Source organism: Musa acuminata, chromosome BXJ1-10, assembly GCF_036884655.1.
Source record: "Musa acuminata AAA Group cultivar baxijiao chromosome BXJ1-10, Cavendish_Baxijiao_AAA, whole genome shotgun sequence".
In the NCBI taxonomy this organism is placed as follows: Eukaryota; Viridiplantae; Streptophyta; class Magnoliopsida; order Zingiberales; family Musaceae; genus Musa; species Musa acuminata.
The window spans coordinates 10,156,506-10,228,594 of record NC_088336.1 but is presented as its reverse complement, the minus strand read 5'-3'; the positions used below and the strand labels follow the sequence as shown (position 1 = coordinate 10,228,594).

Sequence of the window (72,089 nt, the reverse complement as noted above, 5' to 3'; positions counted from 1 at the left end):
TGCCACGTAAGGGATTTGAAAGCGACATTTTCTGAAAATAAAGATGTAGCAGAAATGAATAACATGCAGATTTTGCAAGAAATAAACTATCAAGATATGGACTTCTATCTTAATATGCTCCCACTATTTTACTAACGAGTCACGCGACACCATCAGCACGTGAAACGGAAGTCTCCGGCAGACTTCTAGTGGGGATCAGGATCCAATCAGCGTCTTAGTGTAACCTCGAGGGACTCGACCAATCACACTAAGCCTAAAAGGTAGGCAACTCTTGCCGATCACAACTCCTTGTGATTCCCGCCCTGTTCGGCCTCCGAATCACCATGGCCTCGAGGGACTCGACCAACCATGATGCTCGGTTAAGTCAACACCTTCGTTACAAGATGAGTCTGATTTGATGATATACCCTCGAGGGACTCGACCAAGCATACCATGTCCTCAGGTCACCGGTGACATCTCTATGTCGTAAGCAAGATAGCGAATCGCGATATAGGTGAGTCTCGAGGGACTCGACCAACTCAACCTACACCGGGAATCGGTTCCTACTCATAACGATGGAAGGCCACGTGGGTCAATCTAATTGCCTCACGTTTACTGACTTAATATTATCGAGAGATGTTTCTATAATTTGGTCTCCTAATATGACATGTCACACATATACATATTTAATATATATCTACATCGCATGCAAATATATATACATATCTAGTATGTGTATAAGCAATCACACTAGATGATCATGGACCACAACCTAATATGATTAGGCCCGAGCCAGTAGGCCTAATCACTCACATCAAGATCTATGTGTGCAACGGTGCATCTCCATGCCCTGTGATCGTCCATCTCGTCCTCGTCGGTTTCGTCGACATCTTGATGCATCTCCATGCATCATGATCGTCCGTCTCGTGGGTCCCGCTATCGCATCCACGCTCCCGCTACGCCTCCTCATATGATTACAACTTAATCATAGGCACGCAGGCCCGACAATAAACGAGAACTATAATGGAGGTTCGCAGACCTCAATAATAATAATTACAAGTACACACATCACACGGTCCATGATCATCCGTCCACACATCATACATCACATGTATAAATAATCATCATCATGTAGGACTACTAGATAATAATAAAAATAATAATCAACTAAACCTTTTAATTAATTAATATTTTTCTGAAATCAGGGACATGTAGGTAATTTCTCAATTCCTAAGGGTATTTTCGTAATTTGGACAAAAGACAGAAACTAGAATTTCTCAAATTCCGAGGGGCAAAACTATCTTTTTCCCAGAAAACCCTAATGCCCTTTCCTCCTTTCGTTGCTGCCGCCGCCGCCACCCTGCCGGCGGCGGCCTGTGCGGCAGGGCGAGGGCCCTGCCCTCGCCTGCAGGCGGCACGCCCGCTGGCGGCGATGCCGCTGCGGGTGGGCGCCCCCTTCGGGCGCCGCTGCCTCCGCAGGCGGTGCTGTACCGCCGGGCGGCCGCCCCTGTGGGGGGGGGTTTCGCCCGCGGGAGCAGCGGCGGCAGGCGTCGCTGCCCTGCGGCGCCTCTGCCCGTGGGCTGCCAGCCCCGCCAGCAGCAAGCCTGCAGCAAGCAGACCCCCGGCCGGCTGCTGCAGGCACAGCGCTTGCGCATGCACCGGCGCTGTGCTGCCTGCCTTCGGCTGCGCTGCACGCACGCAGATCGAGGGCAGCAACTGTTGCTGCCCTTTCTCACTAAACACAACATACGCAGTTCAAAACCAATCATTCGCACGAACAACCTGGCTCTGATACCACTGTTAGGAAATCATTGGGGGGCGACATCATATGCGCAGCGGAAGAACAAGAAAAACAAAATCCCCGATTCCCAAAAAGATGTTCGTCGTCGTGCGAAGATTGGTGCGCAAAATCCGCAAAACACAAAACTGCGTATAGAGATTGTGTTACCTAGGGAGATCGTATATCCCTGTTTCCTTGCAGATCCTTAGGAGAGGGTGAAGGAGGTCAAGCGTCCTCCTCTCTAGCGGTGATCCACACGGCAGGGTTGCGACGACGCTCCTCAAAACTCCAGGCCTACTCTGAGGTGGAGAGGGAGAGGAGAATAGGAAAGGCTAGCAAAGACTCTAGCCTATGAGGCTATGAATCCCTCCTATTTATAGAGATCCCGTGTCAAACCCTAATGGGTCCTTCCCTAGTGCGTATTGGATCTGCATCCAATAAGATAAGGGGTCCGTCGGATATCTCATATCCGAACCTCTACTCATCGCAATGCCTACCACATGTGTGTGACCCTCTAGGCCCAATATCGAGCTGGCCGTGAGTCATGCTAGTCACATGTGCCCAGCAAGCCAATCACGTGAGTGATGGCACGTGTGACTTGATACATAATCTTTTTGCTTATTATATTTTGGCGTATATCACTTTATAACAATTGCATATGTGCATATATATATATTGTGATGTCCTTGGATTTGTGCAATGGGAATCGGATCGTGATGAGATCACGATAATGAGATCGATTCACCTTTAAACACATATCCTAAATAATCCCGGTCATAGGATACTCGAGAGGGACATCGTGATAACCGGATAGACTGGTGTGCTGTATACCCGTCCATATGATGGATGCAGCTGGTCTCATAGCTGCTCGTGTAGGGACACTAGGGATACAGTACAGGTGCTCATTGGAGAATGAGTTCACTGATTGATCCGCTTACGGAATGCTGGATGGTTGATGATGTCTTATTGTCAGACAGCGATTCCGTAGTCCTAGTGGTGTATCTGGTCCTTAGACTTGAGACACCAAGGATGTCCTGTATGAGTGCTCCACTCTTTGATACCAGACTTATAGGTTTGGCTGTCCTCAGATCTAGTACAGTTGGTCATTGGGAGTGGTAGTCGACCTTACGAGGGCTATTGAGTGTCAATAGAGGATCATCCACTCTCGGCGTCATGAGAGGAATATCCTATGTGTTCTTGCTCAGACAAATCCCTGGCCAGGGTCATTCGGGTTGAGAGAGAAAGAGTTCTCCGGGAGAATCTGATTAGTGCGAGACTCGAGTAGAAACCATATGGGTCTGACAGCACCATGCTCGATATACGGTCTCTGGGATATTAGATGGATGAGGGACTATAGGTACATGGTAACTGAGGACAGACAGGTCCAATGGATTGGATTCCCCTGTATCGTCTAGGGACTACGGCGTAGTGGCCTAGTACGTCCGTAGTCGATGAGTCGAGTGAATTATTACAGAGATAATAATTCACTAAGTTAGAAGGAGTTCTGATAGGTCGGGAACTTAATGGAGTGGATTCTCTGGGACTTCCTGCGACCTCTCCGGTCCCGGTGTGGGTCGGGAACTTAATAGTTTGGTAGTAGGTTGAGACGACGGCTCTGATTTTGTTGAGGGTCAGCTGGCCGAGAATGGCGTTGTATGCAGCGGGGAGGTCGATCACCAAGAAGGTAGTCATTACTGTCTTCGACCTCGGCGGGGCTCCCAGGGTTAAGGGTAAAGTGATCGCCCCTAACGGCGAGATTGAATCACCGGTGAATCCGGTGAGTGTCGAGAATATCGGCTTCATGTTATCTCCGGATAAGCCGAGCTTTTGGAAGGCGTCAAAGTAGAGTATGTTGGCCGAGCTCCCGGTATCGACCATGATCCTTCTTACCTGCGCATTGGCTATTCTGGCCGATATCACGAGCGCATCATCGTGCTCGGTCTGTTCGGATGTCCCGGCCGGGAAGGTGGCGTTAGGCTCGGGCCCGTGTCTGGGAGCTTCGGTCGGAGGGGCTCTGGCGTACGCCTTTCTTCTGGTCATGGAATCCCCACCAAACACGGGGCCGCCAGCTATTACGTCGATGTGTCGTTCGATGGGACCCTCCGGGCGTGGTGAAGGTTCCTTGTCCGGTCGGAGGTACTGGCCGAGGTGTCCCCTACGAATGAGCTCCTCGATCTGCCTCTTTAGCTCCCGACACTGTTCAGTGTCGTGCCCATGTTGCCGGTGGAAGCGGTAGTACTTCGATTGGTCCGCCAGCGCCCGCGGGCTCCTCATCGGGTAAGGTTCTTTGAGCAGTCCCTTTTCCCTTATGTGGAGGAATATTTCCGTTCGGGACGAGTTCAAGGCTGGGAAAGGGGGCCTCGATGTCGGCGGGTCGGATCTGTCCAACCTACGCCGAGACGCAGCGGGTTGCTGCTGCCGGGGCGGCTCCAGCTTGATCCTCTTGTGTTCCTCGCGTCTCCCGGCCATCCACGCCTCCGCGGCGACGAACTGGCTCGCCCATTGGAGCATCTCGGGTACCGTCGTGGGAGGTCGCTCCACTAGAGACCAGAAGAACCTGGAGGGCCGCAGGCCTATCATGAATGCCTGCATCAATAGAGATGGGTGAGTGTCCGAGAGCCCTCGGATCTGCGTCGTAAAACGGTTCACGAAGTGGGAGAGGGGCTCGTCCTCCCTTTGGTTGAGTCCGAGGAGCAACGCCATAGACGGCTTCGGACGGGCGTAGGCGAGGAAGTTGAGCTCGAAGTCTCGGGCGAGCTGATCGAAGGAAGAGATGGTCCCGGTATTGAGGTCGTTGTACCACGCGCGGGCCGGTCCCCTCAAGGTCGTTGGGAAGGCCCTGCACATCAAGGCGTCAGAAGTCCCATACAGCGCCATTTGGGCGCGAAATGCGGCTACGTGATCCGCAGGGTCAGTGGCGCCGTCATAGGCATCCAGGGATGGGAGCCGGAAGTGTGGTGGAATCACTTGATCTTGTATTTCGGGTGCGAATGGGGACCCTTGGTATCCGTCCGCTCCGAGCTCCCCCTTTGACCTGCGAACCTCCTGTTGTACTTCATTGAGGCGTTGATTGAACAGGCGCAACTGGGCTCGCAGGGCGTTCGTCGAGTCCGCGGATGGCACCTCAGGCTCCGGGCGACTCGACGTGCCTTCCACCTCTAAGTCCCCAAGCTGGGCTGTTTGGTTTCGAGGCGAAATAGGGCACTCGAGGAGTGGCATGTGCATCCGGGCAGGGGGCTCACGCTGTTGCAAAGGCTGGGTTGCATGTGGGGGCGTCGGCTGGGAGACGAGCGGGATGATAGTTTGCACCACGCCCGCCAGTGCTCGGACTTGGTGCGCGAGATCGTGGAAGGCTTCGGGCGAAACAGGCGGCGGGCCGACGGGGGCGTCAGGTGGCGACAAACCCGGGTCGTTGAACAACCGCCAGTAGCGCTCCGACGTTGTGGCGGGGCGTTCGTCTCGGAGTTCATTATGCGGGGGATGATCTTCTGGGGTGCTGATCGGACGCGACCCCATGGCTGCGGGTTCGCTAGAGTGGATCTGCTGATCGTTCGACATTCGGGCCCTTCCTCTAGCGCCAAAGTATTGCGGGAAACAATTGTATGCCGTGGCCTCGGTGCCGTCGTGGCTTGGTTCGGGTCCGAATGTGCGGGGATCCGGCGCGGCGCTCCTCGGGGCAGCTGGGGTGGCCGGTCACGGTGGTCCGGATGGGATGTAGCGTGGGGGTGAAGCCTCGCTGCGACGCCTGGAAGGTGCGACCTCGCCTTCATTCCTGAACACAGGTCGGGTCGGAAGCTCGGCCCGACCCCTCCGACGATCAAGTCAGATGATATGGAAGGGAGTTTTTCCCGTGAAGAGGTGTCCCCCTTTTCGTTTAGAACTCGAGGGTATTTATAGGGTAGTTTAGTGTAACCTGATGTGCCTGCCTGCGGGAGGCAGGATCGTACCTCTGATGGCGTCTGACACTGCTATTGACGTTGCGTGGAGAACCAAACTGTCGAAGGGTATGGGCGAGGGTCGGTCGTCGTCCTCCCCTGCCTCGGTCAAGCGCGCGGGGTCAGAAGTGTTGGGAAATCATGGGGGCGACATCACATGCGCAGTGGAAGAACAAGAAAACAAAATCCCCGATTCCCAAAAAGATGTTCGTCATCGTGCGAAGATTGGTGCGCAAAAAATCCGCGAAACATGAAACTGCGTATAGAGTAGATTGTGTTACATAGGGAGATCGTATATCCCTGTTTCCTTGCAGATCCTTAGGAGAGGGTAAAGGAGGTCAAGCGTCCTCCTCTCTAGCGGTGATCCACACAGTAGGGTTGCGACGACGCTCCTCAAAACTCCAGGCCTGATCTGAGGTGGAGAGGAAGAGGAGAATAGGAAAGGCAAGCAAAGGCTCTAGCCTATGAGGCTCTGAATCCCTCCTATTTATAGAGGTCCCCTGTCAAACCCTAATGGGTCCTCCCCTAGTGGGTATTGGATCTGTTGAATCTCGTATTTTGATGATGAAACTACTTAATATATGTTTATGAGATAATCTGCGTTTTGAGTGACGCAGGGTGCTTTGATCAGGATGAGACAATTAAAGCAGGAACATCATGTTGTGCCGGAGGAACATGTCAGAAGATTGGACGTTGGGCCGGTGGATCGGTCGACGTATCGACAGAAGGCTTCGGGTCGTGGACTCGGGCATCGGGCCAAGAAAAGCGGGTATTGTGCCAAGGATATTGGAGTTGCGGAGTCAACTGGCCGATTGGGCAATAGGCTGCAGGAAAGGTCGATGTGCCGAAGAATCGGACGAAGCGTCGAGGGACCAATGACATGTCGGACAACATGATTAATGCTTAGTATTAATTGTCTCGATCGAAGTTTTGCTTTAATTGTGCAGGATTAACTATGATAACGATGAAGACATAAAGCGAAACAAAGTGTCGGAGTCAAGCGCGAAGGATTTGTTGCAAGTTCGAGAGTTCGACGGAAGTCCGAAGGTTCATCGGGAATGCTACCGAAACTAGCCGAGAATGAGTTGGGAGCTTGCCGAAGGATTTTCGGAAGCTCGCCGGAAGGTTCGTTGGAAGTTCGCGGAGCTCGCCGAGAAAGATCGGAGCTTGCCGAAGAAGCTCGTTGGAACTCGCTAAGATCAAATCGTGAAGTCTAGGAGCTTGCTAGGAGTCCGCAGAATGGTTTCCGAGAGTTCATCGGAAGACCGCCGGAAGTTTACCGAAAGCTCGCTAGAAGAAGTCTTGACTTGCGGACTTTGTAATAGCTTAGAAAATGTCTTTAAAATCATAGTTAGCACATTAATTAGGGTTAGGATTAGGTGTTAATCCTATAACCCAAGTAGGGGTCAATTAGGCCCAAGTTCGGACTAGTTTGGGCCAAGTTTGGAGCCAAACCAAGTGAGCTGAAATAGTGAAAGAGGTGGCACCGCCCCAGCCAGGAGGTAGCACCGCCCAGGCTAAGTCTTCCAACGAGGCTGGGAGGTGCAACCGCCCCAGCCGGGAGGTGGCACCGCCTGAGCTCAGTCTTCGAGCAAGACTGGGCGGTGCAACCTCCCTGACAAAGAGGTGGCACCGCCTGAGCTCAGTCTTCGAGCTCTGCCAAGCGGTGCAACCTCTCCAGTCAAGAGGTGCAACCGCCTGATCCCGGAATTCCGGGATTTGATCGTTTTGAGCTCCAAATTTGAATTGGGTTGGGGCCTATAAATACCCCACCCATTCAGCACTGAAAGAATAAGAACTTAAGCCGAAATCTTGATCTTTTCAGTGGTTCTTAGAGCTCAAAACTGCTAGTTTTCCTCCTCCTGTTCTTCAAGTTTGTGTTGTAAAGTGAGGAGAGAAAACATCTGTAAGGGTTGTCTCCTGAGCCCGTCAAAAGGAGTGAATCTGTAAGAGGGTAGTTGGCCTTCGCCTATTGAACGAAGGCTTCTAGTTGACGTCGGTGACCTCATCGGTGGAGGAAGCCAAAAGTGGAGTAGGTCAAGACTGACCGAACCACTCTAAATCTCTGGTTTACGTTTATTTTGAGCACTTTATCATTACTGCAAACCTCCTACTTAGCCTCTGCTCTCTGCGCTTTTACGAACGAATTCTGTGCAGTTTACGTTTACGTCTTGATTTCATTTACAACTGCAAACTGTCTTCTGCGCTTTAACGAACAAGGTTCTGTGCAGTTTACGTTTACGTCTTGATTTCATTTACAACTGCAAACTGTCTTCTACGTTTTTACGAATAAGGTTCTGTGCAGTTTTCGTTTACGTCTTGATTCCATTTAGATGCAAACTGCGTTTTAGACGTAAAACTGCGTTTGGACGTAAATCTGAGTTTAGACGTAAATCTGCGTTTAGACGTAAAACTGCGTTTAGACGTAAATCTGCGTTTAGACGTAAAACTACGTTTAGACGTAAATCTGCGTTTAGACGCAAACTGCGCTTAGACGCAAACTGCGCTTAGACGCAAACTGTGTTTAGACGCAAACTGCGCTTAGACGCAATCTGCGCTTAGACGCAAACTGCACTTAGATACAAACTGAGAATTAGCTTTTGCATCATAATAGTTTTTATTGAACGAACGCAGCTTTTGGTTTTAAATCGCTGTAAGATTTCCGCCGCACTAATTCACCCCCCCCCCTCTTAGTGCTCTCGATCCTAACAATTGGTATCAGAGCGGGGTATTTCTCATTTCGGATTTACACCCGAGAGAAATGGCTCTTCAAGAGGGCTTTTCGGTCTTTCGTCCACCGTTCTTTAACGGATTGGACTACACTTATTGAAAAACTCGAATGAGAGTTTTCTTGATTTCTCTAAATCTGGATTTATGGAATATCGTTGAAAATGGTTTTCAACTTCCCTCTAAACCGATGAACGAATGGTCGGATTTAGAGAAGAAGTATTTTTCTTTAAACGCAAAGGCTATGAATGTCTTATTTTGCGCTTTGGACAAAAATGAATTCAATCGGGTTTCTTTGTGCGAAACGGCTTTCGATATTTGGCGCACTCTTGAAATCACGCACGAGGGAACTAGTAGAGTCAAAGACTCGAAAGTTAATATTTTACTGCATGATTTTGAGCTTTTTCATATGAAACCAAGCGAAACCGTTGTTGACATGTACACCCGTTTTACGGATGTCGTCAATGGTTTAAAATCACTTGGTAAAAGCTTTTCGGATTTTGAACTCATTAACAAAGTTTTGCGCTCACTTTCTAAAACTTGGGATTCAAAAGTAACTGCTATTCAAGAATCGAAAAACTTGAACCAATTTCCACTTGAAGAACTAATTGGTTCATTGATCACCTATGAAATGACGTGCAATGCACGTGAAGAACTTGAGAACCACCTTCCAAATAACAGGAAGGATTTGGGACATAGAACATTTAAAGACCACTCCAGCATAAGCTCAAGTGATGGTGAACTTAAACTACAAATGAAACAAAAATTAAAAAATAAAAAAAACGGAACTACTTGCTTTGAACGCAAGAAGAAGAATAAAAATTGGGATGAATCGAGCTCCTCCGAAGACGAGGAGAAAATCAACAAAGGCGAGGTGGCAAACTACGCCTTTACGCCTTTCGACGCTGAGGTAATCAAAATGCCTTTAATTTACTTCGAAATTACATGATGCTTTTCATGATGCAATTTTCTTTTTCTTTAAATTTTCTTGAAAATTACATTTTTAATAATTTAATAATGAAAATGCAAAAATATGATCATGCTTGTAATTTTGAAAATGATAATGAAAACTGCATGTCTTATTTTAATGCAAGATAAAAATCTAATGATTGTACACCTTGTGAGATTAATCTTATTTATGTGCTTGAAAAGCAAGAATGTATATTTTGATGATTTTCATATTGCTTTTCAATGACGATACATGGCTTTTGATATTTTTCATTGTCTTTGATTGTTAGAGATGATGTATGGTTTTGACATAAGAATAAAGATTTGAGCATGTTATTATAAAGTCAATCATATAAATTAAAGCTAAAGAAGTTTTAGGCATTTATAAGAATCATTCAAAATTAAGTTCAATGAAACCTTGCTTAATGTTGCAATGAAAATATTAAAGTTTTGATACTATGATTTGATGATTTTATGCATGAGATTTTAAAGTTATACATGATGATTTTTGTGATTGATGGTTTTATGATGAAATTCATTTTACGATCCTAAACGTTGATGCATGTCTTTATTTGACATAAATGAAAAGGCATGCTGACATGAAATCAATCACTTAAGATGAAACGCTTAAAAAAGGGAGAAATATATGAATTGATATGATTGCCATATTTATATGAATTGATGCTATGATTGCCAAATTTGCATTATGCCATGTTTGCATCATGCATTAAGATATCAAGAATTTATATCGTAATTTTACGCATTGATATCTTACCATGTGATGAAATGCTACAATTGATAAACACTTGAAATATAATCCTTTATCTTATTGATTTTTCAATAAATCTATGCTTGTCATATATGAATTTATTGAATGTAATTTTGAGGATGATTTCAGATTTTACAAATGCTTGATTCGTATTTACGACATAAGATACACTTTAAATATGAATCATGCTTCAATCATGTTAAATGCTTCAATCATTTTCTATCTCTAGAGTTCTCTATTTTGATGAAATACAAGTGATAAATTCATTTATAATATCTTGTAAATCACTTGAATTATGAATGAGTTTTTTATGATCACTTAAAAAGAAAATGCTTTTCCCATCTTATCGAGATTAATGATTTCATGATATTGTGTGAATCTCGAAATTGATTTTGATAAAATAGTAATAACGTTATTCAAAAATGATAATATGCTTCATGTGATAATATGAATACATGAAACACTTATGATATGATTTTTATACAATTCCGTGTATTCATAAAATACTTATCTCCTCATCCAATGACTTTTCTTGATATTCCTTATGAGATGAAATGAAATAATGCATGAAATACAAATGAGGAGTTATTGATCATGCATGGTAGGATATAATTTGACAAAATTGATACCATCATAATATGAAACATTTATGATCTGCAATTATGCATGCAATACTTGTGCTTTCTAATTATGTTGAAATGTATTACATATGATGTAAATCATGATTTAAAATGCTATGAGTGCTAAGTTACACATTTTGAGAAGAAATTGCTATATTGAAACATTAATGAAATTATGAATGATGATATGATATTATGCATGTAATACTTCAACTTATGATAATGATGCATGCAATGATAAAATATTCATGATGAAAAATTGTCTTGACATTCATAACTTGATTATTCATCCTTTGTCATGATTTTGAAATCGTTGTAAAAGGAAAAAGAATTACAAAACTGTATTCTTCCTTTCTTTTGTACAATGACAAAGGGGGAGATAGCTAGCTTGCACAAGTCAAGAAGATGCAAAAACTTGATTGCTAGCTTGCCTATCTTAAGTAGCAAAAATGCTAACTTGCACATCTAGCAAAACTTGACAAATTTCCATATCTCAAGAAGCAAGAGTTGCTTTCTTGAACATCTCTAAATTGCTAGCTTGCATGTTCTAAAAGTGCTATCTTGTATGCTGTAAAACTTGCATATCTAAAACTTGATAGCCTGAATATTCTAAGCATGATGTAACATTTGCTAAATTTTCTGGCTTCAAAACTGCATGATGATAAAACTTGATAATATGTTTTTCATACAATGAGTTGAACCAATATCACAAACACTTGATTGTGATACTTCTCCTTTTTGTTGATGACAAAGGGGGAGAAGTATGTTGATGAAAGTATGTTGATGACATGACATGTGATGCATGAGTTTATGCATATGTTCATGTTGACGTGTTGCAAGTATTCATGATGAATATTGCAATGACTTGAATTCAGTTTGAATTCAAGGTTCTATCAATATGGCATATTGATAGGGGGAGTTTGTTTAAACTCCGGGAGTTAAGTTTAACTCCGTCATCAAGTAGTTGTCATCATCAAAAAGGGGGAGATTGTTGAATCTCGTATTTTGATGATGAAACTACTTAATATATGTTTATGAGATAATCTGCGTTTTGAGTGACGCAGGGTGCTTTGATCAGGATGAGACAATTAAAGCAGGAACATCATATTGTGCCGGAGGAACATGTCAGAAGATTGGACGTTGGGCCGGTGGATCGGTCGACGTATCGACAGAAGGCTTCGGGTCGTGGACTCGGGCATCGGGCCAAGAAAAGCGGGTATTGTGCCAAGGATATCGGAGTTGCGGAGTCAACTGGCCGATTGGGCAATAGGCTGCAGGAAAGGACGATGTGCCGAAGAATCGGACGAAGCGTCGAGGGACCAATGACATGTCGGACAACATGATTAATGCTTAGTATTAATTGTCTCGATCGAAGTTTTGCTTTAATTGTGCAGGATTAACTATGATAACGATGAAGACATAAAGCGAAACAAAGTGTCGGAGTCAAGCGCGAAGGATTTGTTGCAAGTTCGAGAGTTCGACGGAAGTCCGAAGGTTCATCGGGAATGCTACCGGAACTAGCCGAGAATGAGTTGGGAGCTTGCCGAAGGATTTTCGGAAGCTCGCCGGAAGGTTCGTTGGAAGTTCACGGAGCTCGCCGAGAAAGATCGGAGCTTGCCGAAGAAGCTCGTTGGAACTCGCTAAGATCAAATCGTGAAGTCTAGGAGCTTGCTAGGAGTCCGCAGAATGGTTTCCGAGAGTTCATCGGAAGACCGCCGGAAGTTTGCCGAAAGCTCGCTAGAAGAAGTCTTGACTTGCGGACTTTGTAATAGCTTAGAAAATGTCTTTAAAATCATAGTTAGCACATTAATTAGGGTTAGGATTAGGTGTTAATCCTATAACCCAAGTAGGGGTCAATTAGGCCCAAGTTCGGACTGGTTTGGGCCAAGTTTGGAGCCAAACCAAGTGAGCTGAAATAGTGAAAGAGGTGGCACCGCCCCAGCCAGGAGGTAGCACCGCCCAGGCTAAGTCTTCCAACGAGGCTGGGAGGTGCAACCGCCCCAGCCGGGAGGTGGCACCGCCTGAGCTCAGTCTTCGAGCAAGACTGGGCGGTGCAACCTCCCTGACAAAGAGGTGGCACCGCCTGAGCTCAGTCTTCGAGCTCTGGCAGAGAGGTGCAACCGCCTCTGTCAAGAGGTGGCACCGCCTGAGCTCAGTCTTCGAGCTCTGCCAGGCGGTGCAACCTCTCCAGTCAAGAGGTGCAACCGCCTGATCCCGGAATTCCGGGATTTGATCGTTTTGAGCTCCAAATTTGAATTGGGTTGGGGCCTATAAATACCCCACCCATTCAGCACTGAAAGAATAAGAACTTAAGCCGAAATCTTGATCTTTTCAGTGGTTCTTAGAGCTCAAAACTGCTAGTTTTCCTCCTCCTTCTGTTCTTCAAGTTTGTGTTGTAAAGTGAGGAGAGAAAACATCTGTAAGGGTTATCTCCTGAGCCCGTCAAAAGGAGTGAATCTGTAAGAGGGTAGTTGGCCTTCGCCTATTGAACGAAGGCTTCTAGTTGACGTCGGTGACCTCATCGGTGGAGGAAGCCAAAAGTGGAGTAGGTCAAGACTGACCGAACCACTCTAAATCTCTGGTTTGCGTTTATTTTGAGCACTTTATCATTACTGCAAACCTCCTACTTAGCCTCTGCTCTCTGCGCTTTTACGAACGAATTCTGTGCAGTTTACGTTTACGTCTTGATTTCATTTACAACTGCAAACTGTCTTCTGCGCTTTAACGAACAAGGTTCTGTGCAGTTTCCGTTTACGTCTTGATTTCATTTACAACTGCAAACTGTCTTCTGTGTTTTTACGAATAAGGTTCTGTGCAGTTTTCGTTTACGTCTTGATTCCATTTAGACGCAAACTGCGTTTTAGACGTAAAACTGCGTTTGGACGTAAATCTGAGTTTAGACGTAAATCTGCGTTTAGACGTAAAACTGCGTTTAGACGTAAATCTGCGTTTAGACATAAAACTGCGTTTAGACGTAAATCTACGTTTAGACGCAAACTGCGCTTAGACGCAAACTGCGCTTAGACGCAAACTGTGTTTAGACGCAAACTGCGCTTAGACGCAATCTGCGCTTAGACGCAAACTGCACTTAGATACAAACTGAGAATTAGCTTTTGCATCATAATAGTTTTTATTGAACGAACGCAGCTTTTGGTTTTAAATCGCTGTAAGATTTCCGCCGCACTAATTCACCCCCCCCCCTCTTAGTGCTCTCGATCCTAACAGGATCTGCATCCAATAAGACAAGGGCTCCGTCGGATATCTCATATCCGAACCTCTACTCATCGCAATGCCTACCATATGTGTGTGACCCTCTAGGCCCAATATCGAGCTGGCCGTGAGTCATACCCGTCAGAACTCCTTCTAACTCAGTGAATTATTATCTCTGTAATAATTCACTTGACTCATCGACTACGGACGTACTAGGCCACTACGCCGTAGTCCCCAGACGATACAGGGGAATCCAATCCATTGGACCTGTCTGTCCTCAGTTACCGTGTACCTATAGTCCCTCATCCATCTAATATCCCAGAGACCGTATATCGAGCATGGTGTTGTCAGACCCATACGGTTTCTACTCGAGTCTTGCTCTAATCGGATTCTCCCGGAGAACTCTTTCTCTCTCAACCCGAATAACCCTGGCTAGGGATTTGTCTGAGCAAGAACACATGGGATATTTCTCTCATGACGCCGAGAGTGGATGATCCTCTATCGACACTCAATAGCTCTCGTAAGGTCGACTACCACTCCCAATGACCAGTTGTACTAGATCTAGGACAGCCAAACCTATAAGTCTGGTATCAAAGAGTGGAGCACTCATACAGGACATCCTTGGTGTCTCAAGTCTAAGGACCAGATACACCACTAGGACTACGGAATCGCTGTCTGACAATAAGGCATCATCAACCATCCAGCATTCCGTAAGCGGATCAATCAGTGAACTCATTCTCCAATGAGCACATGTACTATATCCCTAGTGTCCCTACACGAGCAGCTATGAGACCAGCTGCATCCATCATATGGACGGGTATACAGCACACCAGTCTATCCGGTTATCACGATGTCCCTCTCGAGTAACCTATGACCGGGATCATTTAGGATATGTGTTTAAAGGTGAATCGATCCCATTATCGTGATCTCATCACGATCCGATTCCCATTGCACAAATCCAAGGACATCACGATATATGTATGCATTTATGCAATAGTTATAAAGTGATATACGCCAAAATATAATAAGCAAAAAGATTCTGTATCAAGTCACATGTGCCATCACTCACGTGATTGGCTTGCTGGGCACCTATGACTAGCAATCTCCCACTTGACCTAAAGCCAATCACCTATGTGTCTGATCCCCATCAGACCCCTGTGACGCTCAAAGACAAAATGAGACAACGGCTTTGTCAGTGGATCTGCAATGTTATCTTCGGATGGAACTCTTTCCACTGCTACATATCCTCGGGTTACGATCTCTTTGATAAGTTGGAACCTCCTCAGAACACTTCTGATGAGACCCGGGTTCCCTTATTTGAGTAATCGCCTCGTTATTATCGCAATATAAGGAGATCGGCTCCTCGCTACCCGGCACGACTCCTAAATCTGTAATGAACTTCTTCAACCAGACTCCCTCCTTTGCTACATCTAATGCAGCAATGTACTCCGCCTCTGTGGTCGAGTCAGCAGTGGTATCTTGCTTGGAACTCTTCCAACATACTGCTCCTCCATTCAAGGTGTACACATACCTTGAATTCGACTTGCTATCATCGACATCAGACTGAAAACTTGAGTCTGTGTAGCCTTCAACCTTAAGGCTATTACCTCCATATATTAGTAAAAGATCCTTAGTCCTTCTCAAGTACTTAAGGATACACTTTACTGCTTTCTAGTGCTCCAAGCCTGGATTCGCCTGATACCTGCTCGTGACACTCAGAGCATGCGCTATATCAGGCCTAGTACATAGCATGGCATACATGATAGACCCTATTGCTGAGGCATAAGGTATCATATCCAAGTTCGCCCTTTCTTAGAATTTTCAATGCCAAACATTTTGACAATGGTTTCTATGTACCTGGACTAGGACAAGCCAAGCATCCTCTTGGATCTATCTCTATAGATTATAATCCCCAAGATATAGGATGCTTCTCCTAAGTCCTTCATGGAGAACTGTCTAGATAACCAAGCCTTTACCGTGGATAGCATTCCTACGTCATTCCCAATGATCAAGATGTCATCCACATATAACACCAAAAAGGTGATAGCGCTCCCACTTACCTTCCTGTACACACAAGGCTCATCTTCGTTCTTAATGAAGTCATAAGATCTGATTGCCTCATCAAATCTTATGTTCCAACTTCGGGAAGCTTGCTTTAGTCCATAAATGGATCTAAGCAACCTACACACCTTATCTGGGCAGTTCTTGGACACGAATCCCTAAGGTTGCATCATATACACCTCCTCCACGAGGTTCCCATTGAGGAATGCGGTTTTCACATCCATCTGCCAGATCTCATAATCATAGTGTGCTACAATAGCCAATAGAATTCTGATGGATTTTAGCATTGCTACGGGTGAGAAAGTTTCGTCGTAGTCAACACCTTGCCTTTGACGATACCCCTTAGCCACTAGCCTTGCTTTATAGGTCTCTACCTTTCCATCTACTCCGATCTTTTTCTTAAAGATCCATTTGCAACCGATGGGTACAATACCTTCGGGCACATCAACTAGGTTCCAAACCTTATTGGAGTACATAGAATCCATCTCAGAATTCATGGCTTCTTGCCACTTCCCGGAGTCTATACTCATAATAGCCTCCTCGTAGGTTTGAGGATCAATATCCTCAACATCCTCTCCTCTAATATGTCCCACATATCTCTCAGGAGGATGAGATACTCTATCAGACCTGCGTAAAGTTGAAAATTGTGTATTAGGTACCTGAACAGACTTGGGCTGTAGAGTGGTGCTTGAGCTTGGTTCTCCAACCTCGCTCAATTCTATCATTCTCCCACTGTCTCCGCCAAGAATGTGTTCCTTCTCAAGGAACACTGCTCTCTTAGCTACAAAGACCTTTTGATCCTGGAGATGATAGAAATAATACCCACAAGTTTCCTTGGGGTGTCCCACAAATTTGCATCGCTCTGTCCTTGATTCTAACTTATCGGGGTTGTGTCTTTTAATGTGGGCAGGGCAGCCCCAAATCTTAACAACCTTAAGATCATGCTTCTTCCCTTTCCATATCTCATATGGTGTAGACACTACCGACTTAGTTGGAACTCTGTTCAGAAGGTAAGCTGCGGTCTCTATGGCATATCCCTAGAATAAGATGGGTAGGTTAGCGAAACTCATCATGGATCGTACCATATCTAATAACGTACGATTTCTCCTTTCAGAGACACCATTGAGCTGAGGTGTGTAAGGAGGTGTCCATTGGGATAATATCCCATGGTCCTTGAGGAACTGAGTAAACTCTGTACTTAAGTACTCACCTCCTCGATCTGATCAAAGAGTTTTGATACTCTTTCCAGTATGGTTCTCCACCTCATTCTTATACTCTCTAAATTTCTCAAAAGCCTCGGACTTGTACTTCATTAAGTACACATATCCATACCTTGAGAAATCATCAGTAAATGTAATGAAGTAGGAGTAACCTCTAATGGCATGAGTTGACATGGGTCCACATACATCACTATGTATGAGTTCCAACAACTCAATGGCTCTCTCTCTAGTTCCATTAAATGGAGAGTTGGTCAGTTTTTTCACGAAGGCAAGGCTCGCAAGTTGCATATGACACATAGTCGAATGGATCTAGATATCCATTATTTAGCAACTTTTGAATCATTCCCTCATGGATATGACCTAGCCTACAATGCCATAGGTATACACTGTTCACCTCCTCTCGTTTCCTCTTAGACACTTACATTCATGATATGTGGAGTAGTGTCTAACATAAATAAACCATTATGCAATGTTACTTTCGTGATGATCTTATCATCTAATAATATCGAATAACCATTGTTCTCAAAAACAAATTTATATCCACTAACTGTTAAACATGAAATGGAGATAATGTTTTTGATAATAGAATGAACAAAATAACATGCATCTAATGCAATAAAAGCTCCACTAGGCAGATGTAGGGAGACCTCGCCAACAGCTAATACAGCAACTTTTGCTCCATTACCCATCTTGAGATCCATCTCGCCTATCTCTAGTCTCCTAGGCCTTGTCAGAACCTGCAACGAATTGCATATATGATAAGCACTACCGGTATCCAATACCCATGTGTTATCATAAGAGTCTGACAAATGGAGACTGATCATGAATGTACCTGAAGCTTCATCAAGCTTTTGTTTCGCCCTTTCTGCAAGGTACTCTTTGCAGTTCCTCTTCCAGTGCCCATCTTTACCACAGTGGAAGCATTGGCCTTTGGCCTTTACTGAGTCTTTCTTAGCAACCTTTGCTTTACCTGGTCTGCCCTTGCCCTTCTTAAGGGACCTTTCTGCTTTCCTTTTCTTTCTGGTCTCACCAGTGTAGAGAACTGGTTTCTCTTTCTTAATAGTACTCTCTGCCTCCCTCAACATATTGAGGAGCTCTGGGAGAGTCACCTCAAGCTTGTTCATATTAAAATTCATTATGAACTATGAAAAGAAATCTGGTAGGGACTGAAGCATAATGTCCACACACAAGTTATCCTCTAGGACCATTCCTAGACCTGTGAGTTTCTCTATCCACTCAATCATCTTTAGGACATGGTTCTGAACCGGTGTCCCCTCAGTCATCCTAGCACGGAAAAGGCTCTTGGATATCTCATATCGTTGAGTCCTTCCCTGTTCCTCAAACAATTTGCGGACATGTAGGAGAATGGATCTGGCATCCAACTTTTCATGTTGTCTCTATAACTCAGGAGTCATAGAGCCCAACATATAGCACTGAGCAAGAGTGGAGTCAACAATGTACTTTACGTAGCGAGTGATCTCATCCTCGCTTGCCCCTTCTTCAGGCGTAGGCATCACTGTATCAAGGACGTACATGATTTTCTCCGCTGTGAGAACAATTCTCAAATTACGGAGCCAATCCGTATAATTTGGACCAGTGAGGCGGTTGACATCAAGTATGTCACGTAAGGGATTTAAAAGCGACATTTTTTGAAAATAAAGATGCAGCAGAAATGAATAACATACAGATTTTGCAAGAAATAAACTATCAAGATATGGACTTCTATCTTAATATGCTCCCACTATTTTACTAACGAGTCACGCGACACCCTCAGCACGTGAAACGGAAGTCTCCGACAGACTTCTAGTGGGGATCAGGATCCAATCAGCGTCTTAGTGTAACCTCGAGGGACTCGACCAATCACACTAAGCTTAAAAGGTAGGCAACTCTTACCGATCACAACTCCTTGTGATTCCCGTCCTGTTCGGCCTCCGAATCACCATGGCCTTGAGGGACTCGACCAACCATGATGCTCGGTTAAGTCAACACCTTCGTTACAAGATGAGTCTGATTTGATGATATACCCTCGAGGGACTCGACCAAGTATATCATTCCCTCAGGTCACCGGTGACATCTCTATGTCGTAAGCAAGATAGCGAATCGCGATATAGGTGAGTCTCGAGGGACTCGACCAACTCAACCTACACCGGGAATCGGTTCCTACTTATAACGATGGAAGGCCACGTGGGTCAATCTAATTGCCTCACGTTTACCGACTTAATATTATCGAGAGATGTTTCTAAGATTTCGTCTCCTAATATGACATGTCACACATATACATATTTAATATATATCTACATCGTATGCAAATATATATACTTATCTAGTATGTGTATAAGCAATCACACCAGATGATCATGGACCACAACCTAATATGATTAGGCCCGAGCCAGTAGGCCTAATCACTCATATCAAGATCAATGTGTGCAACGGTGCATCTCCATGCTCTGTGATCGTCCATCTCATCCTCGTCGGTTCCGTCGACATCTTGATGCATCTCCATGCATCACGATCGTCCGTCTCGTGGGTCCCGCTATCGCATCCATGCTCCCGCTGCACCTCCTCATGTGATTACAACTTAATCATAGGCACGTAGGCCCGACAATAAACGAGAAATATAATGGAGGCTCGCAGACCTCAATAATAATAATCACAAGTACACACATCACACGGTCCATGATCATCCGTCCACACACCATACATCACATGTATAAATAATCATCATCATGTAGGACTACTAGATAATAATAAAAATAATAATCAATTAAACCTTTTAATTAATTAATATTTTTCTGAAATCAGGGACATGTAGGGAATTTCTGAATTTGTAGGGGTATTTTCGTAATTTGGACAAAAGACAGAAACTAGAATTTTTCAAATTCCGAGGGGTAAAACTGTCTTTTTCCCAGAAAACCCTAATGCCCTACTATCCTGCCGCCGCCGCCGCCACCCTGCTGGCGGCGGCCTGTGCGGCGGGGCGAGGGCGCTGCCCTCGCCTGCAGGTGGCACGCCCGCTGGCGGTGCTGCCGCTGCAGGTGGGCTCCCCCGCGGGCGGTTCTGCCGGCGGGGCAACGCCCGCGGGCGCCGCCGCCTCCGCGGGCGGTTCTGCCGGCGGGGCAACGCCCGCAGGCGGTGCTGTCCCGCCGGGCGGCCGCCCCTGTGGGGGGGGAGGGTTTCGCCCGCGGGAGCAGCGGCGGCAAGCGCCGCGGCCCTGCGGCGCCTCACCCCGCGGGAGAAGCGGCCGCAGGCGCCTCTGCCCGCGGGCTGCCAGCCCCGCCGGACGCAAGCCCGCTGCAAGCAGGCCGCCGGCCGGCTGCTGCAGGCACAGCGCTTGCGCATGCACCGGCGCTGTGCTGCCTGCCTTCGGCTGTTGCTGCCCTCCCTTGTTTTTACGTCAACGATTTTGACGTCAAAATTCTTCCTAAACACAACACACGCAGTTCAAAACTAATCATTCGCACGAACAACCTGGCTCTGATACCACTGTTGGGAAATCATGGGGGCGACATCACATGCGCAGCGGAAGAACAAGAAAACAAAATCCCCGATTCCCAAAAAGATGTTCATCGTCGTGCGAAGATTGGTGCGCAAAAAATCTGCGAAACATGAAACTGCGTATATAGTAGATTGTGTTACCTAGGGAGATCGTATATCCCTGTTTCCTTGCAGATCCTTAGGAGAGGGTAAAGGAGGTCAAGCGTCCTCCTCTCTAGCGGTGATCCACACAGCAGGGTTGCGACGACGCTCCTCAAAACTCCAGGCCTGATTTGAGGTGGAGAGGAAGAGGAGAATAGGAAAGGCAAACAAAGGCTCTAGCCTATGAGGCTCTGAATCCCTCCTATTTATAGAGGTCCCCTGTCAAACCCTAATGGGTCCTCCCCTAGTGGGTATTGGATCTGCATCCAATAAGACAAGGGCTCCGTCGGATATTTCATATCCGAACCTCTACTTATCGCAATGCCTACCATATGTGTGTGACCCTCTAGGCCCAATATCGAGCTGGCCGTGAGTCATACCCGTCAGAACTCCTTCTAACTCAATGAATTATTATCTCTGTAATAATTTACTTGACTCATCGACTACGGACGTACTAGGCCACTACGCCGTAGTCCCCAGACGATACAGGGGAATCCAATCCATTGGACCTGTCTGTCCTCAGTTACCGTATACCTATAGTCCCTCATCCATCTAATATCCCAGAGACTGTATATCGAGCATGGTGTTGTCAGACCCATACGGTTTCTACTCGAGTCTCGCTTTAATCGGATTCTCCCGGAGAACTCTTTCTCTCTCAACCCGAATGACCCTGGCCAGGGATTTGTCTGAGCAAGAACACATGGGATATTCCTCTCATGACGCCGAGAGTGGATGATCCTCTATCGACACTCAATAGCCCTCATAAGGTCGACTACCACTCCCAATGACCAGCTGTACTAGATCTGGGACAGCCAAACTTATAAATCTGGTATCAAAGAGTGGATCACTCATACAGGACATCCTTGGTGTCTCAAGTCTAAGGACCAGATACACCACTAGGACTACGGAATCGCTGTCTGACAATAAGGCATCATCAACCATCCAGCATTCCGTAAGCGGATCAATCAGTGAACTCATTCTCCAATGAGCACTTGTACTGTATCCCTAGTGTCCCTACACGAGCAGCTATGAGACCAGTTGCATCCATCATATGGACGGGTATACAGCACACCAGTCTATCCGGTTATCACGATGTCCCTCTCGAGTAACCTATGACCGGGATCATTTAGGATATGTGTTTAAAGGTGAATCGATCTCATTATCGTGATCTCATCATGATCCGATTCCCATTGCACAAATCTAAAGACATCACAATATATGTATGCATTTATGCAATAGTTATAAAGTGATATACGCCAAAATATAATAAGCAAAAAGATTCTGTATCAAGTCACACGTACCATCACTCACGTGATTACCATCACTCACGTGATTGGCTTGCTGGACACCTATGACTAGCAAGAAGTCATTGCCTGAGAGCGGATGATGTCAGCGCGTGTCGAGTCAGCGTTATTGCCCTCCTCGTTGGGCAGAGTGGCGCCCAGGTGAGGCCGACGTCGTGACACGTCATGCCGCCATTATTACCCCTATCACTCCTCGTAGATTCCACAATGATTTTGGATTAAAGACAATCTACAATGATTTTGGATTAAAGACCTGATTTTGGATTAAAGACGATGCTTGTAGATCAAATGCATCGTTAAACAAGATCTATGTATTTGATTTCAATATTGACATAAAGGGTATTTTTATATTTTAATACAGCATATGCTTACACTAATGGCTAATGTTAAGTTGCAGATTACATGGTCACAGATGAAATAGAGGATGCTGTTTAAAAGGATTCATGTAAACTACATGGTTACATATGAAATAGAGGATGCTGTGGTGCAAATTGCATAAGACATGCATACACTCATTTTCCTTTAGCATCACCTAGGCGTACGTAAGAGATGCATATGACATGCATGTTCTTAACATCGAGGAGATGCGTCGTTAAACCGTAGCTACGGTGAAACCCATGCCGGGACGGAGTCGATCTACTGTCGGGACTCGATGCCGCCGAGATGCTTCGAGGCCTTGGCCAGTTTCTCTAGGTCGAAGAAGCAGCAGTACCCTACGAGAGGTATTCGGCCATGAAACGGCGCCGTAGAGGTATAAGTTCCGTAGGCGGCGCAAAAGGGTGTTACATCGGGCAGATGAGGCCGAGGGCTTCCCAGAGAGAGAGAGAGAGCGAGAAGAGCATGTTGACCTGGAGGATCGCGTTTGCGGTCGGAGGTTCCTGCGACCAAAAGCCTCTCGATCGCGTTGGGAAGCGTCCAAGTCGCTCAACGGTGAATCCTGTGACCGAAACGTTTAGGTCGGAGGTTTCTGCGACCACGAACAACTCCCTATTCTTACCTATCTATCCCTTTAAAATTTCGAATTTATCCCTCTCATTTCCATCCAATATTTTTTAACTAAATTATATAAAACTTAAGTACTTAAAGTATCTTCATTATTGTAATTGATTATCTATTATCTATTTTCTTTTCTTAATTTTGGTCTCATTTTACTCCAACCTTCCATTTATATATTTTTAAAATTACGTACGAATTAAAATAAAATAGGGGTTAAAATTCAGTGGACAAGCATTATTATACTAACAATAAATTAATGTTTTGTGTTTTTATATTTTACGATAACAAAGGTGTAACTTTTTTTGTAAAAACATTAATGTGTTCTTCAACATCATCCTACAGGGCGATAGCTAAAACATTAAATCTAGCAAGCATTTTTTTTCTTGTAATAGTAAGTAGATTCTTAACCCTAGCAATGACATGGGGAAGCAAAGCAGAGCATTAAGTAATCTGTGCATAGATAGTATAGGGATGTGAATACTCTTTGTATACAAAATATCTTTGAAATCCATTGTTAAGATAAAAAAAAAATCCATTGTTAAAATCTTTGGCATCTCTGTATTGAGCTTGTAGAAGCTGACTTCAAATTCCATTACAGAAAGATATCAAAAAGCTCCCTCTTCAATGGCCAGGATGATGAACTGCTGAGATGCTCATTTGCTTGTTAGTTTAGGTAGTCAAGGTAGAATGCTTCTTTTGCCTCTCTGATGTCTTTTTCTAGCTTTTTTTTTTTCTTTGATGGATCATTTTGGTGTCTGCAAAGATAAAGAAATTTTTTTTTTTTGGGTGTAAGATAGAATAAGAGTCGGTAAACGTCTGCAAAGAGCTGTTTCCACTGATGAAAGAACACATGGAGACTTTGGGAGACACCATCAGCTGTCACGGTACTGTGAACAGCTCCACAGAACAGTTGCAGACTGATGACACCTCTCCACTCGTTGACTACATATATCAGCTGGACAAGTCAACTCTTAACATGAAGCTAATACTCAACATGATCCAATCTAGTGAAGCCATGGTGATGATCCTGCCACCTCTGCAGAAAGTCCGCTGTTTGTTCTTTGGGCACATTGCTTGATGCTGCCACCAGCTATGCAGCAGCAGAGTTCAACTATATTGACCAAAGAAATCGTTAAAAGATCGAGTTTTGATGTTACTAAATCTGAACTTAATCGCCGGAATAAAAACAGAATAAACTTATAAAAGGAATGATTTTTTATTCCAAGGATTTGATTTGCAGGGTAAGATTTCCAGTTCTATTCTTGGGTGAATTCAATCCTCATTTTTTCTAGGAATTATCTTAAAATAATTTTGAGGAAAGAAATATATATTTCTTGTTTATGATTTTGATTGGAAACATGAAACAATGAAAGCATGTCAGCAATTGTCTTCTTGTGACGATGTTTTGATGAGCGATTTGCTGATTCAGTGGTCACCAAGATACAGAGAACGACCGTCCCCGGTTGCAGCTCTCCGACAAAGCCTCTCTCTGCATGGCACCGTCCACGTGCCGTCTCCCCGTGCCCTCCCGTCCTTTGCCATCCGCACCAAGTTCCATGTCCCTTAAAATAATCGTCATCGCCATACTCCGAAGCTCAAACGCAAGGAGAAGACAATTCCACTCTCTGGAGCAGCGCCCAGTTCCTGCATCATCCCAAAAGCCACGCAAAGTTGTACTTGCAACTCTTTGTTTACCGTTGGAACAGCTAAGATTTGTTGAGAGAAGAGGAGGGATGAGAACAGAGAAATGGGGATTCCTTTGACCAAAACTAATTGAAGGATTTTTTTTGTATGAGTGCTTATTTTGTTGATTGCTTCCGTGCTGTATCTTAAAGACGCAGAAGAGATTGGAACGAAGAAATAAATTAGGATCCACGGCCGCACCTCCTCCTCTTCCTTCAATATCCGTTTTTTATCTGTCCCGAAAGAGAGGAGGAAGAAAAAGGATGTTTTTTTCCCCTCTGAATCAAATTGAAAAATGGATCTTTGGTTGATTATTGATATCTAGGGCGCAGTGGCCACCTCCTCTCTTCTTCCTTCGCCTCCTCTCTTTTTCGGTTCCTCCAAAAACTCTTTTCATTTCCCTGATACCTTGTTCTTCCTGCAATGGCCGTGGATCACAGCTCCATCCCCAGGGATCTCCGCCCCTCCGCTGCCCCCGGCCGGGCCCAACCTCCCCCTCCCTGGGTCCTCCCCGGTGGGCCCCTCTTCTCCCCCGCGGCCGCTGTGGCCGGCGGCAATCTCTCCCCCAGGAAAGTCAAGCTCCTCTGCAGCTTCGGCGGTCGGATCCTCCCCCGGCCCAGCGATGGCGCCCTCCGCTACGCCGGCGGACACACCCGCATCATCTCCCTCCGGAAAGATGTCTCCTTTCCCGAGTTCGTCGGCAAGATGGCTGAGGCGGTGGGCGCGTCCGCCGTCGCCGTGAAGTACCAGCTGCCCGGTGAGGACCTCGACGCCCTCATCTCGATTTCTTGCCCCGAGGATCTCGTCAACATGATGGAGGAGTACGACAAGCTCGCCACCGCCTCCCCCGATGGCTCTGCGAAACTCCGAGCTTTCCTCTTCTCCCCTTCCGATCTCGCTTCTGCGGATCCTTCCCTGCACCTCGGCGCCGTTGATGATGTCGGCCAGAGGTACTTTGAGGCCGTCAACGGATTCGCCGTGTCCGATGGAGGCGGAGGCCCGCTGCGAAAGAGGGACAGCGGTGCGAGCGCCGCGTCTTCCACTCAGAACTCCGACAGCACCACTATTGGTGATGCTGCAGAAGATGGAGCCAGCGAAGGTATGTCGCCCTCGCTTCCTTCTCCTGTGGTCGATTGGCCACACGACGCACCGAGATCGGTGTATCCCGGCGTAAACAATCCAATTGTGTCCCCTGATTCCCCCGTTGGGATTCCGAGTGGCAGTGTTTTGGCTCCAGGAATGGGTGTTCCAGCTCAAAACGCGCCCTTTTCTCGGCTGGAGAAGCTTCCCATGGTCGTGCCTTATACGCCTCCGGCATATGTTGAGCCTCACCAGCTTCAATATATTACTCCTCAGCATTTAGGGTTAATGGCGGGGCTGCAACCGATCAATGTAGCTCCAGTCACAATGGCTTCCTATGTGCCTGGTGGTGTTTCAAGTAGTATGTTATCGGTAACTTCTCAAGTTGATAACCTGCAAGCAATCCAACCAAGGTTGGTCCCTGGTTTGGAAAATCCATATGGAGGAAGGATCTCACCAGTTGCTGCTGATCAGAACCTTAAGGCCTTTCAGCCTCTCTCTCAGCTTCCACCTCTGCCTCCAACATACCTGCCACCGCCACTGCCACCACCTTTGCCACCATCAATTTTGGAGGATTGCCTTATGTGCCAGAAAGCATTGCCGCATGCTCATTCAGATACGCTGGTACAGGAACATGGAATTGAGACCCTGGATAACTTTCATGAAGTAGGCAAAATGTTTTATAGTCAGCGGTCTGAGGATCTTGCGAAGCACAGGGTCGCCACTGTGGTAACCGGAGCTCCGGCCAGCAACATGATGGAGCCGAGTGTGGAGAGCTTGAACACCTTAAATCAGTCAGCAGGTTCACCTCTCCCTCATATTACGGAGTTACGACATGCCAACGAGAGGCCTAATGTGAAGAAGGCAGATGATTGTCCTGGTGTGGTTGAGTTGCCTGCTGAAGCAAACACATTAATTTATGCTGAGAATCCTTCAACCCAGGATCATGCACATCAATTTACAGATCACAATGTGGAACCTGTTAAAGGCAAGATGGTGACACTTAGCTCGAGTCCATTTGGGCCATCCAAAACTATTTGTCAAGGAAGACCTGCTGTAGCCCTTTCAGATGATCCAAGTGATGTAAAACTTGATGTCCCATATCTGGTTGTACAAAATGGTCACAAAGTCATACCTCAGTCTGGAGATAATGCTCTCCTCATTGGTAACTCCACTGTGAATGACAGATTTATTCCTGAAGGAAATTATGCCAAGCCAATCGAGCAACCACCGTCAGCCACTTCAGAGTTTACCCAGTTGCAAAGTTTACTAAAAGATTATGAATTAAACCAAGGAATGAAGACCATAGAAAACTATGGTCCATTCCCATACAGTCAAGGAATTGGGATTGAACATTCAGCTCCATATGAAAACTTCCATACCAATGTTAGCAATACTAATCCATTTACAGCCTTTGAAATTTATTCTTCTCAGTTGCCTTCCAGAAAGAAACCCAATAATTTAGCTGTGTATCCAGGTGGTAGCATTCCATTTCCATTATCCAGTTTGAGCAACCCTAGTGAGAATACTGAGAGTTTCAGTGAAATAATGGCTTCAGACAGAGATTTTTATGATCAGGATCCTTTTAAAGTTCTTGGGCATGCTAATGTGCCACAACCAAGGCCTAACAGGATAGTAAGCAAGGAGTCTGTTGTTCTGAATGATCCTTGCATTGCACACCATCGTACTAATAAGTCAGATATCATTGCAATGTTAGAGGAAGGTAATTTTCACCATCCTGCAGACTCTATGATAAAGGACTTGTATCTTGAGCCTGATAGACTCACAAAAGGTTTGATTCTTTTTTTTATTCAACATTATTACTTTTTAGATTCAAATATATGAATGTGATAATGAAGCTATGTTTTGCACAATTTTGGAATAAAAGCCTCTGAAGAGGAGCGGATCAAGCAACAACTGCAGGCTGTTGCTGAGGATGTTGCAGCATTAGCTCTTCAGCCTTCTGTGCCTACTGCCTCTGTAGCTCTTGGAACACAGAATCTAGGGAGTATCGAGGGTAGTAAAGAGTTGGAGAAGGCTATTCTTGATGAAGAAATTGAGGTAATTATTAATTATTTGTTACTCTTCCTATTGATTAAAATGGTTTATTATATGAACTATTTAAAAATTTCAGGAATCCATATCCACACAGCTGGATGAAGAAAATTCTCGTGTCCAGTTATCTGAAGACATAGGACATCTGCAGGTGCTTAACCAGTTAATTTTATTTTCTGATGTGTCATTGTATTTATATGTAAACCATGTGGGCTTATTGATGTTTCTTTCATACTTTAGATAATAAATAACAGTGATCTTGAGGAATTGCAAGAACTGGGTTCTGGGACCTTCGGAACAGTATATCATGGAAAATGGAGGGGTACTGATGTTGCGATAAAACGAATCAATGATAGATGCTTTGCTGGGAAGAAATCAGAAGCAGAACGCATGGTCTGTATCTCAATACTATTTGGTGTTACTTGTTTTTATTTCATGTATTTCAACTTTATATTTGTTATATCGTCTACCGTCAGAGGGCTGATTTTTGGAACGAAGCCTGTAAGCTCGCTGATCTGCATCACCCAAATGTTGTAGCATTCTATGGTGTTGTTCTTGATGTCCCTGGGGGTACTATTGCAACTGTAACAGAGTATATGGTTAATGGTTCTCTTCGACAGGCTTTGCACAAAAATGACAAGTAAGTTCCTCTAATGGATTTTGGATCATAGACGTTATTTTTGTCAAGCTTTTTCATCATGAGACCTAGCAGTAGCAAGCGTCTTCTAATTATTATTGTTGTTGGCAGGGCATTTGACCGGAGAAAGCGTCTTCTAATTGCCATGGATGTTGCATTTGGGATGGAATACTTGCATGCAAAAAATATTGTGCACTTTGATTTGAAAAGTGATAACTTACTTGTCAACTTGAGAGATCCTCAACGTCCTATATGCAAGGTATATGTATGTTTTATCGCAGAGATGTGAAGGAACCTTTATGCTAGTTGAGATTTCTTATCTTGATAACTCATTATAGTTATGTTACAAAACCTTTTCTTGCTGCATCTTTCATAGTGTGACAATTAATTCATCATTGCTATATAGTTGGCCTAATTACATAGGTGTATACAAAATGGTTTCTTTGGATCAGTGTTACAAAGTTTAATATTTTTTTGGTTCTTTTCTTGAGGCCATTGTCGGAATCTCCAAAGCTAGGATACTATTGGAACTGACACTCCTTGATTAATCATTCCAGTTCATCATGATGATTTTGCCATTATATTTAGAAATTTTATCATTCATTATACACATTTTCATCTCTAACATAATGTTTCCATGCCTAAGTTCTTGTCAGATAATATAGCAGTTTGGTGAATAATTATCAAGTAGAGATACATACACATGTTAGCATATTAAGCATGATGTACACTGAGTTTAGTTTAGACATGTCCTTGTGTATTGGTTATTGAAGGTTTTACACCAGTTCCTTCCAGACATTGAAGCACTTGATATACATGTCATGTATCCAAGTGGGACCAGTTTGCATGCATGGATTTTCTCTGATTGAAGCCAAACTTTGGTGATTAAAGTTACTATGACATATGTGTCTAAGGTTTGATTTATTGAAATGACTATCCCCAAGCTGGATGAGTACTATATGCATTTTACTCTGTTAGGACCTTGCAATTGCAGGAGCATCGTGCACCATGCTAACCTTTTATGGAATGCTGCATTATTTTCGATGAAGGAATCATTGTTGAAGATTACCTGTGAGGGCTTATTATTTCTATAGAGCAATTTAAACTCAGAAGTAGTTACTAGTTCAGTTTTACTTAACACTTATTGAGTAATATAGTAGTAGCATGCAGTTGTCAACTGAGACTGAAAAGGCTTAGATGGAACATACACTTGGTACAAACAGGAACATGTTTTGTGAAGTTGGACACCGATAATACCGGGATAATGAGGAATGGAATTTGAAAGGTTGATAGTTGTATTTGCTGGAAATACTTTTAGAATGGAGATAAATGGATTTACCAAGTTTAAAATCACAAAGGGATACAAAAACACACCACCCTAAGGATAATTAAATAAGGGTATAAAACTTAAAAAAAAGACTCACTACTCAAGAAAATATCCAAGAGATACAGAGACTAAACCCATCACTCTATGGTAAATCAAAGAGATACAGAGTTAAAAGAGAGAACTCAAAGAGTTCTTGTAAATACAATCAGATTCTGAATTATTTTTGATTCTAAAACACCAAAATAAATATTAGTACATAAAACAACCCTCCATGCATAGGGAACTATATAATTTATTGTCTTGCAGTTTTTTTCTAGGTCCTATAATGCATTCCAAGATAAATTGAATTAACTTTCCCTTTGAATTTGCCCACTAAACCATCCGGGATAATGAGGAATAGAATTTGAAAGGCTGAATTTTTGCTAGAAACACTTTTGGAATGGAGATAAATGGATTCACCAAGTTTAAAATCACAAAGGAATACAGAAACTCACTACCCTAAGGATAATTAAATATGGATACAAAACTTAAAAAAAAGACTCAAAAATATTCAAGAGATACAAAGACTAAACCCATCATTTTATGGTAAACCAAAAAGATACAAAGTTAAAAGAGAGAACTTAAAGAGTTTCTACAAATAGAATCAGATTTTGAACTGTTTCTAATTCTAAAACACCAAAATACATACTAGTGCATGAAACAACCCTCCATGAATAAGAAATTACGAAATTTATTGCTTTACAGCTGATATCTAAGCCCTTTAGTGTTTTCCTTGGTCATGAAGATAAGTTGAATTAACTATATTGAATTTGCCCACTAGACCATCTATTAATGAAACAACCTTAACATTCTCTAGGGAAATGTTTTTGACTTTTTTTAAGATAGGCTGGAAAGTTAATAGCTTTTTAACTTATAAAGGCACGCCCCTTAACTCTTTAGCAATTAATTCGGACTATTCAATCAAGTTGGGCCATCTGTAGGTTTGGAAAATAGGCTTACAACTCATTTGACTTATGGGTTATCACATTTGAGAGATTTGGATTAAAGGCTCTGGGACAAGTATTGTGGGCTGTAGAGAATACCATAGGACCAATAAGATTTACACGAGCTGATTGTAGCAAATTAGGCACTTTTGTATTAATCTCCCTTGGTTGAAAAAGACTTGTTCTCAAGTCCTCATTTATTCCATCAGCATGATAAGGACTTAAATAAGTCACATTGAATGTTGGGGACACTCCATAATCTCCTTGTAGCTCGATCTCATAAGCATTCTTGTCAATTCTCTTTAGCACCTTGAATGAACCATTAGTCTTTGGTTTCAATTTCCCAAATTTGCCTAGTGGAAATCTCTCATTCCTTAGATGGATCCAGACCAAATCACCCTCATTAAACTTCACATACTTTCTATGTTTGTTGGCAGCTCACATGTACCTCTCATTTTGCTTCTAAATGGTTGCTTTAATACTCTCATGCAACTTCTTTCTCTGTTTAGATCTCTTATCAGTATCTCCACTAAATTGTTTAATTGTAGAATGAGGAACTAAGTTCAAAAAATAGTAGGATTAGCACTATAAACAATATCAAAAGGACTCTTACCAATGCTATGATACATGGAACGGTTATAGGCAAACTCAATTTATGGAAGAATGAGATCCCATTGCTCGAGGTTTCTACCAACATAGCTTCTAAGCAAGTTTCGCAAACTTCTGTTTGTTACCTCTGTTTGCTCATCAGTTTGTGGATGATGACAGCTACTGAAATTCAAAGATATACCCAACTTCCTCCATAGAGTTCTCGAATAATGACTAAGAAATTTTGAATCTCGATCAGACACTATAGTTCTTGGATTGTCATGCAATTTCACAATCTCCTTGAAGTACAAATCAGTAATATGAGATGCATCATTTGATTTGTTGCGGGGAACAAAGTGAGTCATCTTTGAGAATCTGTCAACAACCATGATGGAATCCTTATTCCTTTGAGTTTTTGGCAATCCCAAAACGAAGTCAAGACTCACATCCTCTGATGGAGCACTAGGCACTGGCAATAGAGCATGCAAATTAGAATTTTGGCTTGTTTTTGCCAAATGACATACTCGGCATTGCTTCATAAGTCTCTCCATATCTCTGAACATCTTAGGCTAATAGAAATTTGATTGAATTAGAGTTAGAGTCTTTTCCCTACCAAAATGTCCTTCCAAAACATCACAATGAGCTTCAGCCAGAATTACTTGTCTCAAAGAACAAGATGGAACACACAAGGCATTAGCTCGAAAAAGAAAACCATCAAAGATAGAAAATTGTTGAAAAGAATCTGATTTGCAATTCTACTATATTGAGATAAAATCCACATCATTCTCGTAGAAATATTTGAATGTTTCAAATCCAATCACTTTGATTTCTATGGCTGATAATAAAGAATGCTTTATACTTAATGCATCAACGACTATGTTTTGAACACCAGATTTGTGCTTGATAGTAAAGTTATAAGATTGCAAGAACTCTACCAAGCTGCAAGCCTCTTGTTTATCTTATGCTGGAGATTAATGAACTTCAATGCCTCATGATCAGAATATAGGACGGACGACTTGGTAAAAAGATATTGACTCCAATGAGATAAGACTCTATAAATAGCATAGAACTCCTTATCATAGGTAGAATATCTCATTCTTGTATCATTTAGCTTCTTACTAAAAAAGGTAATGGACTTTCTTGACTCAAAAAGCACCAATACCTATATTAGAGGCATCACATTCAACCTCAAACATCTTGTCAAAATTAGGTAGAACTAAGATAGGAGCTTCGATCACCTTTCTTTTTAACAGTTTAAAAGCATCATCAGCCTCACTAGTCCACTTGAATTTATCACCTTTCAAGTATTCGATGATTAGACCGACAATAGAACTAAAACCCTTGATGAATCTTCTGTAAAAGGAAGTTAAGCTATGGAAACTCCTCACATCATGCAATGAAGCTAGTGTTGGCCAACTAAGAATAGTCTTTACCTTACTTTGATCCATCATGATCCCATCTTTTGAAACAACATACTCTAGAAACACCACTCTAGGAGTAAAGAAATAACAATTCTTTATATTAGCATAAAGCTTTTGTTATCTCAAAATAAGAAAGATGTCTTTAAGATGATTCATATGCTCCTCACTCTTGCTGTATACCAATATGTCATCAAAATAAGCCATAACAAAAGACCCAATGCATAACTTAAGTTTATGATTCATAAATCTCATGAAAGTGCTAGGAGCATTAGATAACTCAAATGGTATAACCAATCATTTATATAAGCCATCCCTAGTTTTAAATGCTGTGTTTCACTCATCTCCAAGCCTCATTCTAATTTGGTGATAGCTACTCCTCAAATCAATTTTAGAGAAAATAGAAGCACTATACAATTGATCAAGTAAATCATTTACCTTGGAATGGGAAAACTATAATCAATTGTGATTTTGTTGATGGCACGACTATTTACACACATTCTTCAAGAACCATCCTTCTTAGGCACCAACAAGGTTGGAATCGCACAAGGGCTCATGCTCTCCTGAATCAACCCCTTTTCCACTAACTCATTCACTTGCATTTGAAGTTCTGCATGCTCCTTGGGGCTCATTCTGTAGGCTGTTTTATTAGGTAGCACTGCCTTTGGAATAAGATCCATGTGATGCTAGATGTCTCTTAAAGGTAGAAGACCATGTGGAATCTCCTTAGGTATAACATCTTGAAACTCCTTTAGGATTGGTTTCATGCTTGCTGGTAGCTCCTTGTGTTGTTCATTCTCCTCTACTAAAGGTTGTAATAGAGCTAAAACAATCTTCTTTTCTTTCACCTTAAAAGAATAAGTATGTTTATAGCCATCATATAACACCCTCCTATCATAATGCCAAGGTCTACCTAACAGCAAATGATAAGCATCCATAGGAGCAACATCACACCATACTTCAACTTTATAATGCTTGCCAATAGAAAACGAAACTAAACATCTTTTAGTTACCTTGATGCCATTCTCCTTTTGCAGCCAGCATAATTGGTAAGGATGTGGATGAGTGATTGTGTCCAAGTTTAGCTTCTACACTATCTCCAAAGATACCATATTTTTAAGGTTGCCACTATCAATGATCACCAAGCACACCTTACTATGAGAAGTGCATTTGGTGTGAAACCAGTGATTTAAAAAGCGCTAGGCGTCAAAAGGCGCCAAGGTCCAAAAACGCCCGAGGCGCTAGGCGCTCGCTCGAGCGAAGTGAGGCGTTAAAATATAAAAAATATATAATATAATTAATAAATATAATTATTTAAAAATTTAAAATAAAAATATGTTATTAAATTAAGAAAATCTAAGATACAAAATCACAATGTCACATTAACAAAAAGTTTTAAAATTCAAAACAATAAAATTTTACATCAAAATCATTCATCATAATCAATATTATCGTCATTTTCACACAAATCATCTTCATTGAATTCGTCCACTTCCTCTTGTCATTCGACTCCTTCCTCTTCATCAAAATATGTTTCATTCTCTATATCTTTAACAATAGTAGGAGCCGAGCTTGATGTTTTTGCACTCATTTTTCTCTTTGTCATCTGTCTTGTATATGTTTGTAATTCTTCAGTACCTGAAGCTCTTGCCACATCTCCCCATGTCAATCTATTATCTTCAAATACAAGCTCGTCTTCGGCATCTTGCAAGTTAGCACCCATTTCTCTCACCGACCACTCATTTGAATTATCAATATCTTGCAGTGAGATTGAATCAATTCTATTTTGCAAATCATGACGAACCTTCAAAGCTTAATTATACTTTATGTAAACAAGATCGTGTAATCGTTGATGTTCCAACTGATTTCTTCTCTTTGAGTGAATATGTCATGTCATATAATTTAAAAATATATTAATACATATATCTAAATAAATACATAAATTAAAACAAAAATATTTAGTGATCCTTACATGCTCAAAGACACTCCAATTTTGCTCACAACCCGAAGCACTACATGTCAAACTAAGTACTTTGATGGCAAATTACTGTAAGTTCGAGGTGGAATTTCCAAATAGACTCCACCATTCAACTGCAAAATTTATGTTATTATTAACAATAACATAGTAACATACTATAGATGAAATTAATTATATCAAATTATTAATACCTGGAGACGTAGTTGTCCTGGATCGAACGGCTATTGAAATTCTAAAAAGACCTTCGACATTTTTATATAAAGATAATTCACGAATAATCTTATCTTGTACTTCAAGGCTTGAAACTAATCTTGCAACGCATTGATATAACCCATCCAAAACTTCTGCATCAAACCCAACAGATTTAATCTTATAAAAGAATTCATGGTTCAAATAATATCCTACTACATTTAAGGGACGATGAAGTTGACAATTCCATCTTTCGTTAATGATTGTAAAAATTTTCTTATATTTTTCTTCCTTTTCATTAAAAGACATTTTAATCGTCTCCTTTGCTTTATCTATAGCCTCATAAATATATCCCATTGCAGATTTATTTTCATTATCCACCAATCGAAGGATTCGAACAAGAGGGCCCATTACCTTTAATATATAAACTACATGATTCCAAAAGGATGACATTAAGATGATATCAGTAGCCCTTTTGTCTTTTGCTTTTGTCCATTTGCTTGTCACCCATTTCTCAGATCTAAACATGTTTCTCAGATTATGTTTTTAACGATGCACGCTCTGTAATGTCAAGAATGAAGTAGCAAATCAGGTGACACCATATCTCACTAATTTTTTGTTCCCTGTAAATTCTCTCATCATATTCAAAGCCCTAATATGATTTTAAAGAAATCCAACAACAAAAATTGCCCTTTTTAAGGTTTTCTTGATATATAAGATTTTTCTAATATCCTCCAACATTAAATCAATACAATGTGCTGCACATGGAGTCCAATATAAGTATTGTCATTTTGATTCAAGCAATTTACCTGAGACAAAGGATAAAAAAAATGATAAGACTTAGGAGTTTAACACATTTAATTGAAGATAAAATAATTAAAAAATTCAAAAGATGAATATTACCAGCTAATACATAGTTGCTTCCATTGTCGGTTATGATTTGAACGACATTTTGTTCTCCAATTTCTTCCACGAACTTGTCTAGTAAATTATATATCTTGTCTCCAGATTTTACAAAAGATGAAGTATCTATTGACTTCACAAACATAGTCCCTAAAGAACAGTTAACTATAAAATTAATTATACTCTTGCGCCTCCTGTCAGTTCAAACATCGGACATAATAGAGCAACTATGTATTGCCCATGATTCTTTATGACCCTTTAGTAAATCATTTGTATAATTCAACTTTTTTTGCAATAATGGAACTTGCATCTCATAATAACTTGGAGGTTTTAATCCCGCACCATATCTTCCAATAGCTTCAATCATTTCCTTAAAACTGTTTAAACGAGTTGTACTAAGAGGAAGACTAGCCTGATAGAAGAAGCGAGCAATGTGCTGAATTGTTCTTCCTTTTATTTCTTTATCACAAGCATCACCTATATTTGTTTATCTAAATTTTGAGCCTCCTGCTTGTCCTTGTTGCTTCTATGATCCTTGAAACATATATAGATCCATCGGTCCTTTTTTATCCTTCTTAGTACTCATAACTTTTTTTCCTTTTTTGTCGTATACTTTTTTCCTAGTTGGGTTAATACCATGGTTTGCCATATCGAATCGTACCGCCCGGTACGGGCGGTATGTACCAGTCCGACAGGCCAGCGGTACGCGGACCGCCCGGTATCGGTCCGATGCACCCGAGTGTACTGCTATAGTAGCAGTACAGTGCACTGCTATAGTAGCAGTACAGTGCACCAATACACTGTAGCAATGCAATGTAGCAGTGCTACAGTGCTCGGTGCACCCGAGTGTACTGCTCGGTACACCGTACAGTACCGGTACCGAGCCCAGGTCGAAATATCGGTACGGTACGGTATTGCGAACCTTGGTTAATACTCATAGAATAATCTTCTTCTTTATCCTTGAGATGTTCAACATTGTCTTTTGGTAAATTCCTATAAGATTCATTCTTTTGTGTCTTCTTTTCATTCATATAACTCAACAACTCTTCTTTTACCTCAGGGGACACTTTTTGTAAGTTGCTGCATTCTTGAAATTTCCTACCAGATGTTTTGCACAAAAAATACCACTTCTAGTAGTCTTATCGCAGAACATGCAAGTCACTGCATTAGGATCTTTCGGATTCTTTAGATAACTATACTTCCATGTAGGATCTTTTTTTGATGCCATTGGAGACTCTATTGAGTTGCTCTGTACACTTGTCATTTATCTTGAAACCTAACAATAATTTCAAATAAATAAAAATTAATAGTATTAAAATCAAAATAATATATTATTAATCTAATAAATACAAATTTTGTTACTAGTATACAGTAAACAGTAAACAGTATATAGTATACTGTTAATAGTATACTTTCGAAAGAGGAGAAGCGAAAGAGGAGAAGAGTGTAAGGGAAGACCGAGGGTGCTGATTGAGAAATGCGGGAGCAGCAGCGGCAACGGCGAGCGACGACAGTGGCAGCGGTAGCAGCGAGCAGTAGGAGGAGTCGGAGCGGGAAAGGCGAGCGGCGACAGTGGCAGTGACAACAGCGGCAACGGGAGCGAGAGTGGCGAATGACGACAATGGCAGCGGCAGCGGTAAAAGCGAGCAGCGACAGCGGCAACAGTGGCAGCGGCAGTAGCGAGCAGCGGGAGCGGGAGCGGCGAGCGACAACGGTAGCGTGAACGGTGAGTAGGGTTAGGGTTGGGGAAGTCGCACTGATATCGGTGCTTTAGTTGGTTCGATTGAACCAACTAAAGCACCGGAGACCGAACCAGACCTAAAATGTTGGTTCGGTCACCTGGTTTAACCCAGGCGCTCGCCCGAAGTGCCCGGCGCCTGGGCTCGGGCGAGCGCCCATGCGACGCCTCTTTGAAGAGCGCCGCTTGGAAATGAAGCGAGGCGCTCGGGCCTCGCCTCGCCTCGCCCGAGCGCCTTTTTAAATCATTGTGTGAAACACGTTCTTTCTCACCTAACTTTTATCCTCAGCCACATAGGACACTTTTAAACTATGTTGTAACACAATAGACAAACCATGATCAACATAAGTAACCTCTTCCTCATCATCATCATATTCAAGTTCGTCGTTGGCATCATCCCCTTCTCTATCACTATAATCTTTAACCAAAGTAACAATCCTCCTATTTGGACAATTTGAAGCAATATGCCCAAAATCAAGACATTTGAAGTATTTTCGACCGCTCGGTGTAGAAGAATTAGGTGTTTGCTTGCTGCTAGTAGATCTTTCACCCTTGTCTTGCACCTTTGACGCCACCTTGCTTTGGAGAGTAGGCTTGGAATTTCCTCCTCTCGTATAACCTTCTTTTGATCCGTGTCGAGAACTCTTTTCAAACTTCTATTGCTTCTCAACTTTTAAAGCTAACTTGCTCACATCATTCAAAGACCAATAGGGTCAGAGTTGAACTTCTTTAGCAATCTCATATTTCAGACCTCCTAACTATCTTGTAATGATTTGCTCCTCTGGTTCCATAAGCTCGCCTCTTAACATGAGATTATCGAACTCTGCTTTGTACTCCTTCACATAAGATCTTTTTGCTTAAAATAATGGATTTTGAAAAAGATCTCTTGCTTATAGTTGTCTGGCAAGTATTTCCTCCTCAACTCCCTTTTCATTTTCTCCCATGTCACGATCTTACTCTTCCCCTCACGTTCTCTTTGCTTTTTCAGGTTTTCCCACCAAAAAGATATATTTCCTTTGAGTTTGAGTGCTAGAAGCTTTATCTTCTTTTGTTCTGGAGGTTCATGAAACTCAAACTTTCTTTCCACCGTATTAAGCCAATTAATAAAGTCATCAACATTGATTTAACCTTCAAACTCTAGAATATGTAACTTTGGGTTGTTTGTGTTTTGCCACTCATCTTATCTCTATACTTTGCCCGATATCTTCCTAACTCCCTTGGGTGAGGAGGTGTATCATCATCAGAACCAAACTCTTGGGTATCATTTTTATGCTGGTTGTTTTTTCTTCGAAGTTTTTTAATGATTTCATTCTTTTCTTGTAGACTGCGTAGCAATCTTTGTAGTTGCAAACTCAAGGACTCAACGTCATTTTCATGGCCACTATCTTCACCAACTACATCTTTTCCATTCCGCCTTGTTATGATATCTAGCCTTTAGCTTTGATACCAAATTGATATCGGGATAATGAGGAATGGAATTTGAAAGGCTGATAGTTGTATTTGTTAGAAACACTTTTGGAATGGAGATAAATAGATTCACCAAGTTTAAAATCTCAAAGGAATACAGAATCCCACCACCTTAAGGATAATTAAACAAGGATATAAAACTTAAAAAAAAGACTCATCACTCAAGAAAATATCCAAGAGATACAGAGATTAAACCCACCACTCTATGGTAAACCAAAGAGTACATAATTAAAAAAGAGAGAACTCAAAGAGTTTCCACAAATACAATCAGATTCTAAACTATTTCTAATTATAAAACACCAAAATAAATACTAGTGCATGAAGCAACCCCTCATGCATAGGGAATTATGAAATTTATTGCTTTGCAGCTGATATCTAAGCCCTTTAATGTATTTCTTGATCATGAAGATAAATTAAATTAACTCTCTTTGAATCTACCCACCAAACCATCTATTAATGAAACGGTCTTACCTTTCTCTAGGGAAATGCTTTTGATTTGTTTTAAGATAGGTTGGAAAGTTAAGAGTCTGAACTTTTCAACTTATAAAGGCACACCCCTTAACTCTTTAGCAATCAATTCAGGCTATTCAAACAAGTTGGGCCATCTACAGGTTTGGAAAATGGGCTTGTAACTCATTTGGCTTATGGGCTGTCATATTTGAGAGGTCTGGACTAAAGGCTATTGGACAAGCATTGTGAGCTGTAGAGAATACCATAGGATCAGCAAGATTTACACGAGCTGATTGTAGCAAATTAGGTACTCACGTGTCAACCGAGTATGATGATTCATAGATAGCCATATGCATATTGCTGCTCTCCTTATGTTACCTTATGTTATATAAATAAATTGTTGCCTTTTCACCAAGTAATCTTTATTAGATCCAATACTGTTGTTCCAAAACATCTTGTTTAATGTGTGGAGCATCCAGCATGTGAAGAAAGAGATGTGCTAACAGTTGTTTGTTATTCATCATCTCATTGCTTGATTATGTTTTTATTGTTAGGAACGGGGTCGGTACTAAGAGGAGGGGGGGGGGGGGGGGGTGAATTAGTGCAGCGGTAAAATAACGTCTTCAAAACTTTTCGTTTCGATTAAAATCGATTATGATGAAAATCGATTTCAGAAACTTAACTTTGAAAGCGTACGTTTATGAAGTGAATGCAGTAGGCAAGTAAAAATTCAGTTTGCAGTATGTAAATGGCAGGAAGTAAATGTAAACCAGAGAACACACCAATTTTATAGTGGTTCGATCGTCATGACCTACATCCACTCCGCCGATTCCTCTTCCGTCGAGGCCACCGACATCCACTATCGGTCTTCCTTCAATAGGCGAAGACCAACCACCTTTTATAACTCGATTCTCCTTTTACCGGGTTTAGGAGATAACTCTTACACCCTCACTCACTCCTCTCTTAAACTATTCTAACACTTAGAACTTTGAGAGGAGCTCACACAAGATTGCAGCAACGTTTCCATACTTTTTTACTCTTAATACTTGTGTCTTTTAACCAGGGATGAGAGGGGTATTTATATGCTTTAAGTTGATTCAAACTTTGAGCCTTAAAACATCTCATCTCGGGTTTCCTGGGCATGGGCGGTACCTCCGCCAGTGTCAGTCTGACACTGACACTGCACTGAGCGGTACCACCGCCTGACAGTCTCAAAGACTGTGCCACGACGGTGCCACTTCTTGGGCCATTGTTTGGGCCTCTCATTGGGCCTAACACAGTCTTTACATGGGCCTAGCTGGCCCCTAATTGGGTTGGCCCAAATCCAAACCTAATTACGTGCTAACTACGATTCCTAAGACATTTGCTAAGCTAAACAAGTCCCTATGTCTTGGTTTCTTCCGGCGATCTCTCGGCAATGTTCCGGCGGACTCCCGGCAAGCTCCTGGACTTCACGACGATCTTCTTGGCGAGTTCCGATGAGCTTCTCTGGCAAGCTTCGAGACTTCTCAGTTGGTTCCGATAGAACTTCCAACGAACATCCGGACTTCCAACGAACTCTTGAACTCCCAATAAAATCGCGTCCTTGACTCCGGGACTTCATTTTGCTTTATGCCTTGCTATCGTAGTTAATCCTGTACATGTAAAACACACTTCGATCTAGACAATTAATACTAAGCATTAATCATGTTGTCCGGCATGTCATTGGTCCCTCGACGCTTCGTTCGATTATTTGGCGCATCGTCCTCTCTTGCGGCCTATTGCCCAATCGACCAGTTGACTCCGCAACTCCGATATCCTTGGCGCAATATTCGCTCTTCTTGGCCTGATGCCCGAATCCATGGCCCGAAGCCTTCTGTCGATACGTCGATCGATCCTCCTACCCGACGTCCAATCTCCTAACATGTTTTCCTCCGGCACAACATGATTCTTCCTGCTTTAATTGTCTCATCCTGATCGAAGCATCTTGCGTCACTCAAAACGCAGATTAAAACATAAACACTTATCAATTGGTTTCATCATTGAAATACGAGATTCAACAATCTCCCCTCTTTTGATGATGACAACCAATTGATGACGGAGTTAACTTTAACTCCTGGAGTTTAAACAAACTCCCATATCAATATGCCATATTAATAGAACCTTGAATTCAAGCTGAATTCAAGTCGTTGCAAATTTCATCATGAATATTTACAACATGTCATCATGCATAACATGATCATACTTCTCCCCCTTTGTCATCAACAAAAAGGAGAAGTGTACCTTTCATGTGTTTGGAATATAAGTTCAAATCATTGCATGAAAAACATAATATCAAGTTTTATCATTATGCAAGCTAGCAAGATTTCGAAAGCAAATGCAAGATAGCTTTCTTGTAAACTAGCAATTCTTGCTTCCTTTTGCAATGTGCAAGTTGCAAGTTTTGCTTCTTGAGATAGGCAAGCTAGTGATGTTTAAGATAGCCAGCTCTTTCTTCTCTTTTGAGAAGTGTCATTTTTGCTTCTTTTGCAAAGTGCAAGCTAGCAAAATTTTACATTATTTTACAATATACAAGTTAGCAAGATACAATGTTTTACAAGAAGCAAGCAAACAATTTAGCAAGTGTTACGTTTGCATCTTCCCTTTAAATATGCAAGAAAGTAAGTTTTTGCATCTTCTTTACTTATACAAGCTAGCTAGCAAGCTAGCTATCTGTTAGAACCCTTGCAGATTCTAAACTTGGGGTTGATCTCTTTAGGGGATCGGCCTCCTTGGAACTCTATAGGGGTTCCTCCCTCCAAGTTGCTGCTCAAAGGCTGCAGAAAAGATTCATCTATTGCTTATCAAAAGAGAAGGAATACATGGCTATTTATAGGGCTTCTAAACCCTAACTCCTAATAGGACTCCTACTTAAGACTCTTACTTCTAACCAACTCCTAGTATGACTCATAGTCAAGACTCCTATTCCCTTACAACTCCTAATTCTTCTCTAAGAAAACACCTCCTACTTGAATGCCCCTCTCAATTAGGACTCTCCTAGCTAGAGTCCTAACAGAATGTCCCTCTCAATTAGGACTCTCCAAGCTAGAGTCCTAACAGACCCGCCCTCTTCAAATCAGCCTTGTCCCCGAGGCTGATGATTTGTGAATTCTGGGAATTTGATCTTCAAGTCGTCATAGTTCTCCCAAGTAGCATCTTCTATTGGTAGATTCGCCCACTTTATTAGCACTTCATTAGTGGGTCGTCGTCGTCGAGTCACGATCCGTCGATCAATAATGGCACTTGGCTGGGTCTGGAGTTCTCTTTGGGTAGTCATATTTGGTGGGCGGCTTTGGGTTGTCTCCAAGCACCTATTTAAAACTTCCGTCTGGCTGTTGGTTTGTGGGTGATATGTCGTACTCCTTTTCAATTTAGTACCCTGCATATGGAATAACTTTGTCCAAAATCTGCTCTTGAAGATGCAAGTAGAATTTGTCACAAGCACAATGCGTCCCTTATAGCATAATTCTTTTGAGTCCCGATTGTAATGAGCCATGGGGCTTAGTGCTTCCTCCAATTTTTTTATAATCTTACTAGTATCTGAATCTTCCTGCCATTCCATCTTAATATCCTCAAGGAAGTCGCAGGTCGGAAGTGAAACGGCCGAAACTTCAACTTGCTCGGGTAGCTGCGAAAGCGCATCTGCAAGAACATTCTCTTCCCCCTTTTTGTAAGTTATTTCAAAATCAAATCCAAGAAGTTTTGTTACCCATTTTTGCTGCTCAGGGGATGGTATCTTTCGCTCCAAAAAGTACTTGAGGCTTTTATGGTCGGTTTTATTTTGAAATCGTCGACCAATCAAGTAGGGTCTCCACCTCGTTGCTGCACGCACAATGGCGAGCAACTCCTTATCATATGTTGACTTATTTTGATGGGAGGGAGATAATGCCTTGCTAGTGTATGCGAGTGGTCGGCCATCTTGCATGAGAATGGCTCCAATTCTGACTCTAGATGCGTCGACCTCATTAATGAAGGGTCGGTTAAAATATGGTAGTGTTAGCACCGGCGTCGTCGTCATGGCTGCCTTAAGTTTGTCGAAGGCAACGGAGGCTCTATCTGACCATTGGAAGACATCTTTTTTTAGTAAGGAAGTAAGTGGTGCACTGATGTCGCCATAGTTTTTCACGAACTTGTAGTAGTAGCCTGTTAAACCCAGAAAGCCATATAGCAATTTTACGTTCCTCGGGGTAGGCCAGTTTTGCATTGCTTCAATTTTGAAGGGGTCTTCTGCCACACCTTCCTCTGATATGATATGCCCAAGATATTCCACCTTCTTTTGAAGAAAGCAAAAATTCATAGTGGTTGTTGTGTGTTCAAAAGGTGGTTTTCGGTATGTCTTCTTCGCATACTTGTATTTGATGATACCCGGATCGAAGGTCCAGCTTTGTGAAGATTTGTGCTCCCTTTCATCAAGCAATTCATCTACTACTAGAATAGGGTATTTATCCTTGATGGTTATGCCATTGAGAGCTCGGTAGTCAACACATAATCGCCATGTTCCGTCCTTCTTTTGTATGGGGAGCACCGGTGAAGAGTAGGGGCTGCAACATGGCCGAATAACTCCTGTTTCGATCATCTCTTTTACAATCCATTCTATTTCATCCTTCTGGAGATGTGGATACTGATATGGCTGAGCATTTGCTAGAGGTTTGCCTGGAAGAATCGTTAGATAATAATCATGCCGGCGGGTAAGAGGTAGGTTGCGCGGTTCGTCAAATATATCTAAAAGGTCAGCAAGCAAAGGAAGTAGATTTGGATCTTCAAATTCTGTTGACTCTCCCTTAGTTTGCTGCTCAAGTTGTACCAAAAAGCCACTGCATGCTTTATGCAAAACTTTCTTCATTTGTTGTGTGCAAATCATCGTTACGTCGCCCCCACGTTTCCCGTGCAGTATCACCTGTTTCTCCTTACTGTAAAATTTCATAATTAGTTTCATAAAATTCTAAGAAAAATCACCTAATGTTGTCAACCATTTAATTCTGAGCATGGCCTCATGATCATCAAGAGGAAGAAGGAAGAAATCTGCAATTATCTCTTGGTCCTGCAGAAATAGTTTCTCCTGCGGGCGCCTATGATCGCACTTCAAAATCTGTCTGTCGGTGACTTTAACATCAAACCTGCAGCGATTCTCGATAGGTAATGCCATTCGGATAGCAACCCTACTGTTTAGGATATTATTAATGCTGCCCGTGTCGATGAAAACAGTGATCGGTTGTTGTTTGAGAAGGCCTCCAACTTTCATCGTTTGCGGGTTTGAGTAGCTGGCTAGTGCATGTACCGTAACTTCGGTCGGTTGTGGCTCTTCTTCTGCATCTTCTTCCTTATGTTCAATGCCCTCTTCTGGATATTCAATGACCTTTTCTTCTACTGGTTCAATCATAAGAAGTCTCCCTTTACTACAACGATGCTCACGGCTCCACGGCTCGTCACAATGCCAACATAACCCCTTCGCATATCGCTCCCGAAGCTCTTCTCTTGTTAACCTCTTTGGTGTAGGGACTTGGTCGATAGTAGGGGGGGCTGAGGGCTTCAATATTACTGGTTGAGGAGCGACCCTAGTCCTCTGAGCTTTATGGTTCAATTGCTCCTCTTGATGTCGTGCGAAAGAGATGGCTGCCATCAGCGTATACGGTTGTCGCGCTTTAACTTCTCTTCGGATCTCCGGCTTCAAGCCCTCAATGAAGGTCCTCAATAGCTGTTTTTGAGACCAATCATGAGTTTGATTAGATAACCTTTCAAACCTGGTTTGGTATTCCTGAATGGTGGAAGTTTGTCGGATCTTTGCTAGTTGTCCATCAATATTCTCGTAATCGGTTGGTCTGAAGCGGATCAGCAGTCCTTCTTTGAATTGTTGCCATGAAAGGACTCCATAAGTATGTTCAAACCAGTCAAACCACTGTATAGCACCCCCTTCAAGATGTATAGCTGCAATTTTCACCATAGATGCATTCGCGATTTTGTGGTACTGAAAATATCGCTCCACGCGCGAGATCCAACCAATCGGGTCTCCTCCTTCCCATCTAGGGAAGTCCACTCTCATGCATGGATAATTGGGTTCAGTCATAGAGCCTCCCCTCCCTTGGAACTCATCTCTTCGGGCCTGGTGCGATTGGGCAAAGCTCTCTCCGTGGTATGATTTTTTCGGGCTTAGTAGTCGACCCAATCTGAGTTCGGTAAAGAGCGTCTGAATCTTATCCTCCATTCGCGCCTCCAAGGCTTCGAATTTAGCATTGATTGCCTCCTTAGATGCCATAGTATATGCCTCCAAGTCTATGATATTAAGATCTCTCTTTTGTTGTCAGGTTAAAGGCATGTATAGGTTGAGAGAAGTGATGGTCGAAAGGGTTGGTGGATCGGTGGATGTAGGCTACGATTTAGGCTTATTTTGTGGCTGTTTTGGGTGCAGTTTGAGGGTGTGGTTTGGTGGAGTTTTAGGGCTGTAGATGAAAGTTTTGGATCTGTGGTAGATGGCAGCAAAGGTTTGAGAGAAATCAATGGAAGTTACAGCAAGTATGTGCTGTCTTGTAAGAGCAGAATTGTCGTTGAAGAAACAGCGGTTTCTCGATGTAATTTCTACCAAAAACTTGAGAGAATTGAGGAGGGAATTGATAGCAAAATCACAGTTTATATGACAGCAAGGATGACTAATTTAATCAAGAAAATTTCGGCAGTATAATAGCAAGGAAATTGGTGCAAGTTGCGATAGCAGAATTCTCGTCGAAAAATTTCAACAGTTTACGATGAAAATTTATAGCAATACAAAAATCGGTTTTAGAGATGAATTCTTCAATAGATCAATCTTAAATGGAAGCCAAGATGATCTATAAAGTGTATAAGAAATTTCATTCAAAAAAGATTGCAAATAGATGGGTTAAGGCAACAATATGCGGCTGAAATTTTCTGCAGCATAGATTTTTAAGTATAGCAGATTGGACGTAAAAGATCAGAAGTTTATATTGAGAATTTTTTGATGAAACCAAAGGGAAATCCACTATTAGGAAGTGTCAAAGCTATCATAAAAATTTCGTAAAGATTTGGATAGAAACAACGTAGTATCAAGATCAAACAATCAGTGCTATGCGGCTGAAATTTTACGGTGCAGATTTTCAAGTATAGCAGATTAGATGTAAAATATCAATGGTTTATATTGAGAATTTTTTGACAAAACCAAAGGAAAATCTGCTATTAGGAAGTGTCAAAGATGTCATAAAAATTTTATAGAAATTTGGATAGAAAAAGCATAGTAGCAAGATCAAACAGATGGTACTATGCGGCTGGAATTCTGCAATATATCTTTCGTCGTAGAGATGAAAACTTTGTGACGAAAGGTTTATGCAGCAATATAGGAACAGTTTTTTTTTTTTTTTTTTTTGGATTTTTGAATAAGGATAACTAAATTGCAGCAGCAGTAAGGTAGGAAACCAGAACCTGTTGCAATTCACGGGGAGATCAAAGGATGATCCGCGGTGGTGGAGATGATGGCAGAATTCGACGACGATCTTTTAAGCAATTGTGGGAATTGCTTTGGACGGTTGTGGAGGGTTGATGGATGGCTGTGGAAGGGCAGCGAGACGCCAAGAACGCTGCTCTGATACCAGGTGTTAGAACCCTTGCAGATTCTAAACTTGGGGTTGATCTCTTTAGGGGATCGGCCTCCTTGGAACTCTATAGGGGTTCCTCCCTCCAAGTTGCTGCTCAAAGGCTGCAGAAAAGATTCATCTATTGCTTATCAAAAGAGAAGGAATACATGGCTATTTATAGGGCTTCTAAACCCTAACTCCTAATAGGACTCCTACTTAAGACTCTTACTTCTAACCAACTCCTAGTATGACTCATAGTCAAGACTCCTATTCCCTTACAACTCCTAATTCTTCTCTAAGAAAACACCTCCTACTTGAATGCCCCTCTCAATTAGGACTCTCCTAGCTAGAGTCCTAACAGAATGTCCCTCTCAATTAGGACTCTCCAAGCTAGAGTCCTAACACTATCTCCCCCTTTGTCATTATCAAAAAGAAGGGAAGACTATAATTTTTGTATCTCTTTTTCCTTTTACAATAATTTTCAAAGCATGACAAAGATAAGTAATCATTTTTGTTTCAAAATATCATAATTGAGATAAACCTTAAATTCAAATCAAAGCAATTTTAATCATGATTCACATCATATGCAATACATCACATAACGAATATCAAGAAGAATTAGGTGATGAGATATACTTCAAGAATACAATGAATTATACAAAGCCAAAAAAAATCATATCATGAGATTATGTGAATACCAAAAGACGTGATTCATATAGTAAATCTCTTCTTTAACTAAAATACCAAGAATAAAAATCATAGGTGTACAAAGAAGAGATGTTGAACAAAAAAATCTCAAGTAATAAATTCAAGAACTCACAAGAAAAATCAAGATTCATTTAGAAAATCTCCTCTTAAGAAGATAACAAGTAGAATCGTAGCAGAACGATTAATAAAAAATCTTGATTTATAATAAATCTTTTAAGTTATAATCAATTCATGAATACCGAAAGAACATTCATGATTAATTTGGATAATTTTTCTCTTTTGTAAATGACAAAAAGAAGCATAGGAGATATAAGATTTTGATTCATAAATCTCAAGAATATGTGAAAGATTTGGATAAAAAATCATTTAAATTTAACTCATCAAAATCATTTTCATGGTCCAAGAGATTCATAAAAATAGATTCATTAGTCTCGTCTTTTTGAAAAATCGATAAAGTAAAGAAATTTTTCAAGGAGAAAGCTTTCTTCTTTTTAGTTTGTTTCATACAAGCATGCCTTTGTCCTTTTTTTTTATACCAAATCAAAATATATATCATCTTTTAAAATGAAAGTGCAAGATTTATCATAAAATCATCAATATCAATAAATCAATTTCATTATGGTAAAAATCGATAATCCATAAATCGCAAGATTCATCGTACATGATTTCGAATTATAAAACCATTAAACATGATTTCAAATCAATATGCCCAAGTTTTTGTATGAAAACCGTCCATCTTGTTTAAAACTGAAAAAACAACATTTCATTATGAATAACTTCAAAGTCTCATGCATAGTATAAAATCATCAAGCATGATTTCATAAGGCATTTTTAATCAAAATCATTTTGTTTATCATAAACATATAATTTTCATGATTATTTTCAAAATTACTATAATGATAAGCATGATTCCTAATTTTTTGCATTTTCATTATTAAACATGTAATTTTCAAGAAAATTAATTCTAAACTAAATTAAAAATAACTCATGAAAAAAAATCATATAATTTCGAAATAAATTAAAGACATTTTTGATTACCTCATCGTCGAATGCCGTTAAGGCATAGTTTGCCACACCGCTTTTGTTTATTTTCTCCTCGTCTTCGGAGGAGCTCGATTCGTCTTTTGGCAACTTCTTGCGTTTATAGTAAGTAGTTCCATTCTTTTTGTTTTTTAATTTTTGTTTAATGAATTTTTTAAATTTCATAGTGATGAGTTCAAGTTCATCATCACTTAAGCTTATGCTCGAGTGGTCTTCATGAGTTCTAAGTCTGAAATCCTTTATGTTCTTTGGAAGGTGGTTCTCAAGTTTTTTACGTGCATTGTACGTCATTTCATAGGTCATTAGAGACCCTATTAGTTCTTCGAGAGGGAAATAGTTCAAATCTTTTGATTCTTGTATTGCCGTTACTTTCCAATTCCAATTTTTAGATAGAGATCTTAAAATCTTGTTAACGAGTTCAAAATTCGAAAAGCTTTTATCAAAAACTTTTAAACCAATGTCGACATACGTAAAATGGGTGTACATGTCTCCAATGGTTTCGCTTGGTTTCATATGAAACAGTTCAAAATCGTGCATTAAAAAATTAATCTTCGAATCTTTTACTCCATTAGTGCCTTCGTGTGTGATTTCGAGAGCGTGCCATATGTCAAAAGCCGATTCGCACATAGAAATTCGATTAAACTCAGTTTTATCCAAAGCGCAAAATAGAGCGTTCATAGCTCTAGCATTTAAGGAAAAAGTCTTCTTCTCCAAATCATTCCAATGGTTCATTGGAAGAGAAGACCTTCGAAAACCAAATTCGATTATGTGCCATAAATCGAGATTTAATGAAAGCAAGAAAACTCTCATTCGAGTTTTCCATTAAGTGTAGTCTGTCCCATTGAAAAAGGGAGGACGAATGAGAGAGTGACCCTCTTGAAAGCCGAAAAGAGCCATTTCTCTTGGGTGTTAAACCAAGTGAGAAATAATGAGGCTCTGATACCAATTGTTAGGAACGGGGTCGACATTTCGGAAACTTAACTTTAAAAGCGTACTGTCACGAACGGTCGTCGCGCACCCGCAACAACTCCGTTCAACGAATCGTTCGTCACTCACACCTGCATGTACAGCTGCTTGACAGCATGTTTTCTCTTGGTTTTGGGTCATTTTGCTTGTAAATATGTAAGTTCGAACAAGCTGCAGCGTTACAAAGCGACCGCTCATCGAACCGAGCAAAACAGCCCCAAAACAGCTCTGTTTTCGCGTGCCGCGGGAGGGTTGCGGAGAACTGCCTCCGCTCACCAAAATGTCAGCCATCTCAGACCCCTAGAACCACCCGGGTGGCACAGGGCTGTATGGGGCATCGGTTATATACCGTGCGTTGAACTCTCTTTCGCAAGTTCGCACGTGACCTTTACGGGAACTTGTCTTCGCGCCCGGGACCAGGTGAGCGGCTGTTTGTGGGCTTGCAGCTGTTCGTTAATCCTTGAAAGCCTTGTTTTTCTCCCTCTCCCTCTTTTCTCTTGTGCACACAAGGTGTTCGTCGAATTGCTTGTAAAGCTTCCCCTTTTCGCGAGACTTCGGGACTTGTCCGTTGCTCGTTCTTTCGAACTAACCAACTTTCTCTTTTACAGGTCCTTCGGGACCTGCGAGAGGTTACAAAGTGGGCTGATCCTTGCGGAGCAATATCGCAAGGGCGAAGCGCGACTTAGGCAACGCAAGCTAAGTTCGCGTCTTTGCCATAAGGGTAACTCGCGACTTAGGCAACGCAAGCTAAGTTCGCGTCTTTGGCCGCAAGGGTGCCTCACGCCTTAGGCAATTCCAGCTAAGGTCGTGACATTGTGGTATCAGAGCGGGCAAGCACTTCGAGCGAGCAGCGAACGAACTTCGCAACTTCGCCATGGCAAAGCATCGTGGCGAATCGAGCAAGACGGGGCAAGCCGGACCCTTGCCCCAAGCAGCCGCAGGTGGGCTGCATGTGCACACTCGCTCTCATGCTGTTGGAGCCGCTCAAGAGGAGCGCGGCAGTGAACAGGATGAGCGAGAAGTTGGCTACTCTCCGCGAGCGGAGGAAGCGCAATCTGGTGCGCTAACTGGGAAAAAGAGTCACAAGGAGAGACTCACAACGGCGGAAACCCGCCTGGATGTTCTTGAAGCGAGCATGGAGGAACTCTACCATGGCCAACAAAGGCTTGTTGGGGTAGAGAGCTCGCAAGAGGAAGCAGAGTCCAGGATCGACAAGGTCGAGGCCCTAGTTGACCGACTGTCTGACGACACCAAAGACTCCGTGCAACACTTATAGGATGTTGTGGCGGAACTCACTGCAAAGGTGGCCATGCTCACAAGAACACTAAATGCGGGAGGAGGCAACACCCGCGTTACACCGCCACAAAATTTGAGGGCACCTGAGCCTCATAGATATGGAAGGGCCAGAGATGCTAAAGAGCTCGAGAACTTTCTGTTCGACATGGAGCAATACTTCCGAGCTACGAGGCCCGATTCTGAAGATACCAAAGTTTCTATAGCAACAATGTATCTGAACGGAGATGCGAAACTTTGGTGGCGAACTCGTTGGGAGGAGATCCAACAAGGTCGGTGTCGAGTCGACATATGGGAGGACTTGAAGCGGGAGTTGAGAACTCAGTTCCTACCAGAGAACACAGAGTTCGTCGCAAGAAGGAAGTTGAGACAACTTCGCCAAAGTACCACCATCCGAGACTATGTGAAACAATTTTCTGCACTAATGCTGGACATACAGGACATGTCCGAGAAGGACAAGTTGTTCAGCTTCCTTGATGGTTTGAAACCATGGGCTCAACAGGAGCTAAATCGAAGGAATGTTACCGATGTGGTCGGGGCAATAGCTGCTGCAGAAAGGCTCACCGACTTTGTTTCCTCTGAAGACCCAGCAAGAAGGAAACAATCTTCAGGCAATCGCCCTCCAAAACATTCTCGAGGGAAGGAGCTCGGGGGCGAACAAAAGAAGAAGAGCTCCCACAAAGGGCCAAACCCGAAAGGCAAGGCCTCAAAACCTGGAGGATGATTCTTGTGCGAACGACCGCACATGGTAAGGGAGTGCCCACAAAAACAGGCACTCAATGCTTTGACGGCTTCCATCCACCCCCCCGATCGGACAAAGGGCAAAGCTGTTGCTCTTAGTTCAAGCAGTTCTGAATCCAGCAGCGACGACGAGGAGTTGCAAGGACCCCGAATGGGAGCAATGCGTTTGTTGAACGCTATGCGGGGTCAAGTGGGAGAGAACATGAAGACATAGGCACAAAAAGCAGGAAGTAGTGAGCTGATGTATGTGGACATCAAGCTAAATGGCCAAACGACCCGTGCAATGGTGGACACGGGCGCTACCCACAACTTTATAGCCGATCGTGAAGCACAGCGACTTGGGTTGATCTTGGAGAAGAGCCCAAGCCGAATGAAGGCAGTGAACTCGGAGGCCAGGCGAATCTCCGGATTGGCGAAGGGAGTTCCTATCAAAATCGGGACTTGGAGCAGAAACACCAACATGATGGCCGTACCACTGGACGACTTCCAAGTGATTCTTGGAATGGAGTTTATGCACGCGGCGAAATTGGTGCCGATGCCGTTCTTGAACTCCCTATGTATGATGGGAGGCGATGACCCCTGCGTGGTTCCCGTCTCTCGGAGAGGAACTAAGGAGCCCCAACACATTTCGACATTACAATTGAAGAAAGGGGTGCGAAAAGGCGAATTGACATTCGTGGCTGCTATGAAGCTAGAGCCACTCAACGAGGGGGCCATTCAAGAACCTGCTGCGGTGGCGAACGTCCTAAAAGAGTTCAAAGATGTTATGCCACCCGAGTTGCCGAAGACTCTTCCACCACGTAGAGGCGTGGATCACAGCATCGAGCTGGAGCCAGGAGTGAAGCCTCCAGCGAGACCACCCTACCGCATGCCCCCGCCAGAGTTGGCAGAACTCAGGAAGCAGTTAGGTGAACTGCTAAGCGGTGGTCTCATCCGCAGCTCTAAAGCACCTTTCGGAGCTCCAGTTCTCTTCCAGAAGAAACAAGATGAGAGCCTCCGATTATGCGTCGACTACCGAGCCCTCAACAAAGTAACAGTGAAGAACAAGTATCCCATCCCGCTCATCGCGGACTTGTTCGACCAATTGGGCAAGGCTAAGTATTTCTCAAAACTCGACCTTCGGTCGGGGTATTGGCAGGTGCGCATTGCTGAAGGCGACGAAGCGAAGACTACCTGTGTGACCAGGTATGGAGCGTTTGAGTTCTTGGTGATGCCTTTCGGCTTAACCAACGCTCCGGCCACATTCTGTACTCTCATGAACCAGCTATTCAAGGAGTATTTGGATAAGTTCGTGGTCGTCTACCTGGATGATATCGTCGTCTATAGTCAAACGCTCGAGGAGCACGTCAAGCACCTTCGGACGATTTTCAAGGTTCTCAGGGAGAACACTTTGTTCGTGAAAAGGGAGAAATGCTACTTTGCTCAAACTGAGATCTTATTCTTGGGGCATCGAATCGGTGATGGCTCCATTCGGATGGATAAGTCGAAGGTGCAAGCAGTTGCGGAATGGCGAACTCCAAAGAAGGTGTCAGAGTTGAGATCCTCCTTGGTTTCGTCAATTACTATCGACGCTTCATAGCGGGATATTCGAAGCGGGCAACCCCATTGACGGAGTTGCTGAAGGAGCAGCCTTGGAAGTGGTCAGACAAATGTGAGATAGCATTCCAAGATCTGAAGGCTGCTGTTCTAGAAGAACCGGTGCTCAAATTGCCGAACTATGGAGAGCCCTTTGAAGTCCATACAGATGCTTCGGACTTCGCTATTGGGGGGGTACTCATGCAAGAGGGTCATCCGGTGGCCTACGAGAGCCGCAAACTCAACGAGACTGAGCGGCGGTATCCAGTGCATGAGAAGGAGATGACAGCAGTGATCCACTGTCTACGAGTTTGGCGACACTACCTCCTCGGGTCGCGATTTGTGCTGAGGACGGACAACATCGCCCTGAGCTATTTCCAAACTCAGAAGAAGCTCTCCCCAAAGCAAGCGCGATGGCAGGACTTCTTGGTTGAATTTGATATGGCAATGGAGTACAAGCCCGGGAAGGCGAATGTCGTGGCCGATGCGCTGAGTCGGAAAGTGGAATGCGTGAATGCTGTACAATTGGAGGGCAAAGGCCAAGCAAGTCAGTTGCACTCCAACTTCCTTTCCTGAATCAGGGATGGACTGTATAGTGATCCCCAAGCAGTTATCCTGATGCAGCTCATCAAAGAAGGCAAGGCATGACGATTTTGGGTCCAGGAGGGACTTGTTTACACAAAAGGGAATAGGGTTTATGTTCCCCGAGTGGACAATTTAAGGCGTGAGCTCTTAAAAGAGTGTCACGATTCCCTTTGGGCTGGACACCCAGGCATTCACAGAACATTGGCTCTCGTGGAGAGGGCCTTCTACTGGCCGAAAATGGGGATTGATGTGGAAGAATATGTTCGAACATGCCTTACTTGCCAACAAGACAAGGTGGAGCAGCGGAAGCCGGTGGGACTTTTGGAGCCGTTGCCCGTACCAGAAAGGCCGTGGGAGAGCATTTCCTTGGACTTCATATCAAGCTTGCCACCTGTAGGGGGACTCGGATCGATACTCGTGGTGGTCGATCGGTTTTCAAAGTATGCAACTTTCATTGCTGCTCCCCTACACTGTTCAGCAGAGGAGGCGACCAAGCTGATGATGAAGAATGTAGTGAAGTATTGGGGAGTCCCGCACAATATCATTAGCGATCGAGACGCTCGGTTCCTGGGACGATTCTGGACCGAGCTGTTCAAATTGTTGGGGTCGAAGTTATACTTCTCTACAAGCCTCCACCCCCAGACGGATGGCCAGACTGAAAGGATAAACTCGCTCTTGGAGCAATATCTTCGGCACTACGTGAGTGCTAATCAACGAGATTGGGTGAAGCTGTTGGAGATTGCCCAATTCTCCTACAACTTGCAGCGGAGCTCTGCATCCAACAAGAGCCCCTTCGAGATTATCACAGGACAACAACCGTCGACTCCGCACACCATGGCAATTGGGTATACTGGGAGTAGTCCATCAGCCTATCATTTCGCAAAGGAGTGGCATCGAAATGCCGATATTGCGCGGGCTTACTTGGAGAAGGCGGCAAAAAGGATGAAGAAGTGGGCAGACTTGGGAAGGCGACCGCAAGAGTTCAAAGTTGGCGATTTGGTGTTAGTAAAGCTCCAACCAGCAGCACTCCAATTCTTTAGGAACTGAGTCCATAAAGAATTGGTGCGCAAGTATGAAGGACCCTTCCCAATTATCAGCAGGGTAGGCAACGTCTCTTACAAGTTGCAGCTGTTGGCGTGGTTTAAAATTCACAACGTTCTTCACGCCAGCAATCTAAAAGCCTACCACTCGGATCCGCGAGATGCTTCCCGAAGTGTTCCAACTCGGCTACCTCCCATCACAGCCTCCTATGAGAAGCGAGTGTAAACCATTCTGGCGGACCATAAGATAAAGCTACCCAACGGAGCTGAGCAGACTGAGTACTTGGTGAAGTGGCGAGAGCTTCCCCGAACTGAAGCCAGTTGGGAGCCTAAAGACGCCCTGCGACATGAAGAAGTCATCAACAACTACCAACAAGCGTCGACGAGGGCGTCGACAGTTTAAGTGGGGGAGAATGTCACGAACGGTCGTCGCGCACCCGCAACAACTCCGTTCAACGAACCGTTCGTCGCTCACACCTGCATGTACAGCTGCTTGACAGCATGTTTTCTCTTGGTTTTGGGTCATTTTGCTTGTAAATATGTAAGTTCGAACAAGCTGCAGCGTTACAAAGCGACCGCTCACCGAACCGAGCAAAACAGCCCCAAAACAGCTTCGTTTTCGCGTGCCGCGGGAGGGTTGCGGAGAACTGCCTCCGCTCACCAAAATGTCAGCCATCTCAGACCCTTAGAACCACCCGGGTGGCACAGGGCTGGATGGGGCTTCGGTTATATACCGGGCGTTGAACTCTCTTTCGCAAGTTCGCACGTGACCTTTACGGGAACTTGTCTTCGCGCCCGGGACTAAGTGAGCGGCTGTTTGTGGGCTTGCAGCTGTTCGTTCATCCTTGAAAGCCTTGTTTTTCTCCCTCTCCCTCTTTTCTCTTGTGCACACAAGGTGTTCATCGAATTGCTTGTAAAGCTTCCCCTTTTCGCGAGACTTCGGGACTTGTCCGTTGCTCGTTCTTTCGAACTGACAAACTTTCTCTTTTACAGGTCCTTCGGGACCTGCGAGAGGTTACAAAGTGGGCTGATCCTTGCGGAGCAATATCGCAAGGGCGAAGCGCGACTTAGGCAACGCAAGCTAAGTTCGCGTCTTTGCCACAAGGGTAACTCGCGACTTAGGCAACGCAAGCTAAGTTCACGTCTTTGGCCGCAAGGGTGCCTCACGCCTTAGGCAATTCCAGCTAAGGTCGTGACAGTACGTTTATGAAGTGAATACAGTAGGCAAGTAAAGATTCAGTTTGTAATATGTAAATAGCGGGAAGTAAATGCAAACCAAAGAACACGCCAATTTTATAGTGGTTCGGTCGTCGTGACCTACATCCACTTCGTCGATTCCTCTTCCGTCGAGGCCACCGGCATCCACTATCGGTCTTCCTTCAATAGGCGAAGACCAATCACCTTTTACAACTCGATTCTCCTTTTACCGGGTTTAAGAGATAACCCTTACACCCCCACTCACTCCTCTCTCAAACTATTCTAACACTAAGAACTTTGAGAGGAGTTTACACAAGATTGCAGCAGCATTTCTATACTTTTTTATTCTCAATACTTGTGCCATTTAACCAGGGATGAGAGGGGTATTTATAGGCTTCAAGTTGATTCAAACTTTGAGCCTAAAAACATCTCATCCCAGGTTTCCCGGGCATGGGCTGTACCACCGCCTGCGCTGGGCGGTACCACCGCTAGTGTCACCGCCCAGTCTGGCGGTACCATCGCCTAGGATGCTGTGATGGGCAGTACCACCGCCCAGACTAGTGGTACCACCGCCTGGCACCCTGCCAGGGGCTGTACAACCGCCCAGACTAGCGGTACCACCGCCTGACACAAGTCTCAAAGACTGTGCCACGACGGTGCCACTTCTTGGGGCATTGTTTGGGCCTCTCATTGGGCCTAACACAGTCTTTACATGGGCCTAGCTGGCCCCTAATTGAGTTGGCCCAAATCCAAATCTAATTACGTGCTAACTACGATTCCTAAGACATTTGCTAAGCTAAACAAATCCCTATGTCTTGGTTTCTTCCGGCGAGCTTCTAGCGATCTTCCGGCGAACTTCCGACGATCTCTCGGCAATGTTTCGGTAGACTCCCGGCAAGCTCCTGGACTTCACGACGATTTTCTTGGCGAGTTTCGACGAGCTTCTCTGGCAAGCTCCAAGACTTCTCGGTTGGTTCCGATAGAATTTCCGATGAACGTCCGGACTTCCGATGAACTCTCAAACTCCCAACGAAATCGCGTCCTTGACTCCGGGACTTCATTTTGCTTCATGCCTTGCTATCATAGTTAATCCTGCACATGTAAAACACACTTCGATCTAGACAATTAATACACGCTTCGTCTGATTCTTCGGTGCATCGTCCTCTCTTGCGACCTATTGCCCAATCGGCCAATTGACTTCGCAACTCCGATATCCTTAGCGCAATATCCGCTCTTCTTGGCCCGATGTCCGAATCCATGGCCCGAAGCCTTCTGTCGATACGTCGACCGATCCTTCGGCCCGACGTTCAATCTTCTGACATGTTTTCCTCCGGCACAACATGATTCTTCCTGCTTTAATTATCTCATCTTGATTGAAGCATCCTACGCCACTCAAAACGCAGATTAAAACATAAATACTTATCAATTTGTTTTATCATCAAAATACTAGATTCAACATTTATGGATCTTGATATCCGGATCATACCAAACACGTCCTAGCATATTTTATTTCAAGTTTCTGCCTCTGTTGAACTCAATTTCCTTACACTCAGGTAAAGTGAGAGAATGTGGAACCAGACAAATGAGTGTTTCTGATTATAGACCTTGTTTGCATAATTTGTCGACCATTTTATGATATTAAACTTGTGTCACAATCTCCTCCACTTAAGGCTTGACAATCCAAAATTAAGAAAACCTATTATGGTGCACGTGAAGCCCACCGAATGAGGTTTATGCTGTGATGTGCCTTCAATCCCATTTGTGGATAGTACTTGGTCCCCACGCCGTGTCCAATGCTAAGTTTGTTTTGATACCATTCAACCTGACGAAATAACTTACTAGTTAACTTGACCAACCTATATCCATGTAATATAAAATATATAAGCTCAAGTTCTCGTAGTAACAGATGCATAATCAACTTGAGTCTCTTCCCGCATCCGATGTGAGACTAAAGTGTAAAATTATCATCATTTTGGAGTTGAGCTTCTTGTATTTAATCTCTGGAAAGCAGAGTACATATTCTGGTCATTGTTTTTCTGAATGATACTAGTTGTCATCCACTTCTAATTCCTGCATTATTTGTCCTTGTCTAGTTCCAGAGCCAGTGAATTGATTAGCCAACTGTGAATCTGCAGGTTGGTGACTTGGGTTTGTCCAAGGTGAAATGTAAAACCCTGATCTCTGGTGGTATGAGGGGAACACTTCCTTGGATGGCTCCAGAGCTCTTATATGGCAATGACAGTCTTGTTTCTGAGAAGGTTAAGAAAACCTCTGCCTAGCATTGATACAATTGTGGTTATGCTTCATCGTTTCTGCTTACCTTTGAGGTTGCAGGTTGATGTGTTCTCCTTTGGCGTCATGATGTGGGAAATCTTAACTGGAGAAGAGCCATATGCGGACCTGCATTATGGTGCCATTATTGGTATTCCTTGTGGACTTCTCGTTATTTATGGAACTTTTGTTCATGTGTATGATAGTTCAATTCTATACCAGGTGGAATACTGAGCAATACATTGCGGCCTCCTGTGCCTGAGTTTTGTGGTTCCGAATGGAGATTATTGATGGAGCAGTGTTGGTCGGCCGAACCTCAGGAGAGGCCAAGCTTCACGGAGATCACAAATAGGTTGCGCTCTATGGCAGCTTCGATCGTCCACAAAGGACAGCCTCAAGCACGTAAATGATCTCAGCTGTTCTTGATTGGCAATTACCAGCATCAGCCATGGCCTTGTTTTGGTATACAAGCATCCCTCACACTCTCAGGTGTTGGATGTACTGTGTAGAAATTGCCAATTGAGATAAAAGGGATAGTGGCTGCAAATGACATGCTGTTATGTAATTTTATGCATGTTGATCGATGACTTGTTTTGGATAGTTGATGTCATACAGTGAGAATAAATACGCCTGAGATGCTACAGCTTTATTATATTAATTTCCTTGGAAACAAGAACAAGAAGCAGCAGCAGAAATAAAGCAATAGCATCAAATTATACAGTCCTGAAGCTAGAGCTCAAATTCCTAACCCTCGTCTGTCCCACATCTTAGACGTGTCGAAAGAATATCTAAGAACTAAAATGATCCAGCAATGTACAGCTGCTGCCCGCAACTTGGCTTTTACCAAGGCTTGCAAGCTCTTCAATCAGCTTCCTCTCATGGGTGCTGAGTTCCTTGGGGACATCCACCTGCACCTTCACAAGCTGATCTCCCGGGCCTCTGGTTTCCCCAGGATTGGAGCTCCCTTCCCCGCTATCAGATTCACCACCCTGTCTACTGTTGGAATCTTGATAGTCATCCGGAAAATGGTTTCAGTATATGACACGTTACTTCACATCCCTCATGAGCATACATTACTTCACATCCCTCATGAGCATAGGATCTGAAAGCACTTCGAGGGAGACAAAACAGTCTTCGAGGGAGACAAAACAGTCTCCCAGTGTGCCACCTCTTCTCCCCGCGCCCTTCAATCGAACCCTTGGATGATTGCTAGAGTGCACTTTGGTTGGGATTTTCAGATATATCCTCCTGTCTTTTTCATTCGATTATCTCCTCCACATGTGTTGCATGGGGTAGAGGATCTTTGGCTAGGACTTTCAGACATATCCTCTTCGTCTTTTTCACTCAATTGTCTCCTCCACATATGTTATATGAGGTAGAGGATTCTCCCGTGCCATCACAGGTAGAGTAAGCTATGAATAGTTTGAACAGCGTCGATAGCACCGTGACTGAAGGGGCAACTCGACCTTCACCTGCACAAGCAGTGCATGTGGTTGGCTTCATGCCAGGTTCAACACCAAAGCCATCACAAGTCCCACGTGTCTTTAACCGAGATATCTCGATGTCTTTCTCTATGCCAAAAACTACTTTGTTGAGGTTTAAGACAAGGTCATGCTTCACATCGACATCCTGCACGGGCCGAGTGCGAGCAGCTTGCCTTCCTATGCCATCCATTTCAACCATGCGGCCAAACAATGATTCATGGCAGGCGCAAGATATGGATGAAGGATGGCTAGAGCAAGGATGAACAGAGGAAGAGAAGTATGATGGTATATTTGATAATGACGATATTTATTATGGTAATGATGATATTGATTATTTTGATATTTTTATTATTAGAAGATGGATAATGTGATATGGTACTTTAGATTTTTTAATTTAATATCATATTTTTATTTTATATAACTATATTTATCAATTATATTATAATTTTTTATACTTTACTATTTTCGGATATTTTAGGAAATTGACATCCTTTGGCGCCTAATATTTTTTAAATTACTGAGTATATAAAAAATTACTCTTTTTCAGTACTTAAAGGATTAATATCAGCTACTTGATTTTTTTCTCTTTTTCCTCATCCTGGCTTTGTTGATTTCTCCTGTAATATGACATTGATGTTCTCACAACAAGAATTGACATGTTATATATATATATTTTTTTTTGTGGTAGTAGATTTGGTCCATACTTTTGGCATCCTGTAATTGCTGGACTAGGTGATGATGATGTTCCATTCATTTGTACCATGGATTACATCGGCGCCAAGTATGACTTTTCTTTGCTTGCACTTTCCCATGGTTGATTGTAAAACATCTAGTTCAGGTTACGACGTACTTGCTATATTTATTGTGAATAAGCTATTGGTAGTTTATAATTGTTGCCAACATGGTGGTAGATATTTATGACCGAACTATTCTCATTCTTGTAGTTATCTCTTGTTTCCTTTTCAGTATGTGCCTCATGTTGGATTATTAAAATTAAATCTATCTTTTGTGTGATTCTATCCCTGTGAGGATCTTATCCTGAATATTTCTTGTTGCAAGTTATGCTCAATAAATATTTAACTGTATCTAACGGACACAATCTGCAATCTACTTACCTCAAAAGCTAAACTGATGTGCTCCACTTGTTCGGGTGCCTTCTCCTCCCTGTGTTCTGCTCACCAACATGGATTCTGTCGAAATTGAAACAAGTAAAAGATGGAACTTTTAGACATTTTAGTAGTAAGTTGAATGGTACATGCATTGCTGGAACAATCAGAAAGATCCATATAAATAATAGTTTCACGAGTAGTATCCATATAACATACTGATAACTACGAAGTGGAGATCTCGTGACAGATTCAAGATAAAGCCCTGGATTTGAAATAGATTATTCAGAGAGCTGCTACTGGCTCCACTGATGCAGCAACTAGAGGGTGAAAGATTAGAATTTTAAACTTCTAGATTTATCATGTCCAATATTGCAACCGCTTGAATTGCTAATGTACAAACTAAGATTTGGTTATGATTTTCTATATTTTGGTGAAAATTATTAGCTTTCAGGTGGGGGAAGTACACATTGGGTATGCCAAATAGACGAATTTTTAGGAAATTGAGCCAGCAATCAGAATAGTAGAAGTAATACTAGATTATTGGTTTTGCATGATATTGGGTGTTCAGTCTAACAAGAAACTTCTTTCTTTTCTCAATGTGGCTTATCTGACTTGATGATGATAGCAAAGGTTCTGTCTAACAAGAAACATCGGTTTAGAATGTAAGAATGCTTTTCAAGGTCATAGCTGTAGTGACTACAAATAATTGGATATTCAACTTTGGTTTCTAGTGAGGCTCACTAAACATAGGGAATAATAAATTCCAAAGATTGTGTAGAAGTACAAGAGGCTTCGTTTTAATAGGGAGACAAAAGAAGAATGAGAGGAGTCACTTACGGAACTGAGGCTTACTAAGTACAGGGAACAATAAGAACTTCCAAAGATAGTGTAGTAAGACGAGGCTTCATCTCGATATAAGGAATATAAAAACGTCCAAAGATTGTGCAGAAAGACAAGAGGCTTCTTCTAGAAAGGGAAAAAAAAAAGAATGAGAGGAGTCACGTAAGAACTTCCAGGCTTCTTCTGTTAGATTATATGATCCTTCTTTTGTTAGATTATATTATCCTATTTAATTAGATAAAATATATTATAAATATAATTAGATTTTAATTATGGTTATTGACTAATAGTAAAGAAGTTCATGTTAAAGTATGATTCCTTAAGAGATAATCTTAATGGGAGGAACTCTCCTAATAACTTACCATAGACTTTCTACTCTCGCCTATAAATAGAAAGGATCTCTACGGGCTAAAAAGTGAGACATTAAAAGACGCATCTCAATATAATTGAGAGATTGAAGTTTTTCTCTCAATCTCCCTAACCCATTAATCTAGGTGGTCATTTGAAAAGATAGGAAGAGAGGAGAAGGATCTAGTTCTCTTTGCAGATTGATATCTTAGATCCGACGATGGGGCATAAGATTTATCTTCTGAACAATAATAAAAGGTACACATCGTAATATTGTTAGATGTAAATTTTTTTTCGCATTACAGATAGCATGATTACAGATTTTATGTTAACAATTGGTATCAGATCCTAGGTTCTTAAGATCAAATATATTAGATCTATTATTTTTGTTTATGATACATGAATGATTTGTCGGATATTATCGATTTGTTGTTTCTATATAATTTAGTTTTTATATGATTTGCTTTATTGTTAATTGTGAGCAATGTATAAATTTTAGATTTGATCGATGAATTTACTATTTACTATGGGTGTTATTGAGGCGATGATCTCTATTACAACCCCGCTGAAGGGTCGTATACCAACGCGCAGCCGTGCATCACAACCGCGCGCGGGCAGAGGTCCGCTTGTGAGCAGTGGCTGCACCACGCAGCGTGTGCACCGTAGCGGCTGCACTGGGCTACGTGCGCGCTGTAGTGCAGTAGGGGGCTGCTGCACACGAGCAACACTGCATCCATGCGGCGATCGCTCGCGGGCAGGAGCCACACACCGACGGCGGTTGCACGCGGCTAGGGCGCGCCAAGGCGACGGCTGCTCACAGGTAGGAACCGTCGCAGCGGCCGCGCGCCGGCAGCGGCATGGCATCGCCGCACGCTCAAAGGTGGCATCGACGTAGCAGATCAGATTTTTGGGCAAAATCATAGTTTTGCCCTAGGGCTTACCTTTGGTCAAATTATAGCTTTTCCCTTCTGTATTAATATCCTTTAATTCTTTTGACATATTTACGGTTTTGCTCTCGAGGTTAGGGTTTTATCAAATTATAGTTCTACCCTTTATAAATTTTGAAATTCTTATTTATGTCCTATCAACATATTTATAGTTTTATCCTTATGAATTGAGAATTCTAATTTATATTCTTAATTATAAAATTAATAAATATGATTTATTATAATTATGATTGAATTTAATCATGATTATATTTTGATTATTTGATTGGATTTAATTTTGATTAAAAAAAATATAAATTATGGTTTATTTTTATAGTTTTCTCATATGATTTATTGATTATATTTTTACATGTGGTAAATAAAATCCAATTATTGTTCTTTGATATTCATTTGGTTATTCACATATATATTTTTTTGAAATTATGAAATAATGTTTATCTTTCACATGAAGGCATGATTTATATGTTATCATGATTATCATATGAGTTTTTATTTTATTGATTAATATTTAATAATTATTATGGTTGTTATTCTATTATTGAACTGCTTTGACATAAATCAAGATAAATAAATTTATGAATATTATTTGTAATTCATTTATATAAGTTTTATCTGGCCGATAACTGTCAAAGTAGCCTGCGATGGTAAACTTATGAGATGTGAATTATAGTAAAGACTTTGTCATTTATAAGACATTTTAGATTGTATTTTATATTTTTATATTAGTCCTATAACTACCAAAGTGACCTGGACTAATAATTTATAAAATATATTATAAAATTAATTCTAAATGATATTAAATAAAATAATATTCACAATGGTAGTATGAATCAAGATAAAGAAATTTAGTGAATATTATTTGTAATTTATCTTCCTAAGTTTTATCTAACCAATAGCTACCAAAATAGCTTGGGATGATAGGCTTATGGGATATGAATTACAATAAAGTTCTTGTTATTTATGAGATATTTTAGATTATATTTTATTTTTTGTATTGGTCTTGTAGTCACCAAAGCGACTTGGACCAATAATCTATAAAATACATTATGAAATTGATCCTAAATGATATTAAATAAAATAATATTCACGATAACACATATAATTAGGAGATTTAGATAATCCCAAAGGAAAATCTATTTCAAATAATTATATGATGGGGTAGAATGATAATGTTTTGAATATCCTTATAGTTTAGGGTCGTATACCCAAAGGTAACAACATTATTCCACAAGGATGGTATTAGTCCTCTATAAATGATCTTGAGTGAATACTAGATATCAATAGTTCATTATATTTTAGAAACTCAAAGCATTAATTTATATTATTACAGTGGTACTTCCTTCATTGTATTTTTTGTAAATGTCCCTATACTTTTCGAAATAAATGATTTGAGCATATGCAAGTTGTATCGAGTGAGTGAGACCTTGATCAAATTAATTGAACAAAAAACAAGCTTAATTACTGAAAGTTCTATAGAATAAATAATTGAGGTGACTGATCAGGAAAAGTATAAAAGACTCAATTTTATGATACTTAGACTTCAATACAGTTTACAACTAGGGCATAAGAATATCTAAGGATCAATTTAAATTTTTTGATAAGTCATTAGTTGACACCTTAAAATGATAGTATTTGAGGAATTCAAGATTATATCCTCAATATAAATGATAAAGCTGTAAGCTCAAAACTCATAATATTTTGAGTACTACTTAAGGAGTAAGTAATACTAAAATAAGGATGAAGCATAAGTAACTTGAGTTTATAATTACTATAAACTCATAAAAGAATATCTTCACAATAAAGTGTTACTTTTATAGCAAAGAAAAATTGATTTGAAATGAAAGGTATAAATATAATATTTATATGGTTTAAATCAAATATTACAAAAATTATTTTTCTAATATTTGATGGATTAATTTGATGCTTCAACATATGTTACCAATAATAGATATTTATGAAGGGGGATAAAACTAAAAGAGAATGAGATATTCATGATCATAGGGAATCATCTTAAAGTAAAAGCAATATTAGTTTGTATTTATCACATACATCTAAAGATAATTCAATTGATAGATCTTGAGGATCCATGCTGTGTTCTTATAATTCTGAAAATTTAAGTTCTTTACCTAGAATTATTAGAATATTATTTTCCTTTTTGGTAGTTATAAACTTACTATGATTCAATAAAATTAACTAAATATAGTTTATAATGATCATATAATTAAATATTAAAATAAAATATAATTTTATAAATTTTGAGATTATGCTAATATCTATGGGTCACTCTATGCTTTCGTCTCATTAGAGAGAGATATTTTATCATTATATAAATAACATATTGAGATATGATTATATATCTAATTTATGTAAAGTCTATGACTGTTTACACTCTGTACATAAATGAAGTCGATAGATAATTAGATAGAAAAGTCAAGATCATCATATTTGACAAAGGTAATGAATTTTATGGCATTTATGACGAACCCAATTATAATTATAATTTTTTTGCTTGATTCTTAGAAAAATAAGGTATATGATTTACCGGATGTGTTACAACAGAATATGATTGCTAAAAGTTATAATCGTACATTTATAGATATGGTTAGGAGCATGATAGGTTATTCTTTTGTACGCAAATCAATATGAGAAGAAGCTCTAAGGACAACTATGTATATCTTGAACGGTGTTCCTAGTAAGTAAATTACATGAAATGATAGGAAATCTAACATAAGATATTTAAGTATTTGAAATTGTCCTATAGAGATAAAGATCTTCAACTCATATAAAAGAAATTAGATTTAATAACTATTTTTGAATATTTTATTATCTATTTGAAAAGTTTAAAGGGGTACATATCTTATTGCTCTAATCATAATACGAGGATAATTAAATATGGTAATATAAGATTCTTATAAAATAGCAAATTAGTGGGAGTGAAAATCTCAAAATTCAATTTTGATATAGAGAAGATATAAGTTGATACTCCTTTATTATTCGAGAGATTGTTGTTACTTAAATCATTAAATAATTTGATAAAAGTGAACAGTAAAATAATATTACTAAACTCTCACATTATATTGATATCGCTATTAATGGTCTTGTAGAACAACCATAATTGACAACATTAGGAATATATGAAAGAGAAAGAAATCTTGTCATTTATGGTTATTATATAACATATCTACAAGAATTATATTATAATATAGGAATCAGAATGGATCCCTTATTATTTTCAGATGTCATGAAAAGTAATGATTCTGAAAGTAATATGATGTAATAAAAGAAGAGTTAAACTCAATAACTAGAATTGTGTCTGATAAATTTGTTGAATTGTCCAATAATTGTAAAAGAGTCTATTATATAAATGTGACTCAAAGGACAATGTCAAATGATATAATGGTCAGGCCTGTGGTTAAAAATTTAACTCATAAAGAATATATTGATTATAACGAGACATTTAGTTTTTAATGAACTCGTTAAGAATCATCATAACATTAGTGACTCATTATGAGTTTAAGTTATATCATAATGATATGAAATTATTTTTTTTTAAGATCTAACTTTATATGGGTTACTCTAAATGATTGACAAAGGAAATGAAATAAATATAAAGTTTGGTATGCAAATTCAAGATTCCATTTATGACCTTAAACAAGATTCAAGATAATGATGTATAAAGGTTCTTAATATCATTATTTCTAGATTTAAGAAAAATACTATTAATCAATATTTATATCAGTGGGAGTAAGTTTATTATATTGGTTTTATATATGGATAATATTTTACCTTAACAATAATGATCTTGGTTTATTATATTATATAAATCAAGAAATTTATCACTAAAAATTTTAAGATGATTGATATGAATGAGACATCTTATACTATTAACATTAAGTAATTCAAGGATAGATCTCAATGATTATAAAGACTATCTTAGAAATAATATATCAATTGAGTCTTGAAACGATTTTAATATACATTTTTGTTCTGTAAATCAAAAAAGTAAAATTTTAGTCAATACTAAATGTTTTAAAAATGAATTGAAAAGAATCAGATAAAGAAAATATTCTTAGTATATGCATAGTTGGAAGTCTATGCTTAAGCTTGTGTCGAAACAGATATCAGTTTTATAGTTAAAATACTAGGTATATATTGGAGTTACCTAGAAGTAAAAATACTAAAGGACTGTAGAGAAAGTAATAAGATATCCAAAAGGGACAAAAGATTATATACTCACATTTATGAAATTATATCAGCATGAAATAATGGTATTTTTTAGATGCTAATTGTATAAATTACCTCGATAATAGGAAGTCCACCTTATGGTTAATATCTATATCAACTAAAAGGGTAATTTATTATTATTAATAATAGAAGTTGATTTTGCGGCATGCTTTGAGGCCATTGATCAAACTTTTTTACTGTAAAATTTGATCTCAAGACTTGGTGTAGTTAGACTCAATTGCCAAGTCATTAAAGATATTTTGTGACATTACAGTAGTTTTATTCTCTAAGAATGACAAGTACTATTGCATTTTTATGCATTATGGTATAAAGTACTTGATGGTTAGAGAAGAGGGGTCCAAAAGCATCTAATGTCAATTAATTACTTGAGTTCCACTATATTGATTGTTGATCCATTCACTTAGGACTTATAGCCTAAAGTATTTTGAAAGAACATGTTCTTATGATTGGGTTTGTGAGCAACCCATAAAGGATATGGTGATGCATACTTGAGTAAATACTGTAAACAAGTCCCTATGTCTATTCTTCCAGCGAGCTTCCGGCGATCTTCTAGCGAACTTCCGACGATCTCTCGGCAATGTTCCGGCAAACTCCTGGTAAGCTCCTTGACTTCACGACGATCTTCTTGGTGAGTTCCAATGAGCTTCTCTAGTAAGCTCCGAGACTTCTTAGCTGGTTCCTCTAGAACTTTCGACGAACATCCGGACTTCCGACAAACTCTCGAACTCCTAACGAAGTCACGTCCTTGATTCCGGGACTTCATTTTGCTTCATGTGTTGCTATCGTAGTTAATCCTGCACATGTAAAACATACTTCAATCTAGGCAATTAATACTAAGCATTAATCAAGTTGTTTGGCATGTCATTGGTCCCTCGACGCTTCGTCCGATTCTATGGCGCATCGTCCTCTCTTGCGGCCTATTACCCAATCGGCTAGTTGACTCCGCAACTCCGATATCCTTAGCGTAATATCTGCTAGTCATAGGTGCCCAGCAAGCCAATCACGTGAGTGATGGCACGTGTGACTTGATACATAATCTTTTTGCTTATTATATTTTGGCGTATATCACTTTATAACTATTGCATAAATGCATACATATATTGTGATGTCCTTGGATTTGTGCAATGGGAATCGGATCGTGATGAGATCACGATAATGAGATCGATTCACCTTTAAACACATATCCTAAATAATCCCGGTCATAGGTTACTCGAGAGGGACATCGTGATAACCGGATAGACTGGTGTGCTGTATACCCGTCCATATGATGGATGCAGCTGGTTTCATAGCTGCTCGTGTAGGGACACTAGGGATACAGTACAGGTGCTCATTGGAGAATGAGTTCACTGATTGATCCGCTTACGGAATGCTGGATGGTTGATGATGCCTTATTGTCAGACAGCGATTCCGTAGTCCTAGTGGTGTATCTGGTCCTTAGACTTGAGACACCAAGGATGTCCTGTATGAGTGCTCCACTCTTTGATACCAGACTTATAGGTTTGGCTATCCCCAGATCTAGTACAGCTGGTCATTGGGAGTGGTAGTCGACCTTACGAGGGCTATTGAGTGTCAATAGAGGATCATCCACTCTCGGCGTCATGAGAGGAATATCCTATGTGTTCTTGCTCAGACAAATCCCTGGCCAGGGTCATTCGGGTTGAGAGAGAAAGAGTTCTCCGGGAGAATCCGATTAGAGCAAGACTCGAGTAGAAACCGTATGGGTCTGACTGCACCATGCTCGATATACGATCTCTGGGATATTAGATGGATGAGGGACTATAGGTACATGGTAACTAAGGATAGACAGGTCCAATGGATTGGATTCCCCTGTATCGTCTGGGGACTACGGCGTAGTGGCCTAGTACGTCCATAGTCGATGAGTCGAGTGAATTATTACAGAGATAATAATTCGCTGAGTTAGAAGGAGTTCTGACAGGTATGACTCACGGCTAGCTCGATATTGGGCCTAGAGGGTCACACACATATGGTAGGCATTACGATGAGTAGAGGTTCAGATATGAGATATCCGACGGAGCCCTTGTCTTATTGGATGCAGATCCAATACCCACTAGGGAAGGACCCATTAGGGTTTGACACGGGATCTCTATAAATAGGAGGGATTCACAGCCTCATAGGCTAAGGTCTTTGCTTGTCTTTCCTATTCTCCTCTCCCTGTCCACCTCAGAGTAGGCCTGGAGTTTTGAGGAGCGTCGTCGCAACCCTGTAGTGTGGATCACCGCTAGAGAGGAGCTTGACCTCCTTCACCCTCTCCTAAGGATCTGCAAGGAAACAGGGATATACGATCTCCCTAGGTAACACAATCTCTATACGCAGTTTTGTGTTTTTCGGATTTTTGCGCATCAATCTTCGCACGACGACGAACATCTTTTTGGGAATCGGGGATTTTTGTTTTCTTGTTCTTCCGCTGCGCATATGATGTCGCCCCCAATGATTTCCCAATAGTGGTATCAGAGCCAGGTTGTTCGTGCGAATGATTGGTTTTGAACTGCGTGTGTTGTGTTTAGCGAGAAAGGGCAGCAACAGTTGCTGCCCTCGATCTGCGTGCGTGAAGCGCAGCCGAAGGCGGGCAGCGCAGGGGCTGCGTCTGCAGCAGCCGGCCGGCGGCCTGCTTGCAGCAGGCTTGCTGCCGGCGGGGCTGGCAACCCACGGGCAGAGGCGCCGCAGGGCAGCGACGCCTGCCGCCGAAAAGAAGCGGCGCCTGCCGCCGTAGGGCAGCGACGCGCGACGCCTGCCGCCGCTGCTCCCGTAAGCGAAACCCCCCCCACAGGGGCGGCCGCCCGGCGGTACAGCACCGCCCGCGGAGGCAGCGGCGCCCGAAGGGGGCGCCCACCCGCAGCGGCAACGCCGATAGCGGGCGTGCCGCCTGCAGGCGAGGGCTGTGCCCTCGCCCCGCCGCACAGGCCGCCGCCGGCAGGGTGGCGGCGGCGGCAGCAGCGAAAGGAGGAAAGGGCATAAGGGTTTTCTGAAAAAAAGACAGTTTTGCCCCTCGGAATTTTAGAAATTCCAGTTTCTGTCTTTTGTCCAAATTACAAAAATACCATTAGGAATTGAGAAATTCCCTACATATCCCTGATTTCAGAAAATATTAATTAATTAAAAGGTTTAGTTGATTATTATTTTTATTATTATCTAGTAGTCCTACATGATGATGATTATTTATACATGTGATATATGATGTGTGGACGGATGATCATGGACCGTGTGATGTGTGTACTTGTGATTATTATTATTGAGGTCTGCGAACCTCCATTATAATTCTCGTTTATTGTCGGGCCTGCGTGCCTATGATTAAGTTATAATCACATGAGGAGGCGCAGCGGGAGCGTGGATGCGATAGCGGGACCCACGAGACGGACGATCGTGATGCATGGAGATGCATCAAGATGTCGACGAAACCGACGAGGACGAGATGGACGATCACAGGGCATGGAGATGCACCGTTGCACACATAGATCTTGATGTGAGTGATTAGGCCTACTGGCTCGGGCCTAATCATATTAGGTTGTGGTCCATGATCATCTGGTGTGATTGCTTATACACATACTAGATATGTATATATATTTGCATGCGATGTAGATATATATTAAATATGTATATGTGTGACATGTCATATTAGGAGACCAAATTATAGAAACATCTCTCGATAATATTAAGTCGGTAAACGTGAGGCAATTAGATTGACCCACGTGGCCTTCCATCGTTATGAGTAGGAACCGAATCCCGGTGTAGGTTGAGTTGGTCGAGTCCCTCGAGACTCACCTATATCGTGATTCGCTATCTTGCTTACGACATAGAGATGTCACCGGTGACCTGAGGACATGGTATGCTTGGTCGAGTCCCTCGAGGGTATATCATCAAATCAAACTCATCTTGTAACGAAGGTGTTGACTTAACCGAGCATCATGGTTGGTCGAGTCCCTCGAGGCCATGGTGATTCGGAGGCCGAACAGGACGGGAATCACAAGGAGTTGTGATCGGCAAGAGTTGCCTACCTTTTAGGCTTAGTGTGATTGGTCGAGTCCCTCGAGGTTACACTAAGACGCTGATTGGATCCTGATCCCCACTAGAAGTCTGCTGGAGACTTCCGTTTCACGTGCTGAGGGTGTCGCGTGACTCATTAGTAAAATAGTGGGAGCATATTAAGATAGAAGTCCATATCTTGATAGTTTATTTCTTGCAAAATCTGCATGTTATTCATTTCTGCTACATCTTTATTTTCAGAAAATGTCGCTTTCAAATCCCTTACGTGGCATACTTGATGTCAACCGCCTCACTGGTCCAAATTATACGGATTGGCTCCGTAACTTGAGAATTGTTCTCACAGCGGAGAAAATCGTGTACGTCCTTGATACAGTGATGCCTACGCCCGAAGAAGGGGCAAGCGAGGATGAGATCGCTC

At 42.0% G+C, this 72,089-nt stretch overlaps 1 protein-coding gene across 1 annotated transcript; it reads left to right on the top strand.

Annotated features, from left to right (window-relative positions):
• The first annotated feature begins 24,801 nt into the window (after window positions 1–24,801).
• LOC135595177 (uncharacterized) lies at window positions 24,802–59,348 on the top strand. The gene is made up of 9 exons (XM_065085749.1): window positions 24,802–27,740; window positions 27,837–28,009; window positions 28,083–28,154; window positions 28,244–28,396; window positions 28,480–28,643; window positions 28,752–28,899; window positions 58,561–58,683; window positions 58,760–58,847; window positions 58,919–59,348. Exons 1-9 carry the CDS (start codon window positions 25,292–25,294, stop codon window positions 59,104–59,106), a joined length of 3,558 nt encoding a protein of 1,185 aa, XP_064941821.1. The 5' UTR covers window positions 24,802–25,291; the 3' UTR covers window positions 59,107–59,348.
• Window positions 59,349–72,089: the final 12,741 nt, after the last annotated feature.

Coding starts and splice junctions, on each gene's coding strand:
- LOC135595177 (XM_065085749.1), top strand. CDS start 25,292: ATGGCCGTGGATCACAGCTCCATCCCCAGGGATCTCCGCCCCTCCGCT. Junction 28,010..28,082: donor TTCTTGATGAAGAAATTGAG/GTAATTATTAAT, acceptor TAAAAATTTCAG/GAATCCATATCCACACAGCT. Junction 28,397..28,479: donor AATCAGAAGCAGAACGCATG/GTCTGTATCTCA, acceptor GTCTACCGTCAG/AGGGCTGATTTTTGGAACGA.